The sequence below is a fragment of the Quercus lobata genome, chromosome 5 (assembly GCF_001633185.2).
Source record: "Quercus lobata isolate SW786 chromosome 5, ValleyOak3.0 Primary Assembly, whole genome shotgun sequence".
NCBI lineage: Eukaryota > Viridiplantae > Streptophyta > Magnoliopsida > Fagales > Fagaceae > Quercus > Quercus lobata.
Window position 1 is genome coordinate 5,076,499 of NC_044908.1, and position 72,089 is coordinate 5,148,587.

Consider the following 72,089-nt stretch of genomic DNA (forward strand, 5'->3'; position numbering starts at 1 on the left):
CCTTAAATAATGGTAAACCATACATTTACTCACAATTTTACTTGCTCATCCACTTAATAACATATCACTACAATGATAGATGTTAATTTACCCATAGCATATGGTTTGAGGAACCAAACATGACTATGGTTCTGTTTAGCACCTAGGGAGGTACTGAATAGTGTTAATTTACCCAAGGTATATGGTCCAAGGAGCCTAATATGACCAGCGTTCTATTTAACACATGAACATTCACTTAGGAAGTAATAATTTACCCAAGGTTTGTGGTCCGAAGTGTAAGGAAACCATGGTTTTGTTTAATACTTAAACAAATAATAAGAAATATCAATTTACCCAAGGTATGTGGTCCGAGAAACCAGATATGACTAAGGTTCTGTTTGATACTTAAACAAATAATAAACACAACACATAATGTCAGACATGAAAATGTGGCGGAGTTGCCTTTCATTATTAATAATACTTTCACAGGTTATTTACATTCCAAGGATGTGGTATGACATTCTCATCTAAATCTTCTAGAAAATAAGCTCATATACCAATTACTGAGGTGATATAGTATGGCTCTTCCCAATTGGGCCCTAATTTTCCTCATGCTAGGTTTTTTGCAGTACCCACAACCTTTCTTAATACCAAGTCCCCAGGGGCTAACGGTCTTAACATCACACTTAAGTCATACCCCTGTTTGAGTTTATGTTGATAATATGCTAATTGAACCATGACATTTTTCTCTCCATTCTTCAATTAAATCCAAACTATTTTCTTGTAGGTTTTCGTTGCTGTTTGTAGTGAACAAGCTTGTCCTCAGTGTTAGGAATCTAGTCTCTAGAGGAATTACAGCCTTGGCCCTGTAAGTCATTCAAAATAGGATTTCCCCTATGGACCTATAAGGGGTAGTCTGATATATCCAAAGAACAAGTGGCAACTTTTCCACCTACTTACCATTTGCATCATCCAACCTTTTCTTAAGTCCATTCACTATGACCTTATTGATAGCCTCCAATATGACTTTTGCAAATCCCTTCATGTAATTCTTCTAAGAGTGGCTCTACTACCTCAGGATGGACACATAGCAAATATGGCCTAGAAAAAGAGAGCTTGTGTTACTTTTGATCCTTGGACAACCAAAAACGAGGAGCCTTTCTTCGTACTTTGTCAGCCTCTTCCTTCTCCTCAAGTAAGATGTCATCCTTAAGGAATAACACAATAGAATCCATCCAACTAGGTCCTATCATAATTTGACGAATTTGGACCTTTTCCCTCTTTATCTTAGTAGCCTTATATAAATCCTTAACAAGGATAACTTGAGGTAAACTCTGCACCGAGGAGGTTGCAAAAGTGGCAAGAGAATTAGCATGTGTATTTCTGCTTCTAGGAATTTGTTGTAAGATGAAAGACTCAAACCCTGATTGCAAGTGCCTGACTTAACTCAAATACTCTTGCATTCTTAAATCTCTGGCCTCCAATTCTCCCTTCACCTGGCCTACAACCAACCTTGAATCGAAGAATACCTCCACTATTTTTCCTCTCATTTTCTAAACCATAGCCATTCCCACCAACAAAGCCTTATACTCAGCTTCATTGTTCGTGGCTGAGAAGCCCAACCTCAAGGATTTCTCAACAAAAATCTTTTTAGGAGATATTACAACTAGCCCCACTTTAGATCCTCTTTGATTTGTTGCACCATCAGCATATACCCTCCAATATAAAGGCTTCTGTAAGGAAACCACCCTAACTGATTTTCTATCCATGCTTTGCTTTTCTTCGTCCTTTTCCATTGGAGACTCAGTAAACTCGACTACCAAATCTACAAGGATCTAGCCCTTGATGGAGGTGCGAGGCATATACTTGATATCAAAAACTCCTAGGATCATCCCCCATTTTGTAATTCTCCTTGTATAATCAGCTTTTTGAAGTAGTGATTGGAGAGGAAGTTGAATTAGGGCCACAACCATGTGAGCTTGGAAGTAATGAGGGAGCTTCCATGTAGCATGCACTACAGCTAAAATGGCTTTGGAGCTTCCATGTAGCATGCACTACAGCTAAAATGGCTTTCTCTAATGGCAGATAACGAATTTCTGCTTCATGCAACAATTTTCTCACATAATAGACTGGTCTCTACCCGTATCAGAACTAAACTTACCACATGAGAAGCTACAACAATGTAAGTAAACAGAACCTCCTCTTCCTCGGGCCTAACCAAAATGGGTGGCTGAGAAAGATACTCCTTCAACTGCTGGAAGGCCAAAGCACACTCTTTGGTCCACTCAAATCCTTTCCACTTATACAATAACTGGAAGAAAGGCCTACACCTGTCTGCTGACCGAGAGATGAATCGATTCAAAACAAGCATCATTCCTGCTAACTTCTAGACCTCTTTAGGATTCCGAGGACGTTGTAGATTATTAATTGCTTTAATCTAATTGGGGTTGACCTCAATTCAATGATGAGTGACCATATAACCCAAAAACTTACTTGAGCCAATGCCAAAAGAACACTTAGAAGCCTTAAGACGCAATTTGTGTTTCCTAAGTATTTCAAAACTGTTCCTAAGGTCATTCACGTGCTCAGACTCTACTTTACTCTTTATCACCTTCTCATCTATGTAGACCTTAATATTTTTGCCTAGTTAAGGTTCAAACATCCTGGTCATCATCTTCTGATAGGTAGACCCTGCATTTTTCAATCCAAAGGGCATCATTTTGTAGTAGTAATTTCCAATGGGTGTAACAAAAGCAGTCTTCTCCTGATCGTCTAGAGCTAATGGTATCTGATGATATCCTTGAAAGGTGTCTAAAAAGCTCATCCGAGGATGCCCTATAGTTATATCCACTAATTGATCTATCTGAGGCATGGGAAAAGGGTCTTTAGGGCAGGTTTTATTCAAATCTGTGAAGTCTACAAATACTCGCCATTTCTCATTTTTCTTCTTCACCACCACCGTATTGGCCAACCGCTTAGGGTAAAACACATGCCCGCTTGAACTTGACCACCTCCTCCTTAACAGCATCAGAATGTTCCTTAGATGAACGCCGAGGTGGTTACTTTTTTGGAATGATAGATGGATTTTAAATGATGGTAAATGAAATTTTGATCCACCCTAAGAGCCTTGTAAGAACTTCATGCAAACACATCAATATTTTTCTTAAGAAATACTATTAACTCTTTCTTCTCCTGAGGAGGCAACTGAACTCCGACCCGGAAAAACTTCTCCTCATCATTACCAATAATAATTTTTTCTAATTCCTCACACTTTGCCCTTTCTATCACCACATTCGTAGGCAACACCAATATCCTTGATTGTTATAAACCCCGCCTAGCAAAGGTCGAGGACTCACCTCTAGTCTGATGTCTGATTGCAACCACTAAGCATTGCCTAGCCACAAATTGGCTCCCAACCATTTCCTCAACTTGGTCACCAAACAGATACCTCAACTTCAAGTGTAAGGTGGAAGAAACGACCCCCATGGCATGAAGCCAGGGTCTCGCGAAAATGGTAGTGTAGGGGGAGTAGGTATCTACCACAATGAAGTCTACCTCCACCACTTCTAACCCTACTTGCACGGGTAGTCTAATCTGGCCCCTTGGGATAACCATTTTCCCATCAAAACGTATCAAAGGTGAATCATAGTAGGCCAGATCTTCAGGTTTCAATTTGAGCCCTTTATATAAATCAGGGTATATGATCTCTGCACTGTTGCCCTTATCTACCAACACCCTCTTCACATCATACCCACCTATCCTGAGGGTAACCACTAAGGCATCATCATGTGGCTACAAGGTTCCAACCTTATCCTCACCAGAAAAGCTTAAAGCTAGTCAGATCTCCATTCTGCTCCTCTTTAGATTAGGGGTTAAGTCCTCTATAAATGGTTGATCTATGGACATCACCCTAGATGGAAAAGAATAAGTTCTCCCTAAAGCAGCAAGAATAACATTAATTGTACACATCTTAACTTATTACGCTAGGGAGAATAAGTTCTCCCTACTTGTTGGGCTGATATAGGAATTGTTTCAACTTCCCCATCTTAACTTATTACTCTAGATAACTCCACAAAGTCCTGCGATCCTCGGTAGTATGCCTTCTCTCCTGGTGGTATTGGCAATGAAGGTTTTGGTTGCACTTCATGGGGTCTCCCTCCATCTTATTTGGCCACATAAGGTATGGCTCGTCCTTAATTTTTTCCAAGATCTGGTGCACAGGCTCTCGAAACATAGTGATAATCATCTGAGTAGCATTAGATCCATTAGGCCCAGGGAAATATCTTCGAGGTCGGTTGTTATTGTACCTCTCTAACCCGAAATCCTTTCTATCCTGAAGGACCACTTTAGCTTTCCCTTTTCCCTGTTGCTGGTCCTTCTCGACCCATTTATACTCGTCAATACGATCCATGAGTTGACACACACTTCTAATTGGCTTCCTTGTCAAAGACTTTCTTAGATCGTGCTCGGCGAGCAAGCCGAACTTTAAAGTCCTTATAAACATGACATCAAAGTTCCTATCTATCTCATTGAATATCTCCTAGTATCTATCAGAATACGTTTTCAGGGTTTCTCCCTTTCGCATGGTCATAGACAGTAGGGACTCCAAGGGCCAAGAAAGCCTACTGCAAGTAACAAAATAAGCCCCAAATGCTCTAGTAAGCTCCTTAAAGGAGTTAATGGAACCTTCCTTCAAACCATCAAACCATCTCATCGCCACAGGCCCTAAGCTGGATGGGAACACCGTGCACATCAAGGTCTCATTCTTTAAATGAACAACCATTCTCTAGTTGAAATGGCTAACATGCTCCATTAGGACCATTGAACATGGTGAATGTTGGCTGAGTGAACCGCCGAGGAAGTTTTCCTCCTTCAATTCTACATGTAAAAGATGACTTAGAAATTTGGTTCAACGCCCTACTCATAGTATCGTTACCCAGACCTTTGCAATATGGGCTCTTATTTCTGTGCTTATAATGGCAATCCTCATTGCACGAGAAAGACTCACTAGGGGGAGTCCTTGATCTAGCTAGTAGCTACCATCCCTATCATCATCAGAAGAAGAGTCAGAGCTTAAAAGGGTCCTTCTCCATCAATCACGGCATAACCTCCTCTGCAAATGGTCAATTTTCAGTTGCATGCTTCTAATATTCTCCCAATGAGGGATGTGACTCCCACATCGAGACTGGCTCATACTAGTATATGTGGTATGCACACTATCCTCCTAGTTCCTCCTTCATTCAAGATTAAGGAACTGATCTTGACGTTGGGAATCCACATACTCTTCTTGGTTTGGTCCTGGACCTACCATAGCTGAACGTTGATTTCACTAAAGCTCAAGTCCTTCCCACAGATGGTGCCAATTGTAAGGGTGGTGTTTGGATCCTAAGCCCAAAAGGTAAAAGGATTAAGGTCCAAAGAGCCCATTGCAAAAAATTTGCAGAGAGTGAGCTAAAAACTAGGTTTCAATGAACTGGACAATGCTCACAATGGATTAAAGATGGAAATAAAACAAAGAAAAATATGTTTTATGCGAAGAAATCCTTCCTCGGTAAAGTTTGAGGAGAGTAGTTCTTGAATATATTTCTCTTTGACTTGATTACAATTACAGTTCTTAGTGCTACAATATTTTTTCTGTAGATTCTCACATGTTCCCCCTGTAATTGGGATTTTTCTTCTTTATATTACCCTGTGTTTCTTCATCTCAACCCTCCACGTGTAGATTAAGTTGCTGGCTTTTATCCTTGTCCCATCAGCACCTTCCCAAAGTCTTTGGGGATAGCTATAAGGCTGAATATCACCTCTACATTAATATGACCAGAGAGTTAGCTACAGAGCTTTTAATGTGGTGGTAGCAGCTTTTTCTTAGATATTTCTTAGCTTCCCTTTACTTTATTCCCTCCTAATGTTTATCATTACTAGTAGAATCATACAGAGCATAGCTCTTGATGGTAGACCAAACCTTCTGACCTCTACACTACTTAGCCAGGGGGGCATTTCTCCTTGGACAACCTTACCAAACCTTTATGGCCAGAATCCTTCCATACCCTACTAATTTGTATGTTTTAGCTAATGTCTAACTATCCTCGGATAAAGCCCACGGCTCAATACATATTCCTGGGCCCTCCATCCCTACATGCTAGTTTTAGCTTTCATATATTAATTTAGTATTGAATTTTAGTATATTTCTCATTGAATGGCCAATTTTTATTTTCAAGCCTTCTAATTTTAGAGGTTCGGCCCTAGTGAGATGACAAGTGTCTTCCATCTATATCAATATGTGGCAAGTTTGAGTTCTAGAATTAGCCTCTGAGGTTACATATTATCACGTTTCCCTAACCCAAAAATAAAAAATAAAATGAGAGATTTTTGGCCCCCCAAAGCAATAATCCCGGATCCAGCGCTGCTCAAAGTAAAAACTGTTGTCCAAGTTACAGAGTTGGCTTCAATAAAAATAAATTGGGCATTGCGTGGTTTAAAAGGATCAATAATCACTAAATCAAGAAGAAAAGAATCCGTGCAACAAGTAGTGGACCAAACATTGTTATGCGGAAAGTTATTCAAATTATACGGATGCCTCACACGGTTCAAAAGTGATGAATATTGTCTCATCATGAATAAATTGTGCGCAAAAGTATTATGCCAATACCTTGCTACAGTTTGATGCTTCCTCCATTTACACTCTTTCTTGGTTAGTGTAGTAGACTCTATTACAGATCATTCAAAATGGGTATTTTCTCTTAATTAAGTAGAAACAATCATCATGAGTTTCAGTTAACTCAATTGGTAAAATTTTTGATGATTGAATAAAAGATGCCATAGGTTGAAATTCAATAATAAAAATAAAAATAAAATAATAAACAACAATCAGTGAGCCAAGGCCAGCCCAACCTAATTTGGAGCTAAGGCGAAAAATTTACGTGGGACCTTTTATATATAAATATTAATATATATATATATATAACCGAAGTTTTTGAAACTCTCACAATTTTCCACGTTAGTAATAATATTTAAATTAAATTATCATGTTATTTAAATAAAATTATTTTTTTTTAGTCCAAACTTAACAAGCAATAAAACTTTATCTCTCTAACAAGTCCAACTTGAACTCAAATTCATCATTTTTTTAAACAAAATTATTTTTGTTTAATCCAAACTTAACAAGCAGTAAAACTCTATCTCTCTAACAAGTCCAATTTAAGCTTAAACATTGATAATTTATCTCCAAATTTGCGAGTTTAATCATGAACACTATAAAAGCAATGCAAACCCCTTTTCTTTTCTCCATTTTCTTTAAAATTAAATTTTTTTGGTATTATAAATAATTTGGTCCGTTCACTTTTAATTTTTTTACACTTCAAAATAAAGAAGTAATCCCTTTGTAAAAAATATAGTTATTAATTCCTTTTCACAACCAAAAAAGGAAATCCATACTTGAATGTCTAAATAATGTGTAAAACACTTATGAATGTTTAGACCCCCAATTTACAAATTACCAGCACAAGCTTATTATCAAACAATGTATGTGCGGAATATGAAAATAAGCTAAAACAGAATTGGTAAAACAATCTAAACCAAAATTAATCACAATCACAACAGTAATTAAAAGTCAAAGATTAAGAGAAGAGAGATGCAAACACAAAGACAATACAACAATATGTTATCAAAGGGGAAACCGAAGTCCTTGGCATAAAACCTTTCCGCCACCCCCTAAGCGGTCAATAATCCACTAAAGAATATAGTTGGAATACAAGAATAACAGAAGACCCTTCAAGCCTAATCTACCAAGTGTACCTAAGCCCTACAAGCTTCTTGCTCCAATAGGGTTACGTCGAACCTTGTCTTCTCTAGCTTACTAGATCTCGTAATCACCCATTGTATTAACCAAAATGAATTGGTCTCTTTTAAACTGCTTCCCAAGTACCAAATAGCCTTCTCATAGATATGGTATGGTGAGATAAGGATTTTGGCTAATGTACCTCTCAAGAATGTATCAATAGAGAGGGTGAGAATAGAGGAATTTGTAGAATCAAAGGATGAAGATTGTGGATAAGTCAATCTTGTTTTTCTTTAGGGTTTCTCTCTCAAAATTCTCTCTAGAAGCTATCTACATTTCGTGGGAATAAGGGTATTTATAGTAGGGTATGTATGGAATGCGAAGAGTCAGGTTTCTAATAAACAGGATGTTCTGGCGACTCGGCCTCGTGACTAGAACAATTCGCGAGCTAACTGCCTGGCTAGATTGGAAGTTTTGTCCTGTAGTCCAACAGCTGGCATGTCTCTTCAGCTTCCCTGCATGCTTCACACGTGTGCCACCTTTGCCGACTCGTTAGTCACGAGCTAGTCATGAGATCCAGTCGTAAGGCCCTTCTTAAGTGCACACTCTTGAGCTTTTCTTCATACTATCTTACACACTACCCTCACATGATTTCCACCTAAATACAGGGTTTGTAAATGCTAAATTATTAGTAAATTTGGCAAGGAATAAAGCCAACAAAATGATTGAATAAATTCAACCTTACAATCTCCCCCTTTGGCTATTCCGTGACAAAACCCTAAAACAAACTCTAGACTTAACATGTGAGTTGAGAACAGTTGAACAAAACTCACTCACACCTAACTCTAGAATCTATGAAACTCTTGAACCATATGGGCAAGTATATCTTGAAAACAACAACATAATACGATCATTGTAAGCAAATAACTTGAAATACATATAGAGCAAGCACAATGCGATCAAGCAATATAGATTAAAGCAATATAGATTAAAGCAATAAAGTATGGCTTGACCAAAAAAAACAATCACTATAAATAGTCACCACAATGATCATTTACACAAGGAATGAATATCTAGACATGCAAGCTAATAAGCTCAATGCAAAGTATCATTTGCACTTCTGACACTCAACCAATACAAAAACCAAAGTAATTGCATCAAGGATATAAAATCCAACAACAGCACAAGAGTGATATACTTAAAGAAATGCATAACATTAACAACAAGTACTAAGCTACAAAGCATGGGTACAAAACACAAAGTACTGAATATAAGTTAACATTAAGCAAAACATTAAACATAGGCCTTTTCAATCTCCTGCTCTTCAACATCAATACTCCCCTTTTGATCAAGCTCTTCCTCCCCCTATCATCATCATCTCCCCCTTCTTGGCATGGAATACTAGTCCTTATTTTCTTCTAACTTCCTTTTGAATTTGGTCCAATTGGGTTTGGAGAGAAGTGAACTTCGTATCACAACGGATGGTGTGATGGTGCAGGAGAGAGGCGAGTCTAGACATCTTTGTGCTTATGTCATGGATGGGTGCCATAATGTTGTCAAACTTCTCATAATAGGAGAATGAGCTCCAGTGTGAACCACTATGAAAATGCTGGAGTCTCTATCTTGATTCCCATTCAACTATATCCAATGCTAGCGTTGAGCGTACGAATGTTGATTGGACTTGGCTTTTGGTAGGGAGACTCATCATTCGATGGATGAATGCCCTTGAGTTTCAATATCCTTGAAATGAAGCAGTAAAAAGGAATGTAGGTCCTTGAGTCAGTTCTTGTAATAGTTTTGCCCAAAATATGAAAGATATGAGCACAAGTATCATTCTCTTCATCAGTAATTAGATCATGAAGGAACAAAGCTCTCCCAAGATTCATGTACCTAGTGTTGGATAGAGGATATAGATTGTGGAACATAATTATTGTAAGCACCCTTAGTTCTGGAGATAGTGAGGAAACACTAATTGAGTTCCCATTTGGTGAGAATTCCAAGTTTCTTCCAAGAGCTTCCCAAAGTAAATCCTTACCCGGATTCAAATCATCATATATCGGTGGATTAGTAAACATTGGCTGGTTGATGTGTAGGATTTCTACCAAATAAATGGGCGTCATTGAGAAAATCTTTCCTCTAACCCAGCATTTGAGCTCTTCTCCCTCAACAATGGAATTAGCATAGAACTCTTTCACTAAATTCTCATATGCATCATCAAGGTCGAAGAGAAGGAAGTTCCAATCCTTGGTGGCAAACCATTTCTAAAAAGAAAAAATAAGAGTAAGAGCCTTTCTTAACTCTTGAACTGTAAGAGAGGCTTCATTTAGAAGCAATCTTTTCATCCAACTAGAAATATCGTATAGAAATAGAAAAGCCACGCCCCAGGGATGTTGGTGTCCAGGAGAGACTACTGGTCAATAGCCTTTACAACCAGCAATGAGGCTTCTCTAAAGTAGTTTGCATAGGTCTGAAAAGTAGCAAAAGATCGGAATTGGTGAGGGTCATACACTCTCATCAATGATCGGGTCCTCTTTGACCTAGGAGCAAGATCATCAACATCAATCACGAGCTTTTTCCCTTTGCTACTCACAGCTGATCTCTTGAACGGAGACATCTTCAAGCTGCATCATGTTAAACCAAAGAGCAATAGAAACCACACAAGACAACAAACTCTCTTAGCATTGAGTTAGTCCCAAAACAGGAATATTGAAGAAAATCCTAAAATCATGAGATGAAGGTCTATATCATGTCTCTAAATGTGTGTTTGCCACAAATTTCACATTGTCCAACCAAAGGCAGAGTATAACAACACATAATCAACAAAAACCCACACAACAATCTCACCAACACATCAAATACCCATATTCAAGTATCATATGCATAGATATCATCAAAAACACCCAATTCAAGAAATCTTAGGTAAGAATTGTGAAATACATTGAGAAAGAAACATAACCCATACCTTTACTTGAAGATTGGTGAATAAGTGAGGAAGAATATGGAGAGTTTGTGTGTGAAACATAGTGATTTTGAAAGAGGGAAAGACGAACAAGAAGATGAGTAGTCACGAGATGCGAGGGAAAATGAAAAGTTTTTAAAACCTGTCCAGAAAGAGGCCCTCATTGTGTAAAACTTGTGATTTTCGTGATTGAAATGAGTTGCGAACAAGTCGCTAGACCAAGTCACCAAAACCCTTGAGGCAAAAAATGGAAAAATTTGCCCAAGTGTTTTTCGCGATTGGAAGGTCCACCCGCGTGGTAGTCACGAAGGGAGTCGCGAAACATTCTGAGTATGCCTCACGACTGGAGCTTCCACTTGCACACAAGTTGCCAAACAGAGTCACAAGAAATCTAAAAACCCAGATTTTGGAAAAATGTCTAAGTCTTTTTTGCGACTTGGACTATGACCAGCCAATGAGTAGTGAAAACCTTCCATATAAGCTCGCGACTATGGCATGCGACTGGCTTTACCTGCGAGGTAAGTCACCAGAACAGGGTTGCACAGTTTTTGAAATTTTTGACATTTTTCAAAATAAAAGTACTTTCCAAAAACAACTAAAAAACTCAAAAATATTTTTGTGTTTGATCAACATATAATTGAGCTTATGCAACATATTTAATCAAGTACAATCACATAAATGAATAAGACATTCATTGAACATAGACATGTGTGATGTGTGTGGGTAACAAAAATGAGATAGTCCTTAGTCTAATGTGAAATTTCAATGATCAATTCAACCAAGTCATACACAATGAGCACAAGGAAAAGTGACCAATCTCAATTATAGAAATATGCATATGTGACCTCCCACATAAACTTGATTACATAATTTTGAAGTTTTTCATTTGGCTTCATAGACATCATATCATTTGATCTTTTTGAATCAATACATCTCTTTTTGAGATTGATGCCTGAAATTTTTTATATTTCAATTTGATGAGTAAGCCTTTGGCTTCTTGGGCATCATACATTTTCATAAAGGTCACTTTCCCTTTTTCCTAGTCAACTATTAGTATGTGCGACGTCTTTTGCAACTCATTAGCTCTTTTCATTTTGAGATTTACATTTGTTGAGCTCTTTAAGCAAACAAAAAATAAAATAAAATAAAATAAAAGAGTAGGAAGATATATAGGCACAAGTTTGTGCAAGTTTCAAGATCAACAAAACCATTGACTAATCATTCATGACAAGTTTGAAGATCTATTTACAACAATCACATAGATGTCAAGAATTTTCCTACAATGATATGAGTGCATAAAGAATAAGCTATGCTCGTAAACGCACAAAGCCATAAGTACAAAAGTACAAGGAAAAACATGCTTGTGACAGTACATAAAAAGGGATAATTACACATAACCCACCTGTGGTTTGGGCGAAAATCACTTTGCCTACCAGTGGTTTGAAAAGTATCACTTAACCCACCTGAGGTCTGTTTCCGTCACTCTCCGTAACCCACCTTGGTCTCTGCCGTTACAAAAACACCTTTTAACCCCAAAACAGAACATAACGCAAATCAAAACCCCCAAAACTCAAACACTTTTCGAGAGAGACACCCAAGGTGCAATCAGGCTTGTTCTTCGCGGTTTGGAGTGTGTGGAGAGGGAGAAAGCACTTGTTTGCATCATCGAACCTGGGCAAGGTATGTGTGATGTTTTTTCATCTGCATTTGGGTCTGTTCCTGATTTAGGGTTTCAGATTTTGTTCAAGTGTGAACTTATTGTGTGAAAGTTAAATCCAGGAATCGTGTTATGTTGAGATGTCTTCATCAAGTGGTAATTTCTCGGGTTCATGTGGACATATGTGCAATGAGCAGACTTGTGTTTTGAGAACAAGTTTGAGTTTGCACAATTTTGGGAGGAGGTTCTTGGGTTGTAGCCGTTATAAGGTTGGTCCTAAGTGTCCTTTCTTTGTTTGGATTCATAACCCAACCTGTCCTCGTGGGAATGAAGCTGCACCTTTGGCTCTAGAGAAGATGTCTAGGCTTCAGACTGCTCTCCAACTTGCAAATGAGAGGGAAAGGACAGCTCTGGAAACGGCAGAAGAAGCTACGCAAATGGCAGAAAAGGCTCTTGAAGAGGAAGCCAAAGCCAAGGAGAGGGAGAGAAAGGCTCGAGCTGTCTGTCCAAAAGCTAAGGAAAAAGCCATTCTTGCTGAAGAGAAGCAAAGAATGTGGAAGTCTGCATGCATTTTGTCATGGATCTTTTTTGTTATTGTTATGTTGTTGTGTTTTGGCTCAATTGAGTTCTCTGGAGTGAAGAGACCTAGATTGTTGCCCCTGAAGTAGTTAATTGGTTAGTAGAGATAGTTATGGCAATGATGTTAATGAATTTGCATTGTAATAGCACTAGCCTACTGATGTAATGTTTTGATGTGTCAATGAATGAAGAATTGTCAATTCTTGAGTATTTTGTGCATATCCTAACAACCATTCAATGGAAGAAGTAATGGTCAATTATCAATTTGGCTGTGCATACCATAACAACCATTCCACAATAAAAACTTCCCATACACTCTATTAGAAAAATATACTTTGACACAATTTGTAGTAGCAATAAATAAACTTTCATATAATTTGGTTGTGCATACCATTCCACAATAAAAATAATATACTTGGACACAATTTGTGGTAGCAATAAATAAACTTCCATATAATCTAGTTTGGACAAATATTGTTCCATACAAACTGTAATATCACAACTTCCATATAACAACCTGGAGTGTATTGTACCTTAATTACAAAAAAGCACATTCCAAGGCCAGCAGTGATTGTTTTTTACACTAATTAGTAATTACAAAAAAGCACATTCCAAGGCCAGCAGTGACTGTTTTTTACACTAATTGATAATTACAAAAGGCCAACAGTGGTCTTCACAAAAAAAAAAAAACCAAAAAGGCCCACATGTTCCCACTAGCTTTACTCCCAATGCTGGCATGCGTACCCACTAACTTCATTCATTTCTTGCCTTTACTCTTTCCTCTTTCCACCCACTGGATTCATTTTTGGTGGCCTTTGTGCAGCAAGCTGTCCTCTAGTCCTCACACCACCAGTGCTCCCACTTGCATGTGAAGGCTACAAAATAAAAAATAGATCCACTTGTTAAAAAATATCCCAAGCTACACAACCATCCAGGACTAAGTTACCTGTGAAGAACTTGGTAAGGTATCCCAGGTCTCCCTAGGTGTGTGAAACTCTGTTTGTGAGGAAGAGAACCATCCTGCTCTCTTGTGAGATGGCCTAGGTTGATTTCCTTGCTGTGAGGATGAAGGCTGAGTGGCAGACATCATGTTGTAGGTCTGGGTAGGCTGCTGGGATGGTGGCTGAGGTGCAGATCTAGGTGCAGGCACCCCTTCCCTTGCCTGCAACAAAACCCAGTTTCAATACAGTGTGTATTGTAAGTTTAAAAACCCAGTTTTTTTATTTTTTTGTAGGTCTGTAAGTTCAATACAGTGTCTATTCAATACAGTGTTTTTTGCCATTTACTTACAGCTTTTTCTCTTTGAAGTCTCTGTCTCCTCTGCCATGGTGTCTCCCCAGTGATGCCAGCCTTGCACCCTCTTGAGTTATGCCCTTCCTTTTTGCATTTCCCACATCTTACAGGTCTGTTCTGTCTACTTGCTTTGTAAGGGTTCCTAGGCTCATCAGAAGCCCTCTTTCTTTGCTTGGGTGGTCTGCCTGGTGGTTTGTATATGTGAGGTGTCAGGGGAGCAGGCTGTCCAGTCTCAACCCATTCTGACTGGCCAGGCATGGGAGGAAGTACCTCCTTGTATATCTCCATGTAAGTTTCTTTGAAGTAGCATGGGTGGGTATAGTCTTCTGGTGTCTCAATGTTTGTATAAATGGCTGTTATGGCATGTTTGCAAGGAATGCCATTTAAATCCCAAGACCTACAGCTACATGTCTTCTTCACCAAATCAACTACATGCCTCTCATACTGACTGCCTACCTCATAAAGGAAACTACCAGCTGGGGTAGCACTAAATGCCTTACTTTCAACCTTCAATTTCTCCAACCTATCTTGTATGCTTGGACACAACTTTCCAGCATACTTCTGTATCCCTTCCCTTTTTGTGTAAAGTCTAGTCATAAGTCTAACCCTAATCCACTCCAACATTGCCAAGATAGGCTTGTCCCTAGACTTCAATATCATTGCATTAAAAGACTCACTCAAATTATTTACCAAACAATCTGTTAAGGCCCTAGGAGTGAAGTGTGACCTTGTCCACTGTGCAGGTGCAATGTTTGCAAGATACTCATATGCCTTTTCATCCAAATCCCTTATGTACTGCATGCATCTCTCAAACTCCCTTACTGTTGTGGCAGCAGCACACCTCCACAATGTATCCTTCAGCTCCAATCCCTTGTGATCAACTTTGAAATTGTTGTAGATGTGTTTCACACAGTATCTATGCTCCATGGTAAGGAATAGTGTCTCTATTGCAGGTATAAGCCCCTGTAAATAAGCAAGCAAACAAACAAACAAAACAAGTTAGTTCAGCAAACAAAGTCAACTATTCAAGTGTAACTGAACAATACAAAACTTGCATACCTTTTGCCTATCAGAAATGAAGACCAACTGAAGCTCCTCTGGCCTCCCTATATCATCAGCAAAAATTTCCAAAAACCATATCCAAGACTCCCTGGTTTCTTGTTCCACAACAGCCATGGCTACTGGAAAAATGTTGTCATTTGCATCCTTGGCAGTGGCAGATAAGATTTGCCCACCAAATCTGTGCTTTATGTGACAACCATCTAAACCTATAAATGGCCTGCATCCACCTAAAAATCCTACCTTCTAAGCATTGAACCTAACATACATCCTCTTAAATTTTGGCTGGGAAGTCTCCTCAGCCATTTCTGTCTGCAATATAACCCTACTCCCCTTGTCTACAGTGGTTATCATTTGTGCATAGTCCCTAAGGACACCATATTGCAGTTGCTCATCTCCATTTATCAAATCCTTTGCCTTTCTCTTTGACCTATACACTTGGTTTACACTTAGGTCAACAGATAAATTTTGCATCACATGGTTGTGTACACCATTCACCTCCCAATTTGGATTTTTGCTAAAATCCTCAATGAACCTCTTAGCAACATAAGCTGATGTTGCTTGGGTGTTTTTGAAAGACTTGGGACAAGTACAGTCATCAGTCAAGGTCTTAATTTGAAATGTTAGCTCTCCACTTATTTGAGATGCATAACATCTCCACCCACACCCATTCTTGCAGTGAACTGATATCTTGGTCTTCTCATTAAGCTTGAATTTGATGTCAATAGGTTTTTTGATTGCATACTCCCTCAAAGCAGCTCTGAACACCTTTGCGTTAGGGAACTTCATCTCCTTCTTCAGTACAACATTTCTCATGTCACTCTTAGCATTAAACTCTACTTGCTTAGGTACCTGCTCATCATCAGACCCATCCATGCTTACCAGGTCATCCTCAAGGGCTGGCTCAGCTCACTCAGGGTCTGTGTGGGGTGCATTGCTTGATTCTGGGTCTGTGTGGGGTGCATTGCTTGATTCTGGGGCTGTGTGGGGTGCATTGCTTGATTCTGGGGCTGTGTGGGGTGCATTGCTTGATTCTGAGGCTGTGTGGGGTGCATTGCTTGATTCTGGGTTTGTATTGGGAGCAGAACCTTGTGGAGCTGAGTTTTGAGCAGCAAATACATCATCACCAAAGCCATCCCCCTCTAGGCCTTCATTTAGCCAATCATCATCATCATCATCATCATCTCCTTCAACATTATGTTCTTCATCTCTTGCATCAATGTCAACATCCTCAACATCTTCTTCATCATCACTCTCATCATCATTCTCATCATCTTCATCATCATCACTATCCAATTCTATTTCAACCCTTGCTGCATCACCACTTACATCACCACCTGCATGACCACCTACACCATCTGCCACTCCCCCTGCATCACCACCTACACCACCTGCCATTCCCCCTGCCACTCCCCCTGCATCACCACCTACGCCACCATCTGCCACTCCCCCTGCATCAGGATACTCAACTGCCAATGGCTCCACATCTATGTCAGTATAGATTATGATTTTTTCAGCATACCATGCCTTATGAAGGTTAGTCATGTTTACGACATCTGTATCTGTTTCTATGTCTCTTAAATCATGCTGTAGATCACCATCAGGAATTAAATACTTATATCTACTGTGTTCCTTAGGAGCACCAACTAGATGGCATAAATCCCGAATTTCAAAGTAACTCAACTTGTCAGGGTCAATCTCTGTCAGTAAAGGTACAGACCCACCCACATATTGTATGGTTGGCTCCTCCACAAAACATCCCCCAACATGAATTTTAAGGTCAAATGTGACATCATCCATCTGCAATTAAAATAAGTATTTTGTTTACACACACTGACATGCAGAAAGTGAGAAGAAGCCAAAAGAGACAACAAGCCAACAAATTGACAACAACACATGGACAAAGGACCACATAAAGCACATGCAAAACCAGACTTCCAACAAATTCATAGGGACCACACTACCCACACTTCACAAACAAGTGCAATCATTGACAAATAAACTTGATTCCTTCAGGTATATGCATTATAGAAACAACAATAGCAAAATGCATATCCTAAGCGATTCTACACATAAATAGCAAAATGCTAATTTAACATACAAAAAAAAATTTACTGTGCAGATGAACAGCAAAACCTAACTACGTGGGTCGGTCACCATAAAAACATCAAGAACCCAAATGCAGATGAAAAAACATCACACATACCTTGCCCAGGTTCGATGATGCAAAACAAGTGCTTTCTCCCTCTCCACACGCTCCAAACCGTGAAGAACAAGCCTGATTGCAGCTTGGGTGTCTCTCTCGAAAAGTGTTTGAGTTTTGGGGGTTTTGATTCGCGTTATGTTCTGTTTTGGGGTTAAAATGTGTTTTTGTAACGGCAGAGACCGAGGTGGGTTACGGAGAGTGACGGAAACAGACCTCAGGTGGGTTAAGTGATACTTTTCAAACCACGGGTAGGCAAAGTGATTTTCGCCCAAACCACAGGTGGGTTATGTGTAATTATCCCACATAAAAATGTCAATCAAACTTTTTGGATTTTCTACTTTTTATGTGTTTTTGGATTTTTGACACAAAAACAAGTAAAGATTGACAAAAAAAATGTAAAAACATTCAAAGTAAATAGAAAACAAACAAAACATGCTATACAAATAGCCAACAAAGTAGTGTGTACTCTACAATAGAGAAATCAAATCAAGATAAAGAGGTAAAGCACAGATCACACATGAGATTCAAGGAATTGTACCAACACCAATGGTCTTATGGAGTGATTCGAATTGTGGACCATCAAGAGGCTTGGTGAAGATGTCCGCCTTTTGATTGTCTATATGTATGAATTCAAGACACATAACTTTATCTTCCACCAAATCCTGGATGAAGTGGTAACATATCTCTATGTGTTTTGACTTTGAATACTGAACCGGATTCTTAGAGAGATTTATAGCACTGGTGTTATCACAGAAAACACACATTGTATCTTGAGGAATCCCATAGTCATGAAGTAGCAATTTCATCCAAAGGAGTTGTATGCAACAACTTCCAATAGCTATGTACTCTGCTTCAGCTATAGAAAGAGACACGAAATTTTGTTTCTTGCTCATCCAAGAGACAAGATTGTTTCCAAGATAGAAGCAGCCATCTAAAGTACTCTTGCGATCATCCACACTTCCAGCTTAATCTGCATCTGAATAACCTATAAGGCAAGCATTAGAGTCCTTTGAGTACCATAAGCCACAATCCAGAGTAGACTTGCCTTATTCTTTTGTGTATTATAGTGGTTGTGACGTTATTCCCACTAATGGGACAAGTTGTTGATATGTAATTATTTATTCAGATCTCTATTCTTTTCTGGCCATTGGTCTTTGTAATTATTACTTAGAGCTCTGACTTACTCTAAAAGTATATTCAATGGAATTATTATGATAATTCTTGATGTTGGTATTGGATATGATCTATGTGGATTGGATTGTCAAAGGAAAGAAAAAAAAATTTATAGGTACTTTGAGATGTCTTTCTCATGCTTTGAACCCTTTAGGTTTTGGGCTGTGACAATTATGGTATCAAAGTTTAGGTTATGATTCTGTAGACTTTGACAATAGGAATTGATTTTGAGTTAAGTCAAAGCATTAGGGGTTTGATGAATTCTTTATTTTGTACCTTTATTCATGCTTCCACCTGCTATTCCTTTTTCCTTATCTATCTTTTCTATGTTAACCTTTTATGTTGCATTGTGATTTACTTGCCTGTTTCTTGGGTATAGGTATAAGTACCTTGGTACATTATGCCTCCTAAAAAGAAAGTACATAAAGTAAGGCATGTGGATGAGGTTATAGCTCCAGAGCATGGCCATAAGCAACACCAAGAGCGTAAGAGATCTGTCACTCCTGATGGTGGCGAGATTGATGAGGTGGCAATGGTAGAAAGGATTTATGCTAGGATTGCTAGAGCAGTCTAGGGTAGTGAGTGTAGGAGGGAGGGTTGAACTTTTGGGGAGTTCCATAGGCTTGACTCATTCTTTTGTGTATTATAGTAGTTGTGACTTTATTCCCACTAATGGGACAAACTGTTGATATGTAATTATTTATTTAGACCTCTATTCTTTTGTAGCCATTGGTCCTTGTAATTATTTCTTAGAGCTCTGACTTGCTCTGAGAATATATTCAATGGAATTATTGTGATAATTCTTGATGTTAGTATTGGATATAATTTATATGGATTGGATTGTCAAAGGAAAGAAAAAAAAAATTTACAAGTACTTTGAGATGTCTTTCTCATGCTTTGGACCCTTTGGGGTTTGGGATGTGACAATTATGACGCTCTTACCTATGGGGGTGGTTCATCTTCAAGTTAAAACACTTATTGGTTAGTACTTTATTTTAGCAACTGATCGCACTACATGGTGTGACTACTGTTTTTGATGTATTATTTGAAACTAATTGTATTATATTACACTTGAAAATTTATATTTGCTTTCTACAACTTATACATTAGGAGTGGTGATTTTAATTCATTAGTGTGGCTACTCTTAATGTATTGTTAGAAATGTTTCTTATAACATAGTTAATGTTTTTACTTTACGATTTTAATGTAGTATTGTTTTTATATTTGTGTAGATTTCTTATTGATGGCTTTAGGGAATTTACTTTTGGCATTACTTGAAGACATATGAGGACATCTTCTGTTGGTTCTAATTATATTATGCTACACTTTTTGTATTGTTATAAAACATCTTAAGTTATTGTATGTGTTGTCAACAATTATTGAATGGAAGGAGTTTGAATTGGATACCTATTTTATTTTTTACTTGTGGAATGTATGGATAGATTTTTTTTTTATAAATGTGTTATTCAAATGTGTGGTTTTAATAATGTAATAACGGGTTACAGGTTAATATTAAAGTCATGAAAAAAATAAAAACTGAAAATAAGTTTTAGCGACAAATTTTCCATCACAACTATAGCAACAAAAAATTGTTTTAGTGATAAAATATTTCGTTGTTAAATGTAGAAGAATTTTTTAAGAAATGGTTTTAGTGACAAATTATTTTTGTCACTGAATAGTGTTTTTAGCGAAGAAAACATTTAGAGATGAAACGTTTTCATCGCTAAAAGTTTTTTCTTTTTTATACAAATCAGACTTTTAGTGAAGAAATTTTTTGTCACAGGATTTTTTGTGATGGGGCTATAGTGATGAAATGAGTTTCGTCATTAATAAGTAGATTTTGTTGCTAAAGGTTCTTAGTGACGAAAAACTGGACTTTTAGTGACAAATTTTTTCGTCACTGAAAGTACATTTTGTTGTAGTTAACCAAATTAATTTATTAATTCAATTAACATGTAAACATGTGGTAGCACGAACAAATCACCAATTACCTGATATGTAGTAGAAATTAAATTGACACGGTGATTTGTTTACGAATGGGGAAAACCTACACGGCAAAAGCCCCATTGGGTGATTTTAAGGTCACCACTTCCGAAAATTCACTATTATCAAAACAAGTGGTTACAAGTAAAGGAATCCCAATACCTTATACTAACCTATAGTTAAACCCTTACCGCAATACCCAATTGGACTTGTTCTGTAGTAACAATCTATCCTTTTTCAATGCATGGCTCGCAATACATGACTAACCAATAGATACGCGGATCTCAGTACGCGACTTAATCACCAACTTGAGAAAGATGTTGGTTGCAAAGTTTTTTCAGTTCATCACACAATGGAGATCACAAAGCTCCTTGGTCACAAAACCTTAGAGTGTACAAACACAGCAGTTTCTTCAAGAGAAAGATGAACTAGGCTAAATTCTATCTCCGGTCACAATTTGCATGAACAAAACTTTTCTTCACACCTGCGCAACCTTTTACGGCCCTTAAAATAATCCTTATATATGTTTAAGATTGTGAGAAAAGAAAACCCAAACATATACACACATATTGGATGAAAAACAGCTCTTGAAAAACTAAATTCCATAAAACTCGATAGATAGGGTATCTATCGAGCTAGCTATCAAGCTTCAGGTTTCAATTGCTTTTTAAATCTCAATAGATGCTAGTTGTTGAGCTTTAAAATCCAACACATTTTCACTTGTTTCTTGGACAGATTTGCATGGCTTTAACACTTGAAGTTGAAACCTTATTCCTTGATGCATTAAACACATCCTAGATTTACCTAATTACAAGTAAAGTGCATTATGTCAAAAGATTAGCCAATTCTAAATTGACATATGTTCCTAACATCAAATCACATATATCCTAACAATCTTCCACATTGGCAATCCATGACAAAACCATAACAAACAAATGAACATATGAAAGAAGTCATGAATTATTCAGCTCATATTCACTTGTTGAATATAATAAAATCTATCCTAACACAAACTCTTGAAAAACTCTGCAAGAAGAGAGTTTATGGCAAGTAGACTTTGACAACCTGTATTTTTGAAACACTTTAAACAAAACTCATCAAGGTATCTTAGTGTGAAAACAAAAATATAAGATTGCATATATTATATAAGAAGCATATGCATAAAGGGAGAAAAGAAACAACACATGTAAAGATAGGTGAAAGAAAGTAATAACAACCTCAATATATATATATATATATATCAACATAAGTAAAAGGTGTGCTATCACTAAGTGGTCACAAGACCAATATACAAGAGATAATGTATCTAAAATAAAAGGAAAAGAAAAGATACAAAAATCTCATTACATCCCTCATATACACACTCCCCCTATCACAAAATCTCCTATACTAACCCTCCCCTTATGAGTATGACTACTTTCATCTCAAAACTACTCTCCCTTTTTGTCACAAGTGACAAAGGATAAGTACATCGAGTAGACATCTCATCATCATTAGGCGAGCTAGCACCATCATCCTCATCAGCATCCTCACTACCCGTGCCATCATCACTCTCATCCTTAAAGGCTGGTGGAGATGGAGAGGAAGCAACAGTGAAACCACCTATGATAGCTTGTCGTCTTGCGATATGACCGACATGGGTGTTCACTAGACACAACTCATCACTGAGAGTGTCAAGGTGAGCATCCATGCCCACAAGCTATGCCATGATGGCCTCAAGTGTCACCCCACTCTCAGAAGATAAAGGAGTAGAGGTGGATGAAGCGGTAGAAGCTAGAGGAGCTACCGTCTCTGTTTAGGGCTACCTCTGTCTAAGCTGTGCCCCGTTCCGTCTAATGATAGCAACGTCTATGGCACCCATCACATAAAAATGAGGAGACTTGGGATAGGAGACGGAAAAATGGCGAAGTACTCGGGTGATAGCCAAAGGAAAAATGAGCTTATCACGGGTCGCCGTATCCCTATAGATATCTATAATGGATAGAATAAAGTGAGAAGGGAAGTCGATAGAGATATCCTCTAAGAGGAACAATAAAAATCGAGCACGAGGCTCTGTAATGAAGTTATAGTAAGACAAATAATGAAGAACAAATGTCATCACCATATTAAGGAACCTCAGACCTTTTGCAAAGCCTGAGTAAGGAGTGTTTTGATGGTCACCCCAAGAAGAAGGTGTCTCATAGAAGCGAGACGAGAGTTCATCTTTGGCCACAGTCCGCAGACGATCGCAACCAGGGTAGTCAGGATGTGCTACCCTAGGAATTTGTAGTACCTCGGATATAATATCCGGAGTAACTACAATGCGCGTACCTTAAACATGAGAGAAGAAATGAGGTACAGAAGTATTGATTCTGTGCATATTGGAGCAAAACTCCTGTATAATCATAGAGGGACAAGTGACTGGGATGTCACAAAGTGACTCCCAACCCATACTATGAATGACAGTGGGTAGGTTAGTGTCGAAAAAGTCCGACAGAATGACGTAACATTCCAACTGAATGCCTCGTCTACAAAAGTTCTCCGAAAAAGTTCGTTCGGGTTTTATCATCATGGAACCATACAGAAGAAGGTGTAGGGTGAAAAGAAGAAGATGCCCCAGAATGCAGAGGGTTTTGAGATGGAGTAGATTTGCGTTTAGGTGCCATAGAGTAGACTAACACAAGAAAAAGAAAGAGAGAGAAAGAGACAATCAGAAAAGTACCAACAATAGCAATATATAAGAATATAAAGAAATTAAAGGTGTGTATGCATGAACATGTGACATACAAACTTAAAAATATCATGGGTTCAACCCAATCCAAACCTACTAGCACACAGCATTGCAACAAAGTAAACACATATCTAAATGCATGAAACATTGTTATAATGCAAATGTGATGCAATGCATGATGTTTTAAAACAATTTAAACATAACCCATCCCAAAAATTTCACAAAAACCTCAATAGTTTTGAAAAGTCCCAAAAAATTTCAAAAATCCCAAAAGTTTGGTAAAAAATCACGAAATGTATGATAAGATGATGAAAAGAAGATCATACCTATGAGTGAGAGGTGTTTGGGAAGGTGAGAAGTCTGAAAGGATCGAGAGAGATTAAGAAAAGTGAGGGAGAGATTGCGTAGATCCTTTATATAGAAACTTCATAAATCTCGACAAATTGAGATGTGTCGAGATTAAAAACATGTGTAATAGCTATCGAAGAGTTGTCTAGGATCCATTAAGAGCTGTCCATAGTAAAGGAATCTCGATGGATCGAGGAAGCTTTTGAAAAGCTATCGAGCAACTAGAAAGTATATCGATGGATCAAGTAGCTATCAAGAAGCTATCGAGAATGCAACAAAAAGCAACTGAAGGGTCACAATAGATAGCCTAGCTGTCAAGAGGTGTCTAGCAACGTCGAGATTGCTTAAAAACAATTTTTCAGGAAGAGAAAAACATAGATATGAATGCAATCAAGTATGCTATACAACTAATGATCCTAACAACATTTTAAGCTCTCAAAATTATCTCTCAATAAGAAAAATGTTAAGCACATAAATCCAAAACACACACACACACACACACACACACTCTAAACACGTATAACAAATTTTATATTTCAAAAAAAAAAATTAAGACAGTTTAGTGAGCATACATTTACACAAGTATTCCTTGTGATGGCCAAATCACATTGTACCTGCACATGCATCAAAAGTAGCAAAGAATATTGTGTGCTGTGTGTAAAAAAACATCTCAAGATTGCATAAATGTCTACATGTTATGATGATTTGAGATATGAGAAAATCATTTTAATTCACACACAATCATAACTATTTAATGGAGACTATCACCTTTGAGGTACATCCTATGACTCCCACATCTCCTAGAATACATGCTTGCAATCATGTATAAAGTATTTTGATTCTTTTTGCTTTTCATTTTTCTTTGCGTATTTTTCTTTTAAGAAAATCATGCATGGTCACATAAGAGATAGAAAAGAAATACCCAATGATCTTAAGCATTTGACATTTTACTTTTGCTATGTCCAAGCATACAAATGTCATTTTATGATTGGCAAGCAATAGTGGTGAGATGGCTATATATGCCTTTCTCTTAGGATTTTCTAGTCCTTCTTGTCAAAAAGAGTGATATGAGTGTTAAGCACAAGAGATTACTTAACCTTACTCATCACAAACATAAGCCACGAAGCTCCCTTACTTAGTTGTGCATAGAGATGCAATAGATGGTAAGATGCTCTTGACAAATACTATAATCATGGAGGAGTTTTTGCATCCATAGAAGTTAGGTGCAATAGCTACCAGTAGCGATGTACTCAGCTTTTGCAATAGATAAAGAAATGGAATTCTACTTTTTTTTCATCTTGGAGACAAGATTATTACCCACATAGAAACAACCCCCCAATGTACTCTTTCTATTATCAACATTCCCAGCCTAGTCAACAACAAAATACCTAGCTAAGACATCATTTGTGTCCTTGCTGTACCACACACCAAAGCTGGCAGTGGCTTTGACATACTTTATGATTCTTTTCAAAGCAATCATATGTGACTCTTTGGGATTAGCTTGATATCTAGCACACACTCCTACACTGTAACTAATGTCAAGTCTACTAGCAATAAGGTAAAGAAGACTACCTAGTATACTTCTATAAAGAGATGAATCAAAACTTTTTCTTAACAAGTTAATAGTGATTTTAACATTTAGGCTCATAGAGGTTCTAACAGAACTAGTAGATTCCAAACTAGATATTTTCACAAGATTTCTAGCATATTTAGATTGAGATAGGAATGTCCCTGACAAATTTGCAAGCCAAGGAAGTGAGTCAGCTCTCCAATCATGCTCATCTCGAACTCACTCTGCATGAGTTTTGAGAAACTATGAGCAAGTTCATCCTTAGTCAACCCAGAGATGATATCATCAACATAGACTTGAGCAACTATTAACTCGTTGTCTTCCCTTTTGATGAAGAGAGTTTGATTAATTTTTCCTCTTGTGAACCTATGTAACACTAAGTATTGTGTGAGCCGATCATACCAAGCTCTAGGGGCTTGCTTCAAACCATAAAGAGCCTTCTTGAGGTACAACACATGATCCAGAAAGTGTGGATCAATGAATCATTTTGGTTGAGCCATATAGACATCTTCTTTAAGGAACCCATTCAAGAAAGCAGTCTTTACATCCATTTGGTAAAGCTTGAACTTCAAGTGACATGCTAGGGCTAAGAGAACTCTGATGGACTCCTTACGGGCTACTGGAGCAAATGTCTCATCATAATCTACCCCTTCCATTTGAGAATATCCTTGAGCTACATGACAAGCCTTGTTGTAGATCACATTACCCTCATCATCAGTCTTATTGCGGAATATCCACTTTGTGCCGATGATATGCTCACCCTCCGATCTAGGTACTAGAGTATAGACATCATTCCTCTGAAACTAAAGTAGTTCATCATGCATAGCTTCAACCCAACTTTCATCCTGAAATGCTTCCTCAACTTTAGTGGGTTCAATCTGTGACAAATAACAAGAATAAGACACAAAGTCAGCAACACATTTATCAACTGTACATTTCCTTAGTGTAAGTTCATTCATGTTTCGCAAAGTTTTTATAACTCTTGGATGGTTACAATGCTTTTGTTTTAAGAGCTTTTGGTACATTGGTTTTATTATTTCAATTTCTATTCAATATTTTTTTTTGTACCTTTGCTTTGTAGCTCAGTGCTTTTAGTTAATGTTATGTATTTTCTTTAGTACTTCACTCTTGTACCCTTGTTGGATTTTATATCCTTGATACAATTACCTTGTGTTTTTGTATTGATTGAGTGTTGGACATGCAAATGATACTTTACATTAAGCTTATTAGCTTGCATGTCCGGATGTTCATTCCTTGTGTGAATGATCATTGCAATCACTATTTATAATGATTGTTCCTGTTTGGTCAAGTCATGCTTTAATGCTTTAATCTTCACTACTTGATCGTATTGTGCTTGCTCTATATGCATTTCAAGATTTCTGCTTACAATGATTGTCTTGTGTTGTTGTTTTCAGGAAATACTTGTTCGTATCGTTCAAGAGATTCGTAGTTTCTAGAGTTAGGTGTGAGTGAGTTTTGTCAATTGTTCCCAACTCACATGTTAAGTTTAGAGTCTGTTTTAGAGTTTTGTCACAGAATAGCCAAAGAGGGAGATTGTAAGGTTGAATTTATTCAATCATGTGTTAGCTTTATTCCATGCCAAATTTGCTTGTAATTTAGCATTTAGATACCCAGTATTTAGGTAAGAATTATGTAAGGGTAGTGTGTGAAAGAGTGTGAAGAAAAGTCAAGATATGTGTAATTCAAAGAAGTCTCGCGACTGGCAAGTTGCCAAAATGGCACACATGTGAAGCATGTAGGGGGAGCTGAAGGGTCACGATAGTTGGAGCACTACAGGACAAAACTTTCAGCCTGGCCAAATAGTTAGCTCGTGACTCGTTCTAGTCGTGAGGCTGAGTCGCTAGAATGCCCTATTTGGTTGAAACATGACTTTTCTCATTTCTCATACACCCTACTATAAATACCCTTATACCCATAAAATGTAGAGAGTTTCGAGAGAGAATTTTGAAAGAGAAACCCTAGAGAAAAACAAGATTGACTCATCCACAATCTTCATCCTTTGATTCTCCAAAATCCTCTACTTTCACCCTCTCCATTGACATATCCTTGAGAGGTACATTTAGCCAAATCCTTGTCCCACTATACCCATATTAGTAAGGAGGTATTTTCGTGCTTGGGAAGTAGTTCAGAAGGGACCAATTCATTTTGGTTGATGCAATGAGCTATTGCGAGATCTGATAAGTTAGAGAAGACAAGATTTGGCGTAACCCTATTGGAGCAATAAGCTTGGAGGGCTTAGGTGCATTGGGTAGATTAGGCTTGAAAGGTATTTTGTTATTCATGTATTCCAACTTTATTCTCTAGTGGATTCACTACAACATAATGTATTTTTAGTGACGAAAATTAGTGAGGAAATATTTTTTGTCACTAAAAATACAACTTTAGGGACGAAATATGAATTTCGTCACTAATAATGAAAAAAAATTATAACATTTAGCGATGAAAAATAAATTTCGTCACTATTGTGATCTGAAAAATGAGTGCCAGCAGAGGGAAACTTTGGCGCCAGCTTAATTAATCTATAGTGACGAAATATTTCGTCACTAAAAGTTGAAATTTTTAGTGATGAAATATTTCGTCACTGTAGGTATTGCTGTGGATAGTTTTAGTGACAAAAATACTTTCATCGCTATAAGTAAGAATTAGTGACTGTTAGGTTCTAAATGTTTAGAACAATTGGCAAATCGTAAACACAAACTTGTCTAGATATAGATCTTAGAGTCTATAGGTTTTATTAGACAATGCTCAATGTGATTCAAGTCAAGATTCAAGAACATACAAGCTGCAGGAAGAAGATTTCATATTCTGCCTGGTTCGATCGATCGAAGAACAGGCTCGACCGATCGAAAGTCGTATTTGCAAAATTTTAATTAAGCCCAAATAGCAGTTCAAGCCCATTTAGGATTAGGGTTTCTAATATACTTCTCCCAGTATATAAAGGAAACCCTAAGCATGTTTTTATGAGGCTTTTTAGAGAGAAAAGAGTGTGCCTCTTTTGTATTTAGGGTTTTGTTCCTAAAAAGCTCTCTTATGTCTTCTACCGGTATCATTCCTTGAAGAATCTCAAGATCCGATGTTGTAGAAGTTGCTGCCTTCTCTAGTCATCAAAGGTACTGATGATCTAAACATTCAAAGGTGGTCTTGGAGTCACAAACAGGAGAGTTTGTATTGCTAAACCTTTGAGTGAGGTCTCAAAGTCACAAACGGGGGTGTTTGTGTTTTGCAAAGGCTAAAGAAAGAAGGAGTCCATGGATTCGAAGCTTGCACGTGGTCGTGTCAGTATGTTCTACTGGTTGGTAGCAATAAGAAGTCGAGCGTGGGGGCTTGTAAGTCTTATTGTATGAACTTCGATTCTTTCTAGTGGATTTTCTTTTTACCTTGAGGATAGTTAGGTTAAATCCTCCCCAAGTTTTTTACCGATTTGGTTTTCCTGGGTGATCATATCATTGTCTTATTTATTTTCCGCTACTATGCATGATTTGATCTTTTGTTGTGATAACCTAGACTTGTTTAATTGGACTAAGTAACAACTTGGCTAATTACCTAGGTTTAATCAATTGTTTAAGGGGTCTAAAAACCAACAGTGGCAAAAAATAGTCGTCACTAAAAATAATAATAGTTTTGCACTTATATGTTTTTTGCGACGAAATCACATTTCGTCACTAAAAGTATATTTTAGTGACGAAATATGAATTTCGTCACTAAAACTAATAATAGTCTTTCACTTATATGTTTTTAGCGACGAAATCACATTTCGTCACTAAAAGTTTGCTTTAGTGACAAAATATGAATTTCGTATCTAAATTTTAACAAAGCTTGGGTTCTTTAGTGACGAAACTGACATTCGTCACTAAAAAACATAAAAAATGCCTTTTGCGACGACGAAATGAGCATTAGCGACGAAAATATTGCGTCGCTAAAGACCTCTATATAAATATCCTTTTAGTTCACATACCCCTCATTTCATTTCACTCCTAAATTTTGAACACCGGACACAAATAGCACAGTGTGTCTTCATCGTCACCTGAAGAAGCCAACCGGCAACGAAGCAAGTGCCACCAAAGCCAACCGGTGTCGAAGCCTTTCGACGCCGAAGCCAACCGTCACCGATAAGTGGACCGTCACCGAGAGAAGAAGAGATCCGTCGCCGTTAAGAGAAGAGATCCGTCACCATTAAGAGAAGAGATCCGTCGCCATTATAAGAAGAGAACCATCGCCGATAACCCAAAAAAAATCAACCGTCATCGATTTGGTCATTTCGTCGCCGATTTCAAATGATTCTGTCGCCGGCAAGCATTCCGTCGCCGAATTGAGAGCATTCTGTCACCAATGAGCATTCGTCGCCATTAAGAGAAGAGAAGCAAACCGTCATCGTTAAGAGAAGAGAACCGTCGCCGGTAACCCAAAAAAAACCCAACCGTTGCCGATTTCAGATCATTCCGTCGCCGATGAGCATTCCGTTGTCGATTTGAGAGCATTCCGTCACTAATGAGCATTCCGTCGCTGATTTGAGAGCATTCCATCGCTGATTTGAGCATATCTTCGCTGCTTATTGCACGTCACTCACTCTTTTTCTACTTATTTCTCCATCTCCATCTCCTTTTCCCATTTCTCTGCTTCATTGGTAAATACTGTGAATTTGTAATGTGAAAGGCTTTAATTTTAATGGGTTTTTCTTATTTGGGCTGTTGGGATTTTTTGTGGGAGTAATTATTCACATGCTTTATGCCCATTTTCTGTTTTGCTATTGAAGAAATGTTAGCTTGCTACTGCTTATACAGTGTTAAAGATGCTAAATTTATGGGTTTCTTTTAGTAGTTTGTTTGTTGCTTTTACTGCTACTTTTATGTGATTTTTGATGTGTTGGTTACCCCAACTGAGCAATCAGTTGGGATACATATTTGCCTTGATATTTGAAATTTATGCGTCTGCAATGTTTTTTTGTGCTCACCAACTGTTTGATCAATTAAATGCTGGAAAGGAAAAGAGAGAGATGAAATTTTGCCTTATATATGCTCTAGTTGGTTGCTCCCAAGAAAAGAAATACCAGTTACTCATTATATGGCTACTTGGTTTATACTCATTACATGGCTACTTGGTTTAAAACAAAGGTTGAGTTTCTATTTTTGGTATTGTTTCGTTTGTTTATTTTTATTTCAGTTTTTTTTTTTTTTCATTTAAATGCATTTAATGAGTAGCCAAACAGAGACTATTCGAATGGCTATGATCATCTTTATTTTTTTGTAAATAAGAATTCATTAGTAAATCGTGTTCGGCACTTGCTTCGGCGATATGCATGTTGAATTTTTTTTAATGTTTGAGCTGTACTGACTGATTTCTTCTTCTTTTTTTCATTTTACAGGAAATGCCTTTCTGATAGGAACCTTTTGTAAGTCAAATTAATGCTTAATACTTTAGGAAAGGACATAGTGACATAATTAAATTGTTTTTGGAGTTTATCTCTCTGCGCACTTTGTTGATATTATTAGTATTGTTGGCTATATGGGTTTGGTGAATAGGAGACCCATCAATTGAATTTTCTTTGCATATAGTTTGTAAAGGCTTTTTATTTTTAGTATTGGTGACAAGGTTTTTGGTTGAATGTGATGACAAGGTTAGTGATTGTTTGGGTTGCTGTGGGGGAATTGAAAGAGGTTTAGATCTGTGAAAGTTAAAGACTAAAGTTTAGCCAACAAATCAGACTTGTACTCTTAGCTTGATCATAGTAAGTAAACTCTGTTTAAATACCTATAAAACCCTATACTTGTAATGTTTGTGATTGATTTTGTGGTGGGTTGTTGTGTTGGAGCAAGCGGGTGACTTGCATGGTGTTATAAGATGGTTTAAATACATATTGAGAGTGTTTTTCAAATCTTGCAAATGTGAATGAATATTGTTGATTAGATGTGATGAATAGTATTTTATTTGGTTTCAATACTTGTAAGTATTATAGTTGTGATGTTTGTGATTGGTTTTGTGGTGAGTTGTTGTGTTGGAGCAAGTAGGTGGCTTGCATGTTGTTATAAGGTGGTTTAAATACATATTGGGAGTGTTTTTCAATTCTTGCAAATGTGAATGAATATTGTTAATTAGATATGATGAATATTACTTTATTCGATTTCAATACTTGTAAGCATTATGCATTCATGAATGTGATAGAAGCGCGAGCTAAGCAAGAAGAGGTCCAAAAGATTATTCTTAATTTTTTGAGTAAGGGTTATGATGACACTTATACCTATGTGGGTGGTTCATCTTCAAGTTAAATCACTTATTGGTTATTACTTTATCTTTAATTTAAAACGCTTCATTTTTTATGTATCATTTGAAACTAATTGTATTATATTACACTTGAAAATTTATAATGTAGTAGTGTTTTTATATTTGTCTAGAACTAATTGTCAACTAAATTGGCACATATAAACTTATGATCCAAGTTGGTTTGAACACATGTAGTGTAGAATTGTGACTCAGAAGGACAATAAGTGGTAGAAGTATCAACACATGGCATAATGCAAAGGACTTATAGAACCCACTAATATTGGGCTGCTGAGCACTTAACAAGTCAACAGAACAGGACACATATACTAGAATCTATTCAAAGTATATTCAACTAGAAGCAAGATGTAAAGGTCTACTTTTTACAAAATTTCACAGGACACATTCTTCATGCTTCCCTCACTCACCGCTATGACCTTTCAACCATGCAAAGTAAATAAAAAATCAGTGTTTACAAAACGTATTAAGATTCAAAACTTTTGTATTTGAAGAGATGCATTGTGCTTAATGAATTTGAGACTTGAGTACTACAATATATATGAGATCCCTAACAAGGAAAAGATTTACAATGAACCAATCTTACATATTCGTATGCTTTGACAGAGATTTAAGTTAGGGTCACAAAAGAAGCAAAAAGTTTCCTTCTAAAATTCCTTTGATATCTTACTCTATATACTTCCCATATATGTCTATATGTACATGCCCAAATGCTATGGTTTAGCAATATGCTACATTGATTTAGTTAGTTGAGTGGGCCAACTTAGAAGATAATATGGCCAATTGCAAAGCATTCATCAAAACATTTTTTTTTTGATAGGTGCATAGCATTTATCAAAACATGGGTTCCTTTGATGCTGTAGTTATCATATTAGTGCTCAAATACATTTCTATGATGTGATTGCTATTCCAAACCAACTCGACATTGAAGGACATAGCTCCACAAATCATGGCTGACCCCTGCTTCTATGTGCTGCAATGAACTGTAGGTTTTGGGAGCCAGAATTGACAATTAACTATGCAATATGCATATGATTTTTAATGCTTGTGACCTTTTGCCACCAGCCCTCTCTATGTATTATTACGCCAAAAATCGTGGCTCAGCCTTGCATGATATGTGATATGTATTACTAGGACATGAACATTACTTGGTCATAGCTCTATTGAATAAGATCCTATGGCATGATGTTTATATTTTGTTTGGGCATATTGTTTTGAGATAATGAAGGCTTTGAAACTAATTGCATTATATTACACTTGATGATTTTAATGTACTAGTGTTTTTATATTTGTGCAGATTCTTATTGGTGGCTTTAGAGGATTGACTTTTGGCATTATTTGAAGACATATGAGGATATCTTCCGCTGGCTCTAATTATATTATGCAACATTTTTTGTATTGTTATAAAACATCTTAAGTTATTGTATGTGTTGCAAACAATTATTGTATGGTAGGAGTTTGAATTAGATACTTGTTTTAATTTTAACTTGTGGAATGTATGGATCAATTTTTTATAAATGTGTTGCTGAAATAAATGTGTTAATCAAATGTGAGGTTTTAATAATGTAATGACAGGGTACAGGTTAATATCAATGCCATGAAAATAATAAAAACAGAAAATAAGTTTTAGTGATGAATTTTTTCTCACGTGACGAAATATTTCGTCACTAAATTTTCTAAGAAATGGTTTTAGTGACGAAAATTTTTGTCGCTATATGTGCTTGGATTTTCTTAAAAATAGTTTTAGTGACGAATTTTTTCGTCACTAAATATGATTTAATAAAATGGAATTGTTTTAGTGACGAAATATTTTCGTCACTAAATACTGTTTTAAGCGAGGAAAACATTTAGCGATGAAACGTTTTCGTCGCTAAAAGTTTTTTTCTTTTTTAAATAAATAGGACTTTTAGTGACGAAATTTTTCGTCGCCAGGACTTTTAGTGACGGGGCTGCACTGACGAAACGAATTTGGTCACTAAAAGTCCAATTTCGTCACTAAAGGTTCTTAGTGACCAAAAACTGGACTTTTAGTGACAAATTTTTTCATCACTAAAAATACATTTTGTTGTAGTGATTATTGACCGTTTGGAGGACGGCGGAGAGGTTTTTTGCCGAGTAATTCAGTTTCCTCTTTGATAACATATTGCCATGTTATCTTTGTGCTTATATTTTTCTTCCCTTTCTCTTTACCTTTTAATTACTACTGCGTTGGTTATTAATTATGGTTTAGAGTGTGTTACCGTTTCGGTTATAGCTTATATTTCATTTTCCACACATTTATTGTTTGATTATAAGCTTGTATTGGTAATCTTGTATTTGGGGGTTTAAATGTTCATTAGTGTTTTACATGCTATTTGGACTTTCACAGCCTCAGATAAACTTCCCTGTTAAACTTCCCATCATCATGTGCATATCGGTAGCGCCAATGAATTCTCACTCAACAGGTACTTCTTCCTTCCATAAGGATGGGTGGAAGGTAAAAGACTTTCCAATCAAAATCAATTCAATCAATGTAGATTAATAATATAAAAAACTTTCCAATCAAAATCAATTCAATCAATGCAGATTAATAATATAAAAAACTTTCCAATCAAAACCAATTCAATCAACGTGAGTGCACATGTTGCTAAAGGTGACATTAAAGATGTAAATTTAGCAATTGCTGCTGCTTGCAAGGCGTGTGATGAAGGACTACTAAGAGCTTTGCAGATAAATGGGAACTTCAGACGTTTTCAACTGAGGTATTCATGGTTCAATTTATTAGTTAAAAATAAAAAAAGATTATTTCATAAATAAATATGGCGAAAGATGACCACATATTTAAGTCCAATTTGTCACTTTTAATTTGGCCTAAAAAGAAAATCTTACTATCTAATATCTACAAACTATTGGATTGAATTTGTTTTTCAATTCTAAATAATATATAGGAAAGACAAAGGGTACTTTTGCACTTTGGTGATTTGATTGAAGTACACAATGATGAACTTGCTGTGGTTGAAACTTAGGACAATAGGAAGCCAAATGAATAGACTACTAAAATTGAAGTTCCAATTGTGGCACTTCTATTGCAATACGATGTTGTTATATCTATTGATATAGTTCATCTTTTGCTTCACAGATTTTGAGTATTCCTTAATGCTATGTTTTTGTGAGATTTTTAGGATTTTTAGGAAACTTTCATGGTGGATGGAGAAAATTCATGGTCTCATACAGTGTATATTTTTTATTTATAAGCATTCAATATAAGTATTTGCAAGCATAAGATTAAAAAAAAAAAATGGTCTCCATCGTTAGTTGAAGTCATTTTTTACTGGAGTTAAGTGCGAGAATGTCATAAGAGTATTAATAAATTGGTGGAAGAGTATTGATACATTGGTGGATTTGATAATTTATACTGAAAAACAATTAAACTTGTATTAAAATTTGGATGGCATTTATGAAAGTTCAAAAACGTGTAAAAACACCTTTGAACGTTTAGACCCCCAAATTACAACTTAATCAATTCAAGCAATATGTCAAACAACTAGTGTGCGGAAACTTAACATATGCTATCATACGAAATTGATTAAATACTATCTAAGCCATAACAGAATAAAATCCACAGCAGATAATAAAAAGGCAAAGATAGAGAGGAAGGAAGATGCAAACACAAAGACAACACGCGATGTGTTATCGAAGAGGAAACCGAAGCCCTCGGCGAAAAACCTCTCCGCCGCCCTCCAAGCGGTCAATAATCCACTAGAAAATGTAGTTGGGATACATGAACAGCAATAGACCCTCCAAGCCTAATCTACCCGATGTACCTAAGCCCTCCAAGCTTCTTGCTCCAACGAGGTTGCGCCGAACCTTTTTCTTTTCTAGCTTACCGGATTCCGCTACTAGACCATAGCATCCGCCATCCTTGGCATCTTCCAATGCTTCCCAAAACTCCAAAAACACTCAACACTCTAAATGGGTGTGGGTAGTGTTTGGATAGAAATCTCCTCTCAATAGGTATGACAATGAGAGAGGGAATGAGAAGAGACTACAAGCTCTCTCTAATTGGGTGGGTGTTTTGAAGAAACCTCTCTTAGGGTTTTTCTCTCTGAATAGCCACACATATGTTGTGGGAATAAGGGGTATTTATACTGGTGTGTGAATGGAATACGAAGAGTCAGTTTTTCCAAAAACAGGGCTGGCTGGCGACTTGACCTCGCGACTTGACTGAGTCGCGAGTTCAAGTCGCGAGCTAACTTAATGGCCAGTCTGGATTTTTGTCGTGTAGTGCTCCAGGTGGCGTGACTGTTCAGCTCCCCTGCATGCTCTGCACGTGAGCAACTTTTGGCGGCTTGCAAGCCGCGAGCCACCCGCGAGTCCTAGCCGCGAGTCTCTGCTTCACTGCACTGTCTTGAGCATTTCTTCACACTCTCTCACACACTACCCTTACATGATTCCCACCTAAATACAAGGTTTCTAAGTGCTGTATTACAAGCAAATTTGTCATGGAATAAAGCCAACACATGGTTGATTAAATTCAACCTTACAATTTTGTTAGTGCTTGACGTTAGCTTTCTATTTTCCAGTTGTTATGAAATGAATAAATTCACAACAGCGCCCTCAAACCCTACCCCCCCCCCCCCCTTCTCCTTCTTTTATACATAGATTATTAGACTATGACTATGAAAATGCAATTGAAATATGTATAATGGTTTGATTTTGATAATTTAAGCTGAAAAACGGCTGCTGGACACATACTTATGTTAACCTTTCTGTTATGCATTTGGTTGGCTATGGGAATGGTGAAGAACTACAAAGTCGTTGGTTCTAGCATTAAAACAATAAATCTGAATTTCCTCCATTAGCTATTAAATATTTGTATTTTTTCTTTAACTCTCTAATGCATTGCACACATTAGCAACTAGTGACTCAAAAAATGTGGTAGCTACTTGTCTTACCAAGGGCAAAGGACAATGCACAACAAATTGGATAATTATTCAATGATAGCTACTAGAGAACAATAATCACTAACAAATATATATATATATATATATATATATATTCTGGAAGAAAAAATATGGCACCCCCAATTTATTGCGGTCATCTGCATAGTAAGGAATGACTATTTTTTTATGGTCATGGATATGAGCTACATATTATTGATCAAATGCCTTAGAACCAACCAAAAAAAAAAAAAAAACCACACAGACATAGAGTAGCACTTTTTTGCAGCTAAGCTTGCAATTTTATTCCAGTCATTTGCATTGCAAGCATATGCCATTTATTGGTCAAATACCTTAGTACCCTCATTCATGGAGACCCTAACAGTTGCTTGAGACATGAAAGGAAGGACAATCTGTAGATACAAATTGCAATGTCAAAATCATAATGACTTGTTTAAAGAGCTGAATAATCAAAAGGAACAGAGATGTAAAAAGAAAGACAACCTCAATAACATAGACAGGAGCTTGAGTTCCATTCAGCATTGACTACTGCAAATCAATAATTAAGACCGGAAAGACAGAAATATGTTCCCAGGTTTGCTCCTTGCGTTTTTCCACTTGCCTTGTGAAATTAAGTGGCATCATTTTTAACTTCAATTCACGAAGGGTCTTGAGATGGATCAACCCGGAGGGGACCTTCAATTTCTTGCAAGATCGGAACTCCAACTTCTTGAGGGTCGGCATTGCTTGTTCCTCCACATGCCATTCTTCCAATTCCTGAAGCATTATGAATTTCAGAACTTGAAGCTGAGGGAAGCCTCCCTTAGAGCAAAACATGCTTTTCCCAGTATAAGAAGCAGAGTAGAAAGTAAGGCACTCAAGTTTGTGAAGCTTCTCTAACTGTGGCATTGGATCATCTGAAAGGCCAGAGGCTGATAAAGTAAGATCAGTCAGGCTTTGGGGGAGTGCAGTAGTGTTTATGATGGTGGATGGATCATTCAATTTTCCAAACAGAGATAGGGATGAGAGATATTTGAGGCCTGACAAGTGATCTACATAGAGATCTTGAGGTTGACTGATTTCATTGATTGATTTTAACGTCAATTCTTGAAGTTTCTTTAGTTCCACAAGACTATCTGCCAATGCTTTTTGCTGTGACTACTCCAACTGGAACGCCAGATCTAATATCTGAAGGTTTGTCATCATATTGAAGGCATCCTTCAGAGGATTGTCTTCATCTACAAATCCACTTCGCAAAATTTGAAGATTTTGCAGAAATTTCCTATTGGGTTGATGATATTTCTTTTCAGGTTGATGATCAATTTTGCTCCGACAAAAATCGCTCAAATACAGGTTTTGAAGTTTCTGCAGTTTCCATATTGAACTAGGGAGTATGCGAATATAAGTATGCTTCACAACCAATATTTCAAGGTTCACTAAGTTGCCAATTGATTCCGGGAGACTCTCAAGGTAAGTCCACCTTAACCCCAGATACGTTAATTGTTTTAATTTTCTAGATCAACTGAGGTTTGAACGCTTGTTCTAGATCAAGCACCTTCAACTGTAAGAGGTGCCCTCTTGAAATGCCTTTCTTAAGGTAGTTACCAATTTCTTCTCCAGATTTATCTCCTTCTCTAGTATCAAAACAGACCATGGACTGGGGATTTTTGGAGCTTTGTGATATATTCGGTGAATAATTGCTACCACCAAAGCCTTGACAAGATCTGACATCATTTTCATAAAAATAAATTATTACTTGCTCATTTAAGCAAGAACTTGGATACTCTCGCAACCAGATTTCTCTGAGAGTACAAGGTAAGACACATGTCCTAGCATTCCCGTTCATCTTTCTCTCCAGTATCTGTAACAAGTTATGGCTTATCAACTCTAACAAATAATTCTCTGCAAAAGATTTAAGAGGCTTATTATCACTCACTTCTACGAGCCCTTCTGCAACCCACAAAGCTGCTAATCTTCTTGAAGAAATTTCTGTGTCTTTCGGAAATTTCACAAAGTAAGAAAGACATTGACTTAAATACGGATGCAAGTCTTTTTTGTTTTTTTCCAAATTTTCTGAACATGGTCTTTGGTAAGGATTGACATGCTCAAGCACCCTTGACAAGTCATCAGTGGTCACTTCTTTCCCGGACAATAGATAGCCATGATTTAAGATGGAAAGTGGCAAGCCCCCACATCTTCTTACAACTTTTTTGACAAGATTTTTCAATTCTGAAGAGGTTTCATGATTAGGATGAGAAGGTTCATCCATACAGTGCACCATCTGCCCAAACAAAGCCCGGCTCTCACCATTAGTTCGTAGTCTAATATGGTACGGTTTGCAACTTGTGCCAGCATGTGAAGCTACACTCTTGTCCCGTGTGGTGAGCAAAATTCTGCTCCCTTTTCCGTTATCTAGGAATGCTTCTTTTAGAGTATCCCAGGTTTCCTTGTTGGGACTTTTGTCAAGAACTAGAAGGTACTTCCTAGTTTTCAAAAAATCATTCACCACCTTGTAAGAGTAATCTTTTTCCTTCTCTTTCTCATTAGCTGGCAGCACCTCTTTTCCTAATTTTTTCAAGAGTTCGGTCTTATCATCTGTTATATCTGGTAGAGATACCCAGTATCTGTGAACGAAATGCTTCTGAATAGCTCTATTATTAAACACCATCTTGGCGAGAGTTGTCTTACCGATGCCCTCCATCCCCACAATGGAAAGAGTGGAGAAATTCTCAAAACTGTTGGTGATGCCCTTCATCCCCACACTGGTGAGAGTGGAGAAATTCTCAGCACTGTTGGTGGTTAGTTGTGAGACAATTTCATGTATGTCTTCTTCCAAGCTGACCACCCAGTTTGTCTTCCTCATTAGTTCAATGTGAAATATCTTTATGCTTATGGCAAGCAAATCGAGAGCTTTCTTCAATCTTGCAGTTTCCGGCAGAGAACTTTAGCCAAGGATCTGTCTCCTTTTGGCTTTTGCTGCTTTGTGGTTGGGAGGAAGACAAAGACCAAATTGCATCTTTAACAATGATTTTCATTTGATCCTTCCAAGCCATTCTTGAATTTTCCATGCCTTCAAACTGGGTTTGCATCTTTGAGAAGTTCGTGCACTTTTTTCGAAATAGTCTGGTAGCTCATTGAGTCGAAAAGCTACCTTGGGTTGTTCTTGACTTAGCTGCTTGTGAAACTTGTCTAGAACTTCTAAAATTTCCTTGTCATCGATTTTGGCCTGAGTTTTCTGATGTGGGGTCCGATCAACAGATTTTGATGGAACTCTTCGGATAAAGGTGAAATCAAGCTCATACTTCTTTGAAAAGAGGAACCAGAGCAGTCTTTCGATCTTCTCAAAGCTTTTCGGGAGATCCTTTGCCATCATCCAATTACCTAATGTTGTAGTTTTGCGGTCGATCTGCTGTTGTAGTTTGCAGATGACCTCCTCTGCTTCTTTCACCCAGGCCTTTTCTGTTTCGCTTTCCAATGTATGCCTTTCCAAATCTCGCAGGAAAGCACTCAGTAGATGCAGTGGTAACTGGATTGAGTACTTTATTTCCTTTTGTGTTTCCGGCACTAAATTTGGATTAATATTATCCATCAGGCTTTTGAATTTCTTTTCAATAAAGACAGTTTCTTTTGCTCGTTTATAAATGGAAGATTTATCCTCCTCTATTGGTCTGTCTTTCAGGCTTCTAACAATTGACCTTGACTGCTCTACTGATTTGCAGATTTTTGTCTTCTTCCAAAGTTGGTCATTTATCAGAGAATTGCACGAACCCAAGTCAGCCTTGAGGTCATAAATTTTTTTGAAACCAGTAAAACCAGAGTAAAACAATTCCAGAAAATATTTTATTTCATGTAGTCTCCGATAGGATTCACTGCAATCCTTTACCGTGCCAACCAGGGTTTTGGTTGCCTCAAACCAGCCTCTCTCGGCATCAGATAGTTGTACAGTGGCTCCTGGTTTTAGTTGAGAATCCCTAAGTTGATTGGGTTTCTCATCTATTTTTTTTGCTGATTCTGCAACCTCTTCTATATCTTTCATGATAGCTTCCAAGATCTTGAAATCCCGTTGAACCTGCTCAAAAATGTCCTTCACCTGTCCAAGCCATCTGATAATGAGGTACACAGGCACAATGACTATGAGGATAAAAGCAAGAAAACGCATTGAAATTACAATTGAAATTGAGAAGGCCATGGGTGCTCTCTTTTGTTGGTATGTGAAGAAAAGCTATGCGGAACTCATTGGAGTTGAACAGTTGGTTTAATGTAAAAAGAAAAAAGACCTCTACATGGTTCAAAAGTGATCTGTGAAGCAAGTAGTACTTAAAACAAAGCTATTATCCAATTTACAGACTTGGCTTCAAGCCTTCAATAAAAAGAAATCGGCCATTGAGTGGTTTGAAAGCATCATTAATTACTAAATGAAGAAGAAAAGAATCTAAACCCTCGATAGTAAACTACTAGAGCTAATTAAGACCCCCAATTTTTAAATTATGGCTCAATTGCTTTTAATCTACTCTACTAGATGCAGATTTAGAGTAATCAATGCACAATTAAAGTTATTAAACCGGACTACTTCCTAATGCATGGACATACATAATAAGTAATTACATAAAAGCACAAGGAGTAAGGGAAGAATGATGCAAATACAAGATAACACGATGATGTGTAATCGAAGAGGAAAACTAAAATACTCAACGTAAAAACCTCTCCGCGACCGTCCAAGTCAAATCAATCCACTAATGAATAAGCTAGAGTACAAGCATTACAAAATAGACTCTCCAAGCCTAATCTACCCTCTATACATAGACCCTTCAAGTCCCAGATACCAATGGGCTTCACCGAGCCTTGTCTTCACTAGCTTTCTAGATCCCATAATTAACACCAATTGCTTACAACATATAAAATGGCATGTCCCAATGCTTCCCAAGAGCTCTAAAACAACTCACAACACTTAGAATGGGTGCGGTATATGTTTAGGCTAAGACCCTCTCAATGGATATGGAATTAGAGAGGGAAGAGTATGATGAAAATTAAGATAAACGTGTAAAGAGTGTAGGTAAGTGTTGACGCCTAGCCTCGAAAATACGGGGCAGAAAAACCGATGCCGCCATAGTCATGGGCCTTCGTTCGACCACCCATCGTGGCGACAGCTCCCGCACGCGTGGGGCCCATTAGAGGCCCCTCTTGATGATGGTGTTGTTCACACGGAGCTTTGGGTGCTCTCTCCCTCGGTGGAGGAAAGTAGGTCTACCTTCAACATTATGGCGGGAATCTGGGCCAAATTATAGGTGGTTACCAAAGGTAAGTGGAGTCACCACCAATCATTGGGTTTTTCTAAGGTATGATTGGTCACTTTGTTTCTTGTTGATTTTATTACCAATCTTAGGTTAAGAAAAAGGGCATATTTCCTGATCTAATGTGGATGGCCAAAAATCTTGATTCTTAGGTCCGGAAGTTTGGTTAGGTGTGGAGAAGGTGCTAGGCACCCCAAAATGTCTGTCCAAAAACAGTCCTTTGTTTTGATAAACCTTAATTTTTGGAAATTGGCAGTAAAAACATGATTTTGGCATTGAGATTCGGGCCTTTGCATGCATGGGGGCTTTCAAGTTTGGCATTTGAAGGGGCGTGGTCCCAATCTATGCTTTCCTAAGGCATTCAAACAAAGTGCCAGATTTCCACGGTGAAAATCCAGCAACATGTCACCTTACTTTCGTAGCGAAAATTATGCATCACTTGCCTTAGGTGACACAAACTATGACAATCACATCAAAAGGGGTGAGCAAGTATATATATATACATCCCGTACAATGCAAGCACACAGAGTAGGAAAGTAAATGTCTACATCCCTAAAGTATGGCCCAAAATGTAAGTGCAGGAAAATAAATAGGGGTCGCCGAACTGTAGAGATGACGACGAATGGTACATGATGTGATATACCTAATACAACCCATCTAAGAGAGAAAGGGAGGAGGAAAGAAGGGGTTGAAAAGAGTACATAACCAAAGGGAAAGGCTAAACTCCTAAATTTACTTAACATTGCTGTTGTGCTCAACCACATGCTTATATCTGTGCCATTTTTGCTTGTGCTTAGGAGACTATGCCCTAGCTCTAAGCATCCCTGCTCCATGTGTGTACATGCAAAAGGCAAATACAAGAAACCAGCAAACAAGCAAAGGAAGGGAAAGATGCAAAGTGCATATGAATGAGGCATAAAGCAGATAAGCATGATAGACATAGCAAACATAGCATGTGGCAGGAGATAAGACAAGCAGGATACACAAACAAATGAGAAAGCAAGAAGACAATCAGGCGAACGTGCAAGAATGCAAACAAAAGGTGGTGTCCGCAAGGGACAAATGTAGGTTTGGATCGAATGTCCATAGCTTCATTGTGTTGAAGCATGGGCAACAAACTAGTAGGCAAGACTCATGCATGGACATGTAAGCAAGTGTGTAAAGATGCATATAAAGCCAACAAATCACATAAACAAGCATGGTAAGCATATCATCACATAGAACGGAAAAAGGGAAAGGTATGCATGAAGCAACCGACATCATAGAGGGTGTTAAACCCAAGTGGTTACACCCAAACAAGGCCTTATGGGTGTCGGATGTAACCAAACAAGATCAAGCCCGCGGAGGATGTTAAACGTGGCAAAGCCTAGAACAAGAGAGCCTAGACATGCAAAATGGGGATGATCCAAACCCTTTGATATGGGCCTCAGTGGACGGTGACAAAGACCATAGGGTATAGATTGGGTCCTAACCATTAGGCCAAAACATAAGAAAAAAAGGCAAAGTGACAAAAGGGCTACAATAGCACACTGCATAACAAACATAGCTTAGGTCTAGGCACACGAACATGGCATAGATCACACAAGCACATGGAAAATAGCATAAAGCATGTAGAGAGCATAGATCCAAGCACACAAGCATGTGGAAACATAGTTCTAGACACATAGGCATGTAAACATGTAGAAACTTAGCACATAGACATGGTAGAACATGAATCCAAACATATAGACATGTAAAGATGTAGATCAAATCATGAAATAGGGCATAAGGCATAAAACAAAGAGACTTAAGCTAGAAACACAAATAAAGCAAGAAACATGCTAAAGAAACCAATAAATCATGTTATTCAAGTAAAAATAGCAAGACAAATACTAGAAAAAGATTTAGAACGTTAGGGCAGTGGATGATAGCTAGAAAAGCTACAAACACCCCTAAACCCCAAATCCAAAGTGTAGAACCAAGGAAAGAAAGATTGGATATGAGGACAATACATTGTGTTTTTGGTGAAGGGAGAAGAATCAAAAAGCTTGGATGTGTTTTTTGGGTGTTTTTTTCTTTGTTTTTTGAGTTTGGAAGAGAGAAAAACATGTATAAAAATACATGCTAGAGAGAAAAACTCAGAAAATGTGGTCTACCTTCGGTCTGAAGGGTGCTTTGGGCTATTTATAGCCATGGCACGTGCTTCGAGGCGATGGCCCTTGTAGGGCTGCTGGCTTCAAAAGGCCTGAAATTGGGTTGATCTTGACACCCTTGGAAAGATCTTGTCTTCCTATTTCCGAAAAGGTATGGATCCTGAAAATCTAACAATCGAATCAAAAGTTATGGCTCTCGGAAGTCAGTGGTGCATTAATCGGTACGTCATCCTAGTTTTCTTGATATCTCAACCATTCTAATTCCGATTTTGACCCATGAATAGTAGTTGGAATGAGAATTTGATAATATTTGCAATGGCATTGGTTTCAACCAATTCTGACAACTAGATCAAAATTAGGGTATTTGGGCCCACCCATGATCGACTTCGGGTCAAACTTGGTCAAAGTTGTTAAAAATCTCCAAAAAGCTCGGGTTTGATGTAAAACTATGAAAATGTTGTTTCTTGAAGTTTTTGACCTCATTTAACCTTAGGTCAAACCTGGGGTTGACTAGGGCCAATTTGGCCATTTTAGTTGAAAAAGGCACTTTAGTGCGTCGATGTCCGAACGGGTCGTGCCACATCGCTCTGGATGTTCTTGTGGCCCCATGGAGAAAAAAAATAACATTTTTGAGTTTTTCGAGGTTTGGCACACAAATTGAGGGCGGACAAAATATGGTATCAACAACTACCCCTTCTTTATCGAATATCTCGAGTGCAACGAGAGGTGTCGGATAAAGAACGTAATTTCAAATTTTGTTGCCCCCCAGATTGGCGTGCAGAGACTATTCATGGATTGATACTGAACTTTATTTGACTGTACCAGTTTGCTGCAGCTGCTATTGAAATATTTTCTGAGCATATCTCTAAACTCTAGGATAGGAGAAAGGAGAGCATTTTATTTTTATTTTTTTGACTAGGTCAACGTTGACCTGGTCAATGCTACCCAGCAGCCCTTATAGGACCGCTAGGCCTACCTATTGGCCCTACAAGGTGCGTCGGGCAGCCCAGGGCCTACAAATGTCCTATTTGGCTCTTTTTTCGCTCATTTCATCCTCATTTCTCACTTTTCTTTCACTTCTCACTCCTACAAAAAATCTCTAGAGCAATCTCAAGCTTAGGGAGTCCATCTTTTAGTCTTAGTCAACTATTTCAGTCTTCTTTGCATTTAAGGTCAGAGTCTATTTATTTTTTTTTTTTCCTACAAAATGCTAGTAGCACTACTATTAGAGATGCATGCTAATGCTTATTTTATTTTTGGGGTTTTTATAAGCATATATTTTTTGCCATTATTTATGCCATGCTATCTTAGGAAAATATGCATATATTTTTGCTTTTGATATATGAGTGCAAACATGTGGAAATTTAAATGTTGAAAATAAAATGCGGGACATGGGCAAGGGGACTTACCTGGTGGTTGAGAATAGTGCAATGGTGAGACGTACGTCGTGGCTACTAGTTAGTCTCAAAATAGGATAAGACAAAGAGAATTGTGTGATGGTAAGGTGAATGGCGCAGTCGCTAGTTAATCTCAAGATGGAATGTGCGCATACAGCGTGGCCGCTATTTAGCCCACTGTAGATTAGGGACTTAAAATCTTTTTAGTGATTTGATAGTTGTGTAATGGTGAGGCGTATGGCGTAGCCGCTAGTTAACCTCAAGACAGAATGTGAGCATACGGCATGGCCGCTAGTTAACCCACTGTAGATTAAGAACTCGAAAACCCTTCTTGGTGACTTGGTATGACGTGGTTTTAGGACCTGACAAGCCAGGAGTTCATTTTGGCAGAGAGGACCTTCCACCAGGTTTTGCCGATCTGTGGAGTACCTAGAGATCCGCCTCCTCACAGCTTGTCATGCAATACCATTGTCTTGGGCAACCTAGCTTATGGAATGAGTTCCTTTGATGCCTGTGTGGATACCAGTAGAGATTATGCTACTTGGTTCGCAGAGTCTTCTGCGGGGCCTATCGTTGGAGATGTCCCTATGAGTGGAGGTAAGGTGTTGGGAGGCATTATCCGCGCTGAAGTGGCCTCCAAGGTAGAGTGGAGAGCATGTGTAGAGGCTCAGCAGGCCAAAGTGACAGAGGTTAAGGCCACTCTTGCCACTAAGGAGGTACATACGTAGGAGAAGACTACTCGGGCATTAGCTCGGGAGAAGGAGCTTTGGTAGAGAGATAGGGAGGTTCGAGCTACCATGGTAGAGAGAGCAGAGTTAGCTTCAGAGTGAGCTAGCCATACTTCATGGCTATGCCATGCTCTTGGCTGGAGAGTTACGAGTGTCTTGTATTCCTATTCCGCCTTCTCCTCAAATGCTAGGCCGGGGGCCCATCATTCCTCCGTTCAAGCCCGAATATATGCCAGTTCCTCTAGGCCCACCGAGCGGTTGGGGTTCTTTCGCACAAGCTTAGGGGCCTTCCCAAGACCAAAGGTACGCTCCTGACACTTTAGGTAGTGTGGGTCCTTCCATCGACCCTTTTGCAGGCGATGATGACAATGATAATGATGATATGGACCATTTTATTAAGGGTGATGATTCTTCGTAGAGTTAGCCATTTGTTGTAGCATGATGTAACCCCTACGTGGGCCTATATTTTTTCATGTATCTTTTAGGCATTGCCCTATGATGTATGTATATTATTCATTGCCTCTTGATAGGCCTGGACATGTGTGTATTATAGTGCCCCACACTGGGCCTTGATGTATGATATTATCTCTTTGCTTCATGGTGTGTGTATGGAACAATGCCTATTTTTAGGACTTACATGTATAATTATGCATAGTTCTAGGAATTGCCTTTAAAAGGGCTGCTGATGTGTGTCAAAAACAATGCCTCTAATTAGGACTTGTATGTATAACTCTGTAAAGGTTGAAATTTTATCAACCATCTTTTTGGCTTTATTCTGCGCCAAATTTGCTTGTATTTTAGCAATTAGTGACCCTGTATTTAGGTGGGAATCATGTAAGGGTAGTGCATGAGAGAGTGTGAAGAAATGCTCAAGATTGTGCAAAGAAGCAGGGACTCACGATTGGATCTCGTGGGTGACTCACAGCTTGCAAGCTGTCAGAAGTTGCACACGTGCCAAGCATGCCATAAGTTGAAGCATCATGCCATCTGTTGACACCCTATTTTGCAACCCGTATTTAACCTCACATGAAGGGTAATTTCACATTGGAAATATGCATCTTGATTCGGGTCATTAGATCTTTAATCTCATTTCACCAAAATAATCTTGATGTTGTAACGATCAAATCGACTGGTCATGAGCCCTAATCGGACCATTAGATTGAAAGTTATCATCAAATCAAGTTTTAATGGTTGAGATACACTATCACAAATTGAGTCCGACTATATGGGATTATGAACAATTGATTTCAATTGGTTATAATTATAATCAATTTGAGATCGATGATGTGTCATAATTTGGTTGGTTAGGACTACATTTTATGGTAAGGTTGCACACACCTAATTAACTAGATAGTTAAACATTAATTATTCAATGAGTAATTTGTTCAATTATCTTTTAATTAGAGTAAATTTAGAGCCAATTAAGTCTGAAATGGGAGTGATTGGAGCCATTTAATGTTAATTGGGAGCTAATTTGGAGACCTATTAATGTTAATTGTGCTGAAACCATTTTCTAACAAATGACCTCTGCTTACCATTTCATTGATATCTCTCAGAATATTTTGAATCTGTGAACGAGGTTATTTTTCCCAGAAACTAGACATCCAGGGCTTCAATTTGAGCATAAGAATGAGACAATTCCGATTAGAATTGAGGCAGATATGATTTTTCAAAGTTGGCTCTATAGGCTGTGACAGCAGTTACGGGAAAACCGAATTTTGGCTTGCTCCTCACTCCCACCAATCTTTCCATTTAATGCACCAGATTTCCCTAAAGGCTAAAATGAGGTCTAGGTTCATGATTCCTTGTCAACTCTCATTAAATGGCTTTCCATTCATATTTCCTCCACCACTACTATATAAACCCCCCTCTCCTTCATTCCAAAGGACACAAAAAAAATCCCCCTCTCTTCTCTTCTCTTAAGTTCTAGTGAAGTTGAGTAGTCTTGTCATATCTTGGTCTTCCTGAGACTCAAGGTATTGAGTGAGACTCACTCTCCCTCTCCTAGTTCTTCTTTTCCTCCACCCTTAGGACCTCCATCAAGAATCTCCTCCTCCATTACATGGATCTTGCATGAAGGTATAATCCCCTTCCCTAACTGTTTGCTTATATTGTCATGATGAGAATTTAAGATTAAAGCATGATAATTCTCTTGAATATGTTTGAATGTTCTTAATTGTTCTTATGTGTTCTTCACATGTTCTTAGTTGTTCATCACATGTTCATGCATATCACTAGATTTAATCTTAAATCCACATCAAAAATATGAAAAACATGTTTGTTTAGTAATTCTTTCAAATCCTTGAATCTAGGTTTATCACTATCCACACACATTCACTAGAGTTCATTTTTTAATCCAAACGTCATGCTTAATAAATTGAATTAGGGTTTATCACATGCACACACATTAAATTCAACATACAAATTGATTGACATATTGGATGATGTGATATGAATGTTGGCCACCATAGTCTAGAAGACCGGTTTCACCGGGCAAGGTGGGTGCCTAACACCTTCTCATCTTGTAACATAGCCTCCGAGCTTAGATCAAGGGTTAGTAGATCAAATACTTATCCATGTAATTTTTGATTTTTAGATTGTAATTAGGAAATAAAGCCATGTACTTTATCTTAGATTGTATCTAGGACCAAAGCCATGTAATTTTCCTATGATCAATGTAAATTCAATTTCAAATTAATAAAATGAGGAATTTTTCATTCATGGTTTTCTTATTTTTCCAATAATTAAATAAGTGGCGACTCCATTGTAAAACCCTTAATCTAAAGGGGAAAATATAACTAGTCGAACCTCCATTTTGAGAGGCAATAACACGACTCCACCCATTCACGTGGGTTTGGCCCAACATCCTATAAAAACGGGCCGGGGGCGCGGTCTCTCACAGTGGCGACTTCACTGGGGACATTGAGGGCTAAGCTTCAATTAGGTTATGGTGGCCAACCATGTCATTGTTTGTTTATTGCTTTTTGTATATAATAGGTCTAATATGTCATTATATTGCATTTCATGCATCATTTGCTTGAATGAAATTTATTTTATTTGTGTGCAAGCCCGGAAGCCCGGTAGTATTAGCCGTGGATTGTGGTCTTCTTGAGACTCACATACCCAGCGGTGAACCTACCACCCACCGCGACAAGGATCATCATGGTTATGCCATGGTGGTTCATAGGGACAAACTGTACCGTTCGGACCAACGCGGCGCTCCTGGCGTCACAAGTTGGGAGGTACGACGTCCTAGCTTGTGGGGACCTTTAACCTACCTTCTACCCATGTTGTAATGACCCATAGAACCTACCTTTAGGTCGGTCCATGTAAATTGCATTTCATTACGCATTTGTTTGGCCGTTGTTTGAACCATGATGAGTCCAAGTCCAACGCTTGAGCCCATCATAATTGTTTGAACCTTGTATGCTATGAATGAACTCAAGCCCAAAGGCTATGATTGAACTCTACTTGGTATAGAAACCCAAAATTGTTTCTTGAATTATTCTAAGCCCGATACTTGAGCCCATCAAATGTGTATTCGCATGGTCAACATCAAGGGCCAAAAGTTCACAAGATACATGCCTTCCAAGTGAAGGTCAAGCCATTTCAAGCAAATACCAAATGATCATATGGTTCAAGCCTTTCAAGTGCAAGCCCAAGCCATTTCATCATAATCAAGGTTCAAGCACACCAAGCCTCAAGCATCCTAAATGGACCAAGAAGAAGCAAGTGGCCCAACTTTGCCTTACTCCACATTTGGTTTGCAATATCATGGTTAAGCTTAAAGTTTGTTTCTATTTTTTTTAAATTCAAAAATTTCATGTAGCATCTAATGAGCTTTGTTTGTGTATATATATTTAAAACAAAAAAACAAAAAACAAAAAAATTCAAAAAAAAAAAATCAAGATTTCCAAATCTTTCCCAAAAAAAAAGAAGAGAATTTTTTCAAATGAAAAATGTCTTTGGACTAGGGGCATTGAGCCCTTAAGTCATTAAAAAAAAAAAAATTCTTTGAACTAGGACCATTGAACTTCCTAGTGACTTTTTCAAAAAGGCCCATTTTTTTCTTTCAATTTCAAGATTCTTAAAAGTCTCCTTTTCAAAATGGTACATGAGAATCCCTTGGACAAAACATTTCCTAAATCTTCATGTTTAAAGGCTTGAGCAATCAACTTGTACCAAGGAATGATTAATTTCATTCGATCCATGTAAAAACTTTTGCTACTTGACTTAGAATATAAGAAGAAATGGTCTTAAAAGGCAATCAAAAAGAACCCATCCATTGGAAAATCCCAAGAATCTATGCACTTGATCCAATTTTCAAAAGTCTTTTGTTTCACATCATTAGAGCATTCATACTTTTTCTTTTAAGATGAATTTATTAAAAGAGCTAGAGTCACTGTGCCTACAAGCAAGCATTACTAGGGATAGGAGGCCGTCTTTGGTAAAACAAGATTATACCTTAATACCTAGAATGATCATTATCCATTGCTAGCCCATTTGAGCCTTTAAACACTTAGCCTTTTTTTGCATGAACCCACTAAAATCTAAACCTAGGGTGGGAAAATTCAAAGTATGCATGCTTAAATCTCATGTTGAGGAGGAGTCGACCTTGTATCTTTGAAGCTAATTGATAAAGCTCTCCTAGAAGACATGAAAGACAAGTGGAGAATTCATTAAGCTAAAGATAAGAGATCATCAAAGTAAAAGGAGTTTTCACTCAATCAAGGAAAGAGAAATGAAATTCCATCAATGTGAGAGAAAACAAAAAGGTGTGCATCAAGTTTGAAGAGTCTAAAATTCATCATACCAAGAGGAATACAAGATTCATCTAAAAGAGATTTCATCAAAAAAGGAAAAGATTCATCAAGCATAGAAAGGTGCAAGTGCATTGAGGCAAGAAAGAAGTCTAGAGAGTGCATCAAAATGACCAAAAATCATTAAGCTGAGAAATACAAGTAGGGCAAAAGGTCCCCAAAAGTTCATTCAATCAAGAGATGAAAGACAAAAAAAAAAAAAGGAGCCTGCTAGGCTGAAAACCCAAAAGGGCGGTCTAGGCAAAAGTTAGGGCCAAAAGGGAAAGAAAAGAAAAGAAAGCCCGTTAGGCTGAAAACCCAAAAGGGCGGCCTAGGCAAAAGCTAGGGCCAAAGAAAAGAAAAAAAAAAAGGTAAAATCCTAGCAAATTGGAAACTTGAAAATGTAATCTAAAAAGAAAAGGATTTTACAAGATAAAAGTCTAGAGGTATGATTCAAGATGAATGAGCATAAAAACAAATGTTGATACAAGTGACCAATGAAGACTAGTGAGAAGATGACAAAGAAGAAATGTGACAACTCCTCCAATACTTGATTTTTGAGTAATGCATACTTGGGGGAACATCATAGGGAATTTTGAGCCTTTTTATATCCTTCATTTCATAACCTGAACTCGGCCTACATTACAACCCATGAGTAAAGACCTCCTTGAAGTCTTGCTAGTTGTAGGCGCATCTTAAACTCTAATAATATCTTTCTCTTGAATTAAAAAGGAAAAATGCTTAAAATTGTCAAACCCCACAGGATGATATGTCCGAAGACAAAATTTCTCAAATTCTCAAATCCTCAAAAGAACTTCCAAACCTGGAGCACTCTCCTTGTTTGCACCCAACAATGTGATTCATAAATATTATCACATTTCATTTCTTGATTGCCTTTGGAGACTTAATCTGACGATGTTCAAAAGGATGTAGGAAATTTGATTACATGAGTTTAATGATCTTGATCCTTCCTAATCAAAGAGATTTGTTTGGTTCTTAAACACATTGATTTTCCAAAATGGTTGTTCAAAGGATCACATCTTGTTCAAAAAAAAAATGGAAATTTGCTTTTTTTCAAAAAAAAAAATCAATCTTTTTCAAAATCCAGTTCTCTTGAACTACGTCTTGACCTGATCCTCTGTGACAGAGGTACATAGGCAACCTTGCAAAGGCTCGATCCCTTTCACTCAAACAACCTTGGAGAACAAAGTCAAAATAATGTGACAAAATTGTTTGGGTGCATGTTAGGCTAAACTCATTTGTTTTGCATTAAGCATGTTTAAACTTAGAGCATTGGCCTATTTATATTGTATGCAAGTTTTCATGATAATTGGTTTCTAACAAGCTAGAGAAAGAAAGCCTTTTTGTAGGAACCAATGATGACGGACCGTGATCTTCTTTCATGTTCCCTAATGTTGCAACATCAAATGAATTCAACTTCAATCTAAGAATTAAGCAAGGACTTATCCAGCAATCTGCATCAACTTCCAGCCAAAGTTATTCTCATTCAAAGGATAGGTTTTTCAAAAAAAAAAAAATCATCATGAATAAATCTTCATCACTTTTACTCCATCTTCATCTTCACCTTCACTTTTTGATAATGAACAAATCTTCATATTTCAAAAAAAAAAAAAAAAAAAAAAAAAAAAAAAAATGAGAGAGAAGAAAAGAAAAGAGAGAATTTTCAAAAAGCCTTAGGACTAGGGGCATTAGGCTCGTACTTCTTAGGTTGCTTTCAAAAAAAAAAAATCATCAATCAAAATTTTCAATTCCTTGAAAAAATTCAAAATTTCCAAATTTAAAAAAAAAAAAAAAAATCAAAGTTTTCAATTCCTTAAAAAAATTCAAAATTTCCAAATTTTTCAAAAAAAATTCATCAATCAAAATTTTCAATTCCTTGAAATTCAAAATTTCAAGAAAAAAAAAATCAAAGTTTTCAATTCCTTGAAAAATTCAAAATTTCCAAATTTTTCAAAAAAAAAAAAAAAAAAAAATCAAAAATATTCAATTCTTGAAAAAATTCAAAATTTCCAAATTTTATCAAAAAAAAAAAAAAAAAAATCAAAGTTTTCAATTCCTTAAAAAAATTCAAAATTTCCAAATTTTTCAAAAAAAAATTCATCAATCAAAATTTTCAATTCCTTGAAAAAATTCAAAATTTCCAAATTTTGCAAAAAAAAAATAAAAAAAAAAGAAGAGAGACAAAAGACAGATGTTTCAAGAAAAAAAATCAAAGTTTTCAATTCCTTGAAAAAATTCAAAATTTCCAAAAATTTCAAAAAAAAAAAAAAAAAAAAAATTTCTTCTCCAGGAACAGAGAGCTATGATCTTCTTCCACATTTTCCAGTGGTGCAACATCAAGTCAACTGTCCACCCTCAGCATTCATCGAAGCATGGAATATGTCCCAAACTAGGGGCATTTGCCAGGTATGCCAAATTCTTTTCAATGAATAACTCTGTTATTAATTGAAAACGTTTATTTTGCAGGTACTAGTGTAAAAGGCCACACACATCGGCATGAGCTAAGATCCAAAAATCCTAGGTCTCTGAAAACATGAGCCAGGATCCAGAACCTTTGGTCCTCTGAAAACATGAGCCAAAGTCCAAAAACCCTTGGTCCTCTGAAAACATGAGCCAAGATCCAAAAATCCTAGGTCTCTGAAAACATGAGCCAGGATCCGGAACCTTTGGTCCTCTGAAAACATGAGCCAAAGCCCGAAAAACCCTTGGTCCTCTGAAAACATGAGCCAAGATCCAAAAATCCTAGGTCTCTGAGAACATGAGCCAGGATCCGGAACCTTTGGTCCTCTGAAAGCATGAGCCAAAGCCCAAAAAACCCTTGGTCCTCTGAAAACATGAGCCAAGATCCAAAAATCCTAGGCCTCTGAAAACATGAGCCAGGATCCAGAACCTTTGTTCCTCTGAAAACATGAGCCAAAGCCCAAAAACCCTTGGTCCTCTGAAAACATGAGCCAAGATCCAAAAATCCTAGGTCTCTGAAAACATGAACCAGGATCTGGAACCTTTGGTCCTCTGAAAACATGAGCCAAAGCCCCAAAAAACCCTTGGTCCTCTGAAAACATGAGCCAAGATCCAAAAATCCTAGGCCTCTGAAAACATGAGCCAGGATCGAAACCTTTGGTCCTCGTGGAAACATGGCCAAATTCCCAAAAAACCTTGGTCCTCTTGAAAACATGAGCAAATCCAAAAATCCTAGGTCTCTGAAAACATGAACCAGGATCTGGAACCTTTGGTCCTCTGAAAGCATGAGCCAAAGCCCAAAAACCCTTGGTCCTCTGAAAACATGAGCCAAGATCCAAAAATCCTAGGTCTCTGAAAACATGAGCCAGGATCCAGAACCTTTGGTCCTCTGAAAACATGAGCCAAAGCCCAAAAAACCCTTGGTCCTCTGAAAACATGAGCCGAGATCCAAAAATCCTAGGTCTCTGAAAACATGAGCCAGGATCCAGAACCTTTGGTCCTCTGAAAGCATGAGCCAAAGCCCAAATCCGTCGTCCTCCAGGTAAGCATATCTTGTACTCATACCAAAAAAAAAAAAAAAAAAAAAAAAAAATTTGCATGCATGAACTACGTTTAGACCGATCTCCAACTAAGAGGTACGTAGGCAATCTTCCCTCGAGTATTCGGTCCACATTTTGATCCAGAACATAACCATCTGCAGTTTTTATCTTATGCATCAACATTCACCACCGGTTAAATACTGATTTGCAAGTAGGGTCTCTTTCCCTACTTGGCATTCGCTTTTCAAGGCTCTATCCAATGGGCGGCATTTCTGTTGACACCCTATTTTGCAACCCGTATTTAACCTCACATGAAGGGTAATTTCACATTGGAAATATGCATCTTGATTCGGGTCATTAGATCTTTAATCTCATTTCACCAAAATAATCTTGATGTTGTAACGATCAAATCGACTGGTCATGAGCCCTAATCGGACCATTAGATTGAAAGTTATCATCAAATCAAGTTTTAATGGTTGAGATACACTATCACAAATTGAGTCCGACTATATGGGATTATGAACAATTGATTTCAATTGGTTATAATTATAATCAATTTGAGATCGATGATGTGTCATAATTTGGTTGGTTAGGACTACATTTTATGGTAAGGTTGCACACACCTAATTAACTAGATAGTTAAACATTAATTATTCAATGAGTAATTTGTTCAATTATCTTTTAATTAGAGTAAATTTAGAGCCAATTAAGTCTGAAATGGGAGTGATTGGAGCCATTTAATGTTAATTGGGAGCTAATTTGGAGACCTATTAATGTTAATTGTGCTGAAACCATTTTCTAACAAATGACCTCTGCTTACCATTTCATTGATATCTCTCATAATATTTTGAATCTGTGAATGAGGTTATTTTTCCCAGAAACTAGACATCCGGGGCTTCAATTTGAGCACAAGAATGAGACAATTCCGATCAGAATTGAGGCAGATATGATTTTTCAAAGTTGGCTCTATAGGCTGTGACAGCAGCTACGGGAAAACCGAATTTTGGCTTGCTCCTCACTCCCACCAATCTTTCCATTTAATGCACCAGATTTCCCCAAAGGCTAAAATGAGGTCTAGGTTCATGATTTCTTGTCAACTCTCATTAAATGGCCTTCCATTCATATTTCCTCCACCACTACTATATAAACCCCCCTCTCCTTCATTCCAGGACAACAAAAAAAAAAATCCCCCTCTCTTCTCTTCTCTTGAGTTCTAGTGAAGTTGAGTAGTCTTGTCATATCTTGGTCTTCCTGAGACTCAAGGTATTGAGTGAAGCTCACTCTCCCTCTCCTAGTTCTTCTTTTCCTCCACCCTTAGGACCTCCATCAAGAATCTCCTCCTCCATTACATGGATCTTGCATGAAGGTATAATCCCCTTCCCTAACTGTTTGCTTATATTGTCATGATGAGAATTTAAGATTAAAGTATGATAATTCTCTTGAATATGTTTGAATGTTCTTAATTGTTCTTATGTGTTCTTCACATGTTCTTAGTCGTTCATCACATGTTCATGCATATCACTAGATTTAATCTTAAATCCACATCAAAAATATGAAAAACATGTTTGTTTAGTAATTCTTTCCAATTCTTGAATCTAGGTTTATCACTATTCACACACATTCACTAGAGTTCATTTTTTCAATCCAAATGCCATGCTTAATAAATTGAATTAGGGTTTATCACATGCACACACATTAAATTCAACATACAAATTGATTGACATATTGGATGACGTGATATGAATGTTGGCCACCATAGTCTAGAAGACCGGTTTCACCGGGCAAGATGGGTGCCTAACACCTTCCCATCTTGTAACATAGCCTCCGAGCTTAGATCAAGGGTTAGTAGATCAAATACTTATCCATGTAATTTTTGATTTTTAGATTGTAATTAGGAAATAAAGTCATGTACTTTATCTTAGATTGTATCTAGGACCAAAGCCATGTAATTTTCCTATGATCAATGTAAATTCAATTTCAAATTAATAAAATGAGGAATTTTTCATTCATGGTTTTCTTATTTTTCCAATAATTAAATAAGTGGCGACTCCATTGTAAAACCCTTAATCTAAAGGGGAAAATATAACTAGTCGAACCTCCATTTTGAGAGGCAATAACACGACTCCACCCATTCACGTGGGTTTGGCCCAACATCCTATAAAAACGGGCCGGGGGCGCGGTCTCTCACACCAGCTATTGCACTATAGGACAAAAGTCCCAAGTTGGCCAAGCCGTTAACTCGCGACTTGAACTTGCAACTCAGTCTAGTTGCGAGGCCAAGTCGCCAGACCACCCTATTTGGGAAAAACTGACTATTTACATTCCTTTCTTACCCCACTATATATAGACCCTTATACCCACAAAATATGGAGAGCTTCTAAAAGAATTTTGAGAGAGAAACCCTAAAGAAAAACGAGATTGATTCATTCACAATATTCACATAGAGACTCTTTAAATTCCTCTATTCTCTTCCTCTCCATTGTTACATCCTTGAGAGGCACATTACCAAAACCTTTTCTCATCATACCCATATTTGTGAGAAAGATGTTTGGTGCTTTGGAAAGCAGTTAAGAAGGGACCAATTCCATATTGGTTGATGCTATGGTCAAGTAGCGGAATTCGGTAAGCTAAAGAAGAAATAGGTTCGGCGTAATCTCGTTGGAGTAGGAGCTTAGAGGGCTTAGGTACATTGGGTATATTAGGTTTAGAGGATCTTCTACTGTTCATATATTCCAACTACATTTTTTAGTGGATTATTTACCGCTTGGAGGGTGGCGGAGAGGTTTTACGCCGAGAGCTCCAATTTCCTCTTCAATAACGCATTGTTGTGTTGTCCTTGTATTTGTATCTCTCTTCCCTTAATCTTTACCATTTAATTTCTACTATGGATGTACTTTTATTTGGTTTAGATTTTTTATCAATTTTGTATTAAGCTTTTGTTCATATTCCGCAGATTAATTGTTTGATATTAAGCTTGAATTGATAATTTGTTAATTGGGGGTCTAAACGTTCATAGTGTTTTATACACTAATTGAACTTTCATTTGGTATCAAAGCGGGTTCACTTATATTGGTTTCATTACCTTAGTGTGATCCTTTACCCCATATTGAGATGGACTAGTCTCAATCTTTAAATGCTCCACCATATTTTGATGGTAACAACTATGCCTTTCGGAAGGTGAGGATGAGAGCATTTTTGTGTTCAATAGATGAGGCAGTTTGGAATGCTGTTGAAATAGGTTGGACAAAGCTAGAGGCAGCCAAATCCACATGGGATAAGGCAGCCTTCACAGCGTCAAATGCTAATAACAAAGCACTTAACGCAATTTTTTGTGGTGTGTCCCCAGATGAGTTTTATCGGATTTCTCATATCACCGTTGCCAAGGAAGCATGGTGGACTTTGGAGACCACTTATGAAGGTACAAAGAAAGTTAAGGACACAAAGCTATAGATGCTGACTACCCGGTTTGAGGAGCTCAAGATGAACGAGGATGAGTCCTTTGACTCTTTCTATAGTAAGCTAAATGAAGTGGTCATCGGTAAGTTTAACTTTGGAGAGAAAATGGAGGACTCAAAAGTTGTACAAAAATTTTTTCGTTCATTGCCGGAGAGCTTCCGTGCAAAGGTGACTGCAATTGAGGAGAGCAAGGACCTTGATGAAATCAAAGTCCAAGAGCTTATTGGTTTTCTCCAAACATATGAGCTTTCATTACCAAATCAAAGAAAGAGCAAATCACTGGCTCTTAAGATGATAAATGAAAGGGTAGAAGCTCATGGTTCATTGGATGAGGATGTAGTCAAAAAGGATGTTGCCTACCTTGCAAAGAATTTCCGCAAGTTTCTAAAGTTCAAGAACAGTGAGAAATTTGGTGATAAAGGGAAATTCATGAGTTCCGGAAAGTAGAAGAAGGACTTCAAAAAGAGAGAAGGGAAGGAGTCCCAATCTACTCAAGCAGTCACTTGTTTTGAGTGTAATGGACATGGCCATTTCAAAAAGAAATGTCCTAATTACTTGAGATCAAAGGGGAAGGCATATGCCACCACTCTCAATGACTCAAAGTCCTCCACCTCTAATTTGGAGGAAAGCTATGATAAAGAAGAGAATTTCCTAACATTCATGACTATTGCTCATATTGAGTCTTCAGAGGACTTGAATTTGCTTGAGGAAGAACTTGGGGAGCATAGTGATGAGGAATCCATGGGAATTATAGAAGAATCAGATGCTAAAGAAGATGAAGATACAACTAGTCTTCAAGAGAACTACAATTCACTCTTTGAGAAGTTAAGAGAATATGCAAGGGTGGCTAAGGCAGCTGTGAAAAAGATGAAGAAAGTTAAGGAGGACTATAGAAGTCTCCTAGTGAGATATAAGGAGGCCAAGTGTGAGATAGAGACGCTAAATGCCAAACTAACCAAAGCTTACACGAAGGTGAAATTCCTTGAGCTTGAGGTGGTTCAAGCTAATGCCAAGGTAAAGCGAGTCTCCACAAAGAAGCTTGATGATGTCCTTTCCTCTCAAAAGACCTTTGACAAAACCGGATTTGGATACATCGGAGAAAGTAGTTTAGCTGTGAACATCTCCAAAGAAGTGAAGTTTGTGAAGGCCAGAGAGCCGGTTGTAGTTGCCCCTCTTGTTGAAAAGGCAAATGTTAAGAAGAAGAAGAATGTGACTGACTAGCGGGTGTTGAACAAGCCTCGTAATCAATCTGTGGTCAGGTCTAAAGCCAAAGCAAAATCTCTTCCACGATCGCAAAGAGGTCCTAGAACGAACCATGTGTGTCATCACTGCGGCCTTCAAGGGCACACCCAGCCCAATTGTCATAAGCTGATAACATTGAGGAATGCAAGTGATCAAAGGTCAAGAAGGCTAAGAAATGATGAGAGGACTTGGGCTATTGAGCCATCAAGAGATCGAAATGGTGATCCCGGAATGATGGACGTGATGAAGATGATTGATGCATTTACCAACTACTTGGAAAGCTTCACTAGAAGGTTTGAAAGTCCTAACTCTCGTACCCAATCCTATAAGGATATCACCTCAAACGCACGTGACGTTTGGGTGATAAAAGGTACTAATGCATAAACATTACAACATATTCATGCATTAGTAATTCCTATGTTATGTGACTGTTTTGAAAATTGTTTCTTTGTTTTTGCTTTCATTCATTTATTTTTTTTTTCATTGTTGCTTTTAATCAATCTTTTCCTTCTTGTGTGTCAAAAATCCAAAAACCACATAAAAAGTAGAAAATCCAAAAAGTTTGATTGACATTGTTGAGCTTTGTCTCAAAATATGTTTTATCTTGTACCTTTGTGCAAATGGCTTTATGCATCTACGAGCATAGCTTGTTCCCTATGCACTCATATCATTGTGGGGAGAAATCTTGAAATCTATGTGATTGTTGTAAATAGATCTTCAACCCTGTCATGAATGATTAGTGAATGGTTTTGTTGATCTTGAGACATGCATAGAGTTGTGCCTATATATCTTCCCTTTTTATTTTATTGTTTTTGCTAAAAGAGCTAACCAAATGTAAATCTCCAAATGAAAAGAGATACTGAGCTACAAAAGCCTGTCGCACATACTAGTATTTGACTAGGAAAAGGGAAGGCGACCAAAAATTAAAATTGTATGATGCCCAAAAAGCCAAAGGCTAATTCATCAAAGTGAAATATCAAAAATTTCAGGCATCGATCTCACAATGAGATGTGTTGATTCAAAAAGATCAAATGATATGTCAAACATAGAGCCAAATGAAAAGCTTTAAAGATATTGTACTCAAGTCTATGTGGGAGATCATATATGCATATTTCTATAATTGAGATGAGTCACATCATCTAGTGCTAGTTGTATATGCCTTGATTGAATTGATCATTAAAGCTTCACATTAGACTAAGGACTATCTCATTTATGATATCCACACACAACACATGTGTCTATGTTCAATGAATGTCATATTCATTCGTGTGATTGTATTTGATTAAATGTGTTTTCACATGCTCAATCTTTGTTGATCAATCACAAAAAGATTTTTGAGTGTTTTAGTTGTTTTTGGAAAGTACTTTTTTTTCACAAAAATTGTCAAAAATTCAAAAACTGTGTTGCCTTATTCTAGCGACTCAGTCGCAAGTAGAACTAGTCGCATGCTTCAGTTGCGAGCCCATATAGAGATTTTCGCGACCCATTGGCAACTCATTGGCGAGTAAATGCTTCAGTCGCGAAAAAGAATTAGAATATTTTTCAAAAATCTGGGTTTTCATGCTATTCACAACTCATGTTGGTGACTTGTTCGTGGGTGGAAGGTCCAATCGTGAGGAGTACACAGAGATTTTCGCGGTTTAGATCGTGACTCTCTCACGAGTGGAACTTCCAGTTGTGAAAAACACTTAGAAAATTTTTCAAAATTTTTCTTTCAAGTGTTCTGGCGGCTGGCCTTGGCGACTTGCACGCGACTTGATTTAATCTCGAAATTCGCATGTGTTGCACAAAAAGGTTCTTTTTTAAAGGGTCTTCCTTTCTTTCCCTCGCATCAAGTGTCTGTTCATCTTCTAATTTAACTTTCACTCTTTCAACACCACCGTGCTCACACAGCATTTTCAACTACTTTGTCACCACTTTTTCAATCTTCAAGGAAAGGTTTGGGTTTTGTCTCTTACTCTTTATCTTTCACATTTACCGCATATTCCTCTTGGATTGTGTGTTTCTACTGATATTTGTATATCTCTTGATTGTATATGGGTATCTGATATTCTGGTGAAATCATTATATGATTTTTGGTGGTTATATACTGATCTACTCTATCTTGAGTAAATATTAGGTCATTAGTGACACACACACACTCATTGTCTTGTTTAGGACCTTTATCTCAAGTTTTTAGGGTTTTCTTCATTATCCTTGTTTTTGAACTAACCCATTGCTAATAATGATTGTGGTATTGTGGGGTTTCTTTTGTCCTGTTTGGTGAAATATGATGCAGAGTAAAAATGTCTCCATTCAAAAGAGCAGCTGTGAAAGGAGGTAATAGCTAAGGGAAGGAGCCTGTTATTGATGTTGATGACCTCTCACCTAGAACAAAAAGGACTCATTCACCATTAGGAGTGTTCGATCCCAACAAGTTCAAATCCTATGCTGCCTTTCAGACTCATAAGAATTACTTCAGAGATGCTACACCATTACTTGAGAGGGTTGTTGATCAATCGTCACTTCTTGACACTGACATCCCAAAATGGTTCGCCGACAAGGATTGGAATTACCTTCTCTCTGACCTTGATGACGCTTATGAGAATTTGGTAAAAGAATTTTTTGCCAATGCAATTGTGGAAGGCAGAGAACTTAAGTGCTGGGTTAGAAGAAAAAGTTTCTCAGTCTCTCCTGCATATTTGGCAGAGATCCTTCACATCAACAGGCTGATGCTCAAAAACTCATCAGTTTATGATGATCTATGTCCAGATGAGGAACTTCTTCAGAATGGTCTTGGACAAGACTTGGAATTCTCATCAAATGGAAACTCTTCCAGCGTTTCCTCTCTTCCTCCAAAATTGAGAGTGCTTACAATAGTCATGTTTCACAACCTATACCCCTTATCCAGCAAAAGGTATATGAACCTTGGACATGCCTTGTTTCTTCATGACCTAATCTCTGATTTAGAGTGACATCTGTGCTCATATCTTTCACATTCTGCGCAAAACGGTTTTATGAAATGAGTCAAGGATATGCGTTCCATTTTTCTATCTCATTTCTAGGATTTTGAAGCTCAAAGGGATTCATCCAACAGATGATGATTCTCTCTACACAAAACCGAGTCCAATCAACATGCGTACATTCAACACTAGCATTGGTCATAGTTGAAAGAAAGTCAAAACAGAAACTTCCGCATCTCACAGTGGTTCATGCTTCAGCTCATTCCCCTTTGACAAAAAACTTGACAACATTGTGACATCTGTCCACGAGTTGAGCACCAAAATGTCCGGACTCACATCTATCTTACACGATCACAGCATTCGGTGGGATATGAAATTCACCTCCCTACAAACTCAATTGGATCAAATTCAGAGGAAGCTAGAAAAAGATATGGCCTAGCTATTCCATGATAAAAAGGGGGAGATGATGTTCATAGGGGGAATACAGTGAAAGGGGGAGAAGTCTATCAATGGGGCAGATTTTAGCGAGCAGGCCTATGTTCAATATTTCTGTTTAATATTTTGCTTCATATTAGCATATGCTATTTCAGTATTTTATGGAACTTGTTCATGATACATTTTGTACCCATGTTGCAAGCTTTTAGGGTTTGTTTCCATGTGTTTTGTAGGCTTTTATGGTTTGTACCATGCTTATGCAGCCTTTTTGTTTCGTTGCCTAGTACTTCTAACTAAATGTTAAGCATTTTCTTTAAGTACTCTCACTCTTGTGCCCTTATAGGATCTTGTTCTTAGATGCATATACTCTCTATATTGTGCATTGGTTGAGTGTTGGATATGCAAGTAATTTGCATTGAGCTTGTTAGCTTGTATGTCCGAATGTTCATTCCAAGTGTGAATGAGCATTATGGTCACTATTTTATAGTGATTGCTTGTATAGTCAAGCATGGTTTATTACTTTATTCCATTTTGCTTGATCGCATTGTGCTTGCCTCATATGCACTACAAGTTTTTCTAAATACAATGATCATATTGTGTTATATTTATTTCAGGAGAGTCTTGTTCGTATGATTCAAGAGCTACACAGATTCTAGAATAAGGTGTGAGTGAGTTTTGTTCAACTGTTCCCAACTCACATGTTAAGTCTAGAGTTTGTTTTAGGGTTTTGTCACAGAATAGCCAAAGGGGGAGATTGTACGGTTTAAATTTTATCAACCATCTTGTTGGCTTTATTCCGTGCCAAATTTGCTTGTATTTTAGCAATTAGTAACCCTGTATTTAGGTGAGAATCATGTAAGAATAGTGTGTGAGAGAGTGTGAAGAAATACTCAAGATTATGCAAAGAAGCAGAGACTCGCGATTGGATCTCGCAGGTGGCTCGCGGCTTGCAAGTAACCAGAAGTTGCACACGTGCCAAGTATGCCAGAAGTTGAAGTGTCATGCTAACTATTGCACTATAGGACAAAAGTCCCATGCTGGCCAGGCCGCTAGCTCGCAACTCAGTCTAGTCGCGAGGCCAAGTCGCCAGACCACCCTATTTGGGAAAAACTGACTCTTCAAATTCCTTTCTCACCCCACTATATATAGACCCTTATACCCACAAAATATGGAGAGCTTCTAGAGAGAATTTTGAGAGAGCCCTTGAGAGATACATTAGCCAAAACCTTTTCTCACTATACTCATATCTGTGAGGAGGCTATTTGGTGCTTAGGAATCAATTAGGAAGGGACCAACTGATATTGGTTGATGCTATGGGCTATAGCGGAATCCAATAAGCTAAAAAAGACAAAGGTTCGGCATAACCTCGTTGGAGCAAGAAGTTTGGAGGGCATAGGTAGACTGGGTAGATTAGGCTTGGAGGGTCTTTTGCTGTTCATGTGTCCCAATTTCATTCTTTAGTGGATTATTGACCACTTGGTGGGCGGTAGAGAAGTTTTACGCCGAGGACTTCGGTTTCCTCTTCAATAACACATCGCTGTGTTATCTTTGTGTTTGCATCTTTCTTGCCTTAATCTTTGCCATTTAATTTTTGCTGTGACTGTGATTTTATTTGGTTTAAATTTTTTTATCAATTCTGTTTTAGCTTATGTTCATACTTCGCACATACATTGTTTGATAATAAGGTTGAATTGATAATTTGTAATTTAGGGGTCTAAACGTTCAAGGTGTTTTACACACTATTTGAACATTTATATATATATATATATATATATTATTTCTTTAAAAATAAAATTACTTTATCTTGGATATATAACAATACGTAGTTAAGTACATCTGTAATCTAATTTTTAAGATAAAGAGATAGATATTATTTCATATGTGGCTTTATGATTAGTTTACAAAAATTAAAATCTCAAACTATTAGGGGAGAGTAATCACCATTCATGATCTAACATATTTGCAATTTTTTATAAATCATTTTTGGGTTTCAATTAGTCTCATATTTTGAAAGTCTATTAGAAATAAAAACAAAAAAAAATGCTAAAGGTACCAAAAAATGCTTATAATATGATGTGACAATAACTGTGATTGATGAACTTCAATAATGTAATTAATGAATGTCTAATCTACTTTTTTGTAATTGATGACATGTTAGTTTGTAAGGCTATAATAAAATTTCTGTATCTCTAGCATCACTAATAATAAAAAGTGCACAGCCATTCAAAAAAAATCATGCTTTTTAATTTTTTTTTTGTAAATCTTGGTCTTTTACAATAGGATCAAGGCCTTTTCTTAGGGGTAAAATTTGTTTATCTTGTGGGCCTTAGACCTAGGCTTTGTTAGAATTATGTGATTAAATGATTAAATTTACTATATCCTATTAGCTTAAACTTTTGGAAAAATTAGTAATTTAACATGGTATCAGAGCAGGAGGTCCTAAGTTTGATCCTTGTCTTCAATCTATCTCCCATTTAAAATGTTAAAAATCTCATATGCTGGGCCTCATCTATTAAAAGGGAGTTTAAACCCACACGTGAAGGAAGTGTTAGAATTATGATTAAGTGATTAAACTCAAAATTTCCTAATAGTTTAATCTTTTAGAACAATCAATAATTTAACATGAGGGGAGTGTTATAATTATGGTTAAGTGATTAAATTCACAATTTCCTGTTAGTTTAACCTTATGGGACAATCGGTAATTTAACATGGTATCAATGCAAGATATCCTAAATTTGATTCTTGTTTCCTCCACTCTACCTCTCATTTAAATTCCCACGTATTAGATCTCACCAAATGAATTCCCAGGGCCCAAATGTGAGGCGAAGTGTTAGAATTGTGTGGTTAAATAATTAAATTTACTAGATCCCAATAGGCTTAAGTTTCCTAAATTTAGGCTCAAAAAAGTTCTCAGGTTCCAAATGTGAGGTGGAGTATTAAAATTATGTGGTTAAATAATTAAATTTACCATATCCTAATAGGCCTAAGTTGCCTAGGCTTTAGGCCGGCCCTGTAGTTAGCAAAAAAAAAAATGTTGCTGCTCTATTTGCATAGCTTATTTTGTAAGACTCTTAAATTTTAGGGTTTAACTTGAAATTCTATCAATTATAAGATTTCATTGTAAAGTAATCCTTAAATAATAGTGTTTAAAATGATATTTATTGTTTATTCGTTTAGACCCCTTAAACCAGATTGTTTAACCTAATATATTAACCAAGTGATTATTAGGTTTATTATTTAGATCTGGGTTAAACAAGCATATATCATGACATGCAAAGTAGCGGAAAATAAATAACACTACGATATGATAACCTAGGAAAACCGATGAAATGAACTGTTTCAAGGTAAAAACCTAGGGAGGATTTGACCTAACTATCCTTAAGGTAAAGTAAATCCATTATAAGAGAATTGAAGTTTTTACAATCAGATTTAACCCTAAATCTGTTGCTATCTCATGTAGTAACTTACTGACACGACCACATGCAAACTCTGAATCCACGGACTTCTTCTCTTCTTGGATTTAGACCAACACAAGCACCCTTGCTTATGACTTTGAGATCCCACTCAAAGGTTTAGCAACACAAACTCTCCAGTTTGTGACTCCAAGATCAACCCTGAAGGTTTAGATCATCAACAGTTGTTAATCTTGTTGCAGCAACTTTGGATCTACCGGATCTAATGATATGAAAATGATTTCTAGTAGTGATTTTGAAAGAGGAAGGCACAAAATCTTTTAGATCTCACAAGAGCACCTCCAAAGTCTCTAAAAACGTAGTTAGGGTTTCCTTTATGTATTAGAAGTGTTTCACTTGAAACCCAAAAATGTTTAAGCAAAGTTTGGGCTGAAATAAAATTCTGCAGAAATTTCATATCTGCAATTTTTGATCGGTCAGATTTCACAGAATTTGAATTCTTCTTTCTGTAGCTTGTATGTTCTTGTGTTATAACTTGTAACACCTTGAGCATTGTCTAATAAACTCTGTAGATCTAGAAATTTATATCTAAACAAGTTTGTGCTCACGGTTTGGCATTTGTTCTTAAGTTTTAGAACCTAACATTTATAAAACAAATGCCTTACCAGGCAAATCTAAGCAAGAACTTATCCAAATTTTACGTGTACTTTAATGAAAAAGACGAGATGTAGTGACGGAACTATAGTTGGACTTCGGGGACAGTGGCCCCCCTCCCTATATTTTTTTCAAATTTTTTTTTTAGTGTATATATATATGTGTGTGTGTGTGTGTATGCCTGTGTGTGTGTATATATATGTATGTATGTATGTATGTATGTATTAATTTTAGCAATTTGTTTCAATAAGTTTGCACTTTGCCCTCTCAACAATATTATTGATCCTTTTAAGGGCCATGAAAAATTTTATTGATCTAAAATCTAAAATAAATTTAACACGCTTAACAACAAAATTTACCAATAACAAACTTAAGCCCAAATAACACCCTAAAACAAACTTATGCAAAACAAAAACAAAAAATAAAATAAAATAAAATAAAAAGTTTCTAAGCCAATTCTAACTAGTCTAAGTGAACACCCACACATATCTGACAACACACAAGACACACAAAAAAAAGCTTAACTTTCTAAATTGAGAAGTGCTACGTTCACAACATTTTCACAACAAATCACATGCGGTAAGTTGTTATTGTTTCTAATTTGAATCCACATTTTAAATTACTTTTTTGCCCACTTATAACAACCAATAAAATAACCTATCACTTATGATTTGTTGTGAAAATGTAGTAAAAATATTGTGAATATGGAATTTCTCTTCTAAATGAATACTTATTTGGAGTTTCAAAAAAATTTGTTTATACTTTTGCTCCCCCTAACTCTAAATCCTAATTTCGTCCCTGATGAGATTAGGGACGGATCTACGTTCGGGCAGAGGGGGGCCATTGCCCCCCCACCCCGACATTAATAAAAAAAAATAATTAAAAAAAAAAAACTAGTATAAAAAAATTAAGATTTGCCCTTATATATATATATATATATATATTTGTCTCTCCTCCTCTAAAATTTTAGATATTGACCTACAAGAAAATAAATAAATAAAAAAATTCATGCCCCTTTAACTACAAAAACAAAATAAAAAAATAAATATGGACTAAACAAAAATCGCGCACAAAATAAGAAACACTTATTTTGTATGTTATACTTTGTTGATGTGTTTTATAATATGAAATGTTTAAGAAATACTTATTTTGTATGTAATATTTTGTTGAATATGAAATAAATGCTAATTTTTATTTTAATAAATTTTTTTTTGGTTTTAAGCTTTGCCCCTCTCAGGTATGAATCCTGGTTCCGTCCCTAGATGAGATTGTTACTAAATCAAGAAGAATAGAATCATGGTCTATGCGTGCTCTCTCTTTTTTTTCTTTTTTTTTTGGGTATGCCAAGAAAAGCTATGCGGAACTTCTTGAAGTTGCACAGTTTGTTAACTCGCAAAGGAGAAAAGATCACAACATGGTTCTAAATTGATCTGTGAAGCATGTGGTACTCAAAACAAAGCTATTATCCAAGTTACAGAGTTGGACTGAATAAAAAGAAATTGGCCATTGTGTGGTTCAAAAGGATCATTAATTACTAAATCAAGAAGAAAAGAATTGATGCTACAAGTAGTGTACCAAACAAAGTAATGTGGGAATTTATTCAAATTGTACTGAAATTGAATATAGCTATTACACGTTTCAAAAGTGATCACTACTGAAAAACGAAGAATGAATTGTGTGAAAAAAGTATTATACCAAACATAGCTTATAAGCGAAAACCTTTTCGTATTTTGATTCTTCCTCCATTTACCCTCTTTTCTTGGTTAGTGTAGCAGAGTCCATTACAGGTCATTGAAAATGGCTCTTTTGCCAGAATCAGCAGGAAGAAAAGAATGAGAATCATTAGCGAACATAAAAGGCGAGTGTCTCTGCTCTGTCTCCGTATATAGCTTAGTTTATAGGACAAAACTTAAGTACAATACTTAGGTGTTATTCACTAATTAGGTTCTCCTTTTAAAATTCAGCTATGTGATAGTACTTATTTAAAAATACACTTTCATCTCATGGGAAAAAAGTCACACAACTGAATCTTAAAAGGGAAACCTAAGAAACAATATCTAAATATTATACTTAAGTTTTGCCCTATTTTATAAGACTGTTAAATTTTAGAATTTAATTTCAAAATATAAAAATATAAAAAATATAAGGTTTCATTTTAAAATAACCCAAAAGGATAGTTTTTAAAATGAAATTTATAAAACAATTGCATTACCACACAAATATAATAAGCAAGAATTTAACCAAATTATATATGCACTTTAATGAAAAAAAAGACCATTTGATAGTTCAATAGTGATCATTATTACATTAAGAAGAATAGAATACGTGGAGCAAGTGGTATTCAAAACAAAGTTCAGACAGTAAGCAGGAACTTTTTAAAGCAATATAGTTACTTCTATGGAAAGAAAATGGTCATTACATAATTCAAAAATGGGCAATTACTAAATCCCAAAGGATATAATATGTGGAACAAGTAATATACTAGAGAAAGCTTTTTCATAACATATTCAAACAACACAGTTACTTTAACGAAAAAAAAAAACATTACTTGGTTTAAAGGTTATCGTAATTCATTACTGAATCAAGTAGTATAGTTTATGTGAAAATAAAAAAGGTGCACCAAAGTAACCGAACAAAGCAACGTAATAACTTCTTCGAGTTACATAGGTGCTTTAATAATATAAAAAAATTGCCAATATGAATTTCAAAAGTGACCAATTCTGAATCGGCAAGAATAGAATATGTGGAACAAACAGCATAGCATACAAGGTTACATGAAAAACGTATTCGAATTGCATAGTTACTTTAATAAAAATAAAAGGTACTAAACTTATCCTAAGAAGTAAAATAGAAGGCATTATTATTATTATTTTCATATGTGTTCTAATAATTATTATTATTATAACTTCAGTCTATAACTATAAAGGTCAAGTCTTTTTGTAGTTGTACTCTAGTTATATAATGTATTATAAATCTGGTTTAAAATGCTAATATTACTATTTTTGTGTATGTTCTAATAACTAATACTGTTTATTTAGAAAAAAAAAAAAAAAAAAAAAAAAAGGATAAAACCTTATATATAATTTATACAGTTACTTCAATGAAAAGCAGACCATTGCTGAGTTAAGAATATGTAAAAGAAGTGTTATTCTAAACAGAGCTACACAACAACTCATAGAAATTACAGAGTTCCCTAAACAAAAAGAAAATGGTTCAAAGTGATCATTTCTAAATCCCGAAATACAATATTCGAGAACAACAGGTATCCCAAACAAAGCTAAGTTGGAACTTATTACACAGTTTGCAGGGACAATTTCATGGCTGAAACGTGATTATTAATGAATCACAATGAATAGAATTAATAGATCAAATGATATGCTAAACAAAGCTAAGTAGGAACTTATTCGAGTTTTGTAGTTGCTTTAACGAAATGAAAAGTGATCATAACTGTATCGGGAACAATTGAATACTTTTAGAAAAAAAAGGTAACGCAAACAAAACTATGCGAAACTTACTCAAATTGCATTATGGTTTTAAGGAAAGTAAAGGCCATAACATAACTCAAAAGCAATCATTACAGAATTATGAAGAATAGAATATGTGGAACGAGTACGAGTGAATTTATCCAAATTACACGATTTTTTTAACAAAAGGAAATGACCATTACAAGGTTCAAAAGTGTTTGAGCATTTTAATATTATTTAATTAAAATAGATTAATATGACAACATAAATATAATTATATGGGAGTTAATATGGAAGATAAGAAATTAATGAAATGTTTAATATTATGTTGAAAAGGAGAGACTCTTTCATTCTTTTTAATTGTGGTGATTACAGTTCAAAAAAAAAAAATTTTGTGGTGATTAATGTGCTAAAATGTATTGGAGCATATATTGGGCTAAATACATTTATAAATAATTTCTATATTCATTGATGAGTTAATGACCTTTTTATTATGGAAAATGAAGAGTTATTCATCCACTTAATGGATTAGATATTGGGCCTATTTATTTCTTCCAAAACTCTCATCCACTAATTGTGTAACTCCAACATAGAATTATGGACCTAATTAATCAAAGACAAGCCAGAAAAGATCTGCATTGGTTACTGTAAGGACACGATTTGGTAGTGAACCTGAACAGTATTGGGTTCGTACGTAAAAGGCCCAGACAATATTATTTGTAGATCGTGGGAATAAAGAACTAGGTTAACTTTGGTCTCCCCTCATCAAAATTCTCCCTCCCGAACCTTAAAGGTTTCAAGTTTATCTAATGAATCTCTTCTTTAGTCAACAGGGCAACACTCTCTTCTCTCTTTTCTCTTCCTTTCACCTTCCTCTTTTTTCGTCTCCTTTTTTGGCGCTACTCTTTTTGTTTATATACTCCCCTTTGGGCTCCATCCTTACCGCACACGTGTAGGTTTGGTTCGGAGGATTTCTTTCTGTCCCATCTGGTATCTCCTGGAACTTCCTATGGGCAGCTGTAAGGCTGCTTCCTTACTGTTCAAGTATCACCTCCACATTAATGCGGCCAGAGGGTTGGTTGAGAAGTCATTAATGCGGAGGCAGCTGTAGTGACAGATATTTGTTTGCCTTATCTCTTCCATCATTAGTCGGTTACTCTTACCCTTTACGGTAACCTGACTCTGAGATCTGATCGCAGTTAGACTGCGTCCCGATCGTCCTCGGACGTTAACGTCCTCGGACGCATACTGCCGAGGATTATAATGTCCTCGGACAGGTACGCGTCCTCGGATGGGCCACGGGCCCAACAATCTTGAACCAATTCTGAGCCCTACAGGCCCATTAATCGAACGGTCCCCACAATAGCCCCTCAAAATCCTGCTTCTCGACTCCTCGGGAGAAAAGGTGGATTTTGACATCATAAGCCTGCATCTGTGCACGTTTTGGGGCATGCCCCTGACGCTTCAGCACCCCGATTTTGGCAGCATTAAATGCAGACAACTCCTTTGTCTCCCACGTTCGACGGTGAGATCTAAATCGAACGGCAGGGGGCTTCTTTCGTCTTGTGAGCGGGAATTTCACCGCCCACAATTTCCACATGACTATAAAAGCGATCCCTAATTAAACCTGCACCTTACCCTTGATGATTACGTGGTTCCAGAACTCATACATTGAATCTGCTCTCTTCCGGTCTTCGCTATCCTCCTGGTGACTACAAATAATCGTACGATGTCCGAGGTCTTTCCTTTGTACCTGTAAGTTCTCTTGAAGCTTTTACCCGTTTTGTTTAAAGCCAAAAAGTCTTTTCTACTAGATTTTTAGAAAAATGGGGGAACAGAAGAATCCTTTTCGACGTCTCGTTGATTCCGAGGAGGGTATCAGAAACTTTCGTTCTAAATACAAAATTCCCCCAATGGTAGGGATGAGATATGCAGCCCAAGGGAAGTGGGTTGATGCCAGGCAAACTGGGGAAGTAGTTATCCCCATGATCGCCTTTATTGAGGGCGGGATGACCATCCCCATGGGTAGTATCACTAGGGGTTACCTCAATTTCTTTAGGCTATCCCCCACCCAATGTGCTCCTAACATGTTTAGGATCCTGGGATGTG

General features: G+C 37.0%; 3 protein-coding genes across 3 annotated transcripts; all 3 read right to left on the reverse strand.

Annotated features, from left to right (window-relative positions):
• Positions 1-13,726: 13,726 nt before the first annotated feature.
• Positions 13,727-14,594, reverse strand: LOC115988765. Its single transcript, XM_031112383.1, has 2 exons — positions 14,242-14,594; positions 13,727-14,113 (listed from the first exon to the last, which is right to left on the reverse strand). The coding sequence occupies exons 1-2, from the start codon at positions 14,530-14,532 to the stop codon at positions 13,889-13,891; spliced, it is 516 nt and encodes a 171-aa protein (XP_030968243.1). The 5' UTR covers positions 14,533-14,594; the 3' UTR covers positions 13,727-13,888.
• On the reverse strand, positions 14,579-16,179 carry LOC115989842. The gene is made up of 4 exons (XM_031113721.1): positions 15,572-16,179; positions 15,304-15,484; positions 14,681-15,207; positions 14,579-14,597 (listed from the first exon to the last, which is right to left on the reverse strand). Exons 1-4 carry the CDS (start codon positions 16,177-16,179, stop codon positions 14,579-14,581), a joined length of 1,335 nt encoding a protein of 444 aa, XP_030969581.1.
• A 9,917-nt stretch (positions 16,180-26,096) lies between these two features.
• LOC115989843 (probable disease resistance protein RF9) lies at positions 26,097-39,369 on the reverse strand. Its single transcript, XM_031113722.1, has 6 exons — positions 38,319-39,369; positions 38,112-38,230; positions 37,675-37,871; positions 37,077-37,581; positions 36,860-36,919; positions 26,097-26,171 (listed from the first exon to the last, which is right to left on the reverse strand). Exons 1-6 carry the CDS (start codon positions 39,367-39,369, stop codon positions 26,097-26,099), a joined length of 2,007 nt encoding a protein of 668 aa, XP_030969582.1.
• Positions 39,370-72,089: the final 32,720 nt, after the last annotated feature.

Bases quoted from the DNA above. Each gene is read 5' to 3' on its own strand.
- LOC115988765 (XM_031112383.1), bottom strand. From the start codon at position 14,532: ATGGAGATATACAAGGAGGTACTTCCTCCCATGCCTGGCCAGTCAGAA. The intron at 14,114-14,241 runs GTAAGTAAATGG...GTTTTGTTGCAG, and splicing joins GACTTCAAAGAGAAAAAGCT to GCAAGGGAAGGGGTGCCTGC.
- LOC115989842 (XM_031113721.1), bottom strand. From the start codon at position 16,179: ATGGATGGGTCTGATGATGAGCAGGTACCTAAGCAAGTAGAGTTTAAT. The intron at 15,485-15,571 runs GTATGTTAGGTT...CATAAAGCACAG, and splicing joins CAGCCAAAATTTAAGAGGAT to ATTTGGTGGGCAAATCTTAT. The intron at 15,208-15,303 runs GTATGCAAGTTT...GCTTATTTACAG, and splicing joins TCATTTCTGATAGGCAAAAG to GGGCTTATACCTGCAATAGA.
- LOC115989843 (XM_031113722.1), bottom strand. From the start codon at position 39,369: ATGAGGAAGACAAACTGGGTGGTCAGCTTGGAAGAAGACATACATGAA. The intron at 38,231-38,318 runs GTACTCTCAGAG...AAATGATGTCAG, and splicing joins TAGGACATGTGTCTTACCTT to ATCTTGTCAAGGCTTTGGTG. The intron at 37,872-38,111 runs GTAACTACCTTA...TGGAAACTGCAG, and splicing joins TAAATCTGGAGAAGAAATTG to AAACTTCAAAACCTGTATTT.